The sequence below is a fragment of the Bombina bombina genome, chromosome 3, assembly GCF_027579735.1.
Source record: "Bombina bombina isolate aBomBom1 chromosome 3, aBomBom1.pri, whole genome shotgun sequence".
Taxonomy (NCBI): Eukaryota; Metazoa; Chordata; class Amphibia; order Anura; family Bombinatoridae; genus Bombina; species Bombina bombina.
In genome coordinates this window covers 28,051,325-28,123,413 of record NC_069501.1, presented here as the reverse complement: position 1 = coordinate 28,123,413, position 72,089 = coordinate 28,051,325, and the positions used below count along the sequence as shown (strand labels likewise).

At 37.6% G+C, this 72,089-nt stretch overlaps 1 protein-coding gene across 1 annotated transcript; it reads right to left on the bottom strand.

Annotated features, from left to right (window-relative positions):
* Window positions 1-12,268: 12,268 nt before the first annotated feature.
* Window positions 12,269-52,580, bottom strand: LOC128651475 (butyrophilin-like protein 10). Its single transcript, XM_053704516.1, has 4 exons — window positions 52,497-52,580; window positions 33,557-33,976; window positions 21,378-21,656; window positions 12,269-12,558 (listed from the first exon to the last, which is right to left on the bottom strand). The coding sequence occupies exons 1-4, from the start codon at window positions 52,555-52,557 to the stop codon at window positions 12,524-12,526; spliced, it is 795 nt and encodes a 264-aa protein (XP_053560491.1). The 5' UTR covers window positions 52,558-52,580; the 3' UTR covers window positions 12,269-12,523.
* Window positions 52,581-72,089: the final 19,509 nt, after the last annotated feature.

Genomic DNA, 72,089 nt, shown 5'->3' with positions numbered 1-72,089 from the left:
GGCGGACCTTTCAGTCTGATTTTGTCTTTACACTGAATTGTCATTACCTTTTTGTGCCTTACTCTTCATGTGACTGCCCCCCCCATCACTTTGTCTCTGTGATGTCCCCTATTTAAATGGCCGGCACATTCTTAATATGACAAACAAGTGCAACAATAATATGTTCTAATGTGCTTGTTTATAACAACGTGTTTAAACACTGCAAATTGGTTAAATGCATATATAATGCGCTGCTGGCAGCTAGCCGAGGACATGCAGTTAGCCAATCACAAGATGCATATGTGCATAGCCACTAGTACTGCTTTGCTTTTTGCCAAAAAATACCAAGGGAATGAAGTTAATGTGATGAGGTGTAATTATTTCATATCTTAGTGACTATAATAAAGAAATATAAGACAGATTTAGGCAGTGGCTCCGTCAGTTATGGGTAACTGTAACTAGGGATCCACTAGATCAAAGAGAACATGTAGAACAAACAGTTGTAAATGTAGAGAATCTTTTTATTATTGTTATGCCTATTGTCACTCTCAGTACAGTCTGTTGGATGGAAAGCCACAGGAGTCCTTGGTCTGTAGATAGAGAAGAACTTGATAACGCACACATATATATATAACAAGATGCGGCAGTAGCGTTTTCATGACGTGCACGCTCCTGAGTCTACCTCAGTATGTTCCTATGGAACGGAACTGATGTTCAAAAAAGGGTAGCGAGATAAAGTGATTCACCTGACAAACAAAAGGCAATTGTAAACTGTGCATTGTAGCTGAATCATGACGGTTTCACTTTGACTACCCTATACTTTAAAGGGATATGAAACCCAACATTTTTCTTTTGGGATGAAGACAAAAAGTTTCCAATTCACTTCTATTATGAATTTTCTTTCTTCCCACTGTATTCTTTGTTGAAGAAACACTTAGGCCTAGATTACGAGCTTTGCGGTAAGCTGATAAAGCAGCGTTAACAGGTCCTAACGCTGCTTTTTCACTATCGCTGCTATTACGAGTCTTGCAGGTTTAGGGTCACCGCACACTTTTTTGGCCTTACCACAAAACGACTTACGTAAACTTCGTAACGTCTTTTTTCTATGGGACTTTCATAGCGCTGGTATTACAAGTCTGTCCTGGAAGGCCAAAAAGTGAGCGGTTCACCCTATCCCGTCAAGATTTCTAACGCAAGTCAGTAGTTATGAATTTTATTTTACAACGCTGTAGCATAAAACTCATAACTAAAGTGCTAAAAAGTACACTAACACCCATAAACTACCTATTAACCCCTAAACAGAGGCCCTCCCGCATCACAAACACTATAATTAAATTATTAACCCCTAATCTGCTGCTCCGGACATCGCCACCACTAGAATAAACATATTAACCCCTAAACTGCCGCACTCCTGCCTCGCAAACACTAGTTAAATAATATTAAACCCTAATCTGCTGCCCCTAACATCGCCACCACCTACACTATACTTATTAACTCCTAATCTACCTGTAAAAAAAAATACAAACAACCCCCCCAACAGTAAAACCCACCACCCACACAACTAACCAACCAAATAAAACCCTAACTAAAAAAACCTAAGCTCCCCATTGCCCTAAAAAGGGCATTTGGATGGGCAGTTAGCTCTTTTGCGGCCCAAATCCTAATCTAAAAAATAAAACCCACCCAATTCACCCTAAAAAAACCTAACACTAACCCCCTGAAGATCGACTTACTGTTCTGAAGATCCGACATCCATCCTCAAGGTAACGGTAGAAGTCTTCCTCCAGCCGGGCCGAAGTCCTTAATGAAGCCATGAGAAGTCTTCATCCAAGCCGGGCGAAGTGGTCCTCCAGACGGCAGAAGTCTTCATCCAGACGGCATCTTCTATCTTCATCCATCCAACGCAGAGCGGTTCCATCTTCAAGACATCCGACGCCGAGCATCCTCTTCATCCGACGGACTAACAACGAATGACGGTTCCTTTAAGTAACGTCATCCAAGATGGCGTCCCTTAGATTCCGATTGGCTGATAGAATTCTATCAGCCAATTGGAATTAAGGTAGAAAAAATCCTATTGGCTGATTGGATCAATCAATAGGATTGAACTTCAATCCTATTGGCTGATTGCATCAGCCAATAGGATTTTTTCTACCTTAATTCCGATTGGCTGATAGAATTCTATCAGCCAATCGGAATCTAAGGGACGCCATCTTGGATGACGTTACTTAAAGGAACCGTTATTCGTCGTTAGTCCGTCGGATGAAGAGGATGCTCCAGTGTTGGATGTCTTGAAGATGGAGCCGCTCCGCGTCGGATGGATAAAGATAGAAGATGCTGTCTGGATGAAGACTTCTGCCCGTTTGGAGGATCACTTCGCCCGGCTTGAATGAAGACTTCTCCCGGCTTCGTTGAGGACTTCAGCCCGGTTGGCATGAAGACTTCTGCCGCTTCCTTGAGGATGGATGTTGGATCTTCAGAACAGTAAGTCAATCTTCGGTGGGTTAGTGTTAGGTTTTTTTAAGGGTGTATTGGGTGGGTTTTATTTTTTAGATTAGGGTTTGGGCCACAAAAGAGCTAACTGCCCTTTTAAGGGCAATGCCCATCCAAATGCCCTTTTCAGGGCAATGGGGAGCTTAGTTTTTTTTTTAGTATTTTATTTGGGGGGGTTGGTTGTGTGGGTGGTGGGTTTTACTGTTGGGGGTGTTGTTTGTATTTTGTTTTTTACAGGTAAAAGAGCTGATTACTTTGGGCTATTGGTAGTTTAGTTTAGGCTAAGGTTTTTTTTATTTTGGGGGGGCTTTTTTATTTTGATAGGGCTATTAGATTAGGTGTAAATAGTTTAAATATCTTGTAATTTGTTTATTATTTTCTGTAATTTAGTGGGGGGGGTTGTACTTTAACTAATTTAATTTATTTAATTGTATTTAATTTAGTTAATTTATTTAATTATAGTGTAGTGTTAGGTGTTATTGTAACTTAGGTTAGGTTTTATTTTACAGATAGATTTGTATTTATTTTAGCTAGGTAGTTATTAAATAGTTAATAACTATTTAGTAACTATTCTACCTAGTTAAAATAAATACAAACTTGCCTGTAAAATAAAAATAAACCCGAAGCTAGCTACAATGTAACTATTAGTTATATTGTAGCTAGCTTAGGGTTTATTTTATTGGTAAGTATTTAGTTTTAAATAGGAATAATTTAGTTAATGATAGGAATTTTATTTAGATTTATTTAAATTATATTTAAGTTAGGGGTTGTAAGGGTTAGACTTAGGTTTAGGGGTTAATACATTTAGTATAGTGGTGGCGACGTTGGGAGCGGCAGATTAGGGGTTAATAAATGTAGGTATGTGGCGGCGATGTAAGGGACGGCAGATTAGGGGTTAATAATATTTAACTAATGTTTGCGAGGCGGGAGTGCGGCGGTTTAGGGGTTAATACGTTTATTATAGTGGCGGCGACGTTGGGGGCGGCAGATTAGGGGTTAATAAGTGTAGGTAGGTGGCGGCGACATTGTGGGCGGCAGATTAGGGGTTAATAAATATAATGTAGGTGTCGGTGATGTTGGGGGCAGCAGATTAGGGGTTAATAAGTGTAAGATTAGGGGTGTTTAGACTCGGGTTCATGTTAGGGTGTTAGGTGTAAACATAAATTTTATTTCTCCATAGGAATCAATGGCGCTGCGTTACTGAGTTTTACGCTGCTTTTTTGCAGGTGTTAGATTTTTTTTCAGCCGGCTCTCCCCTTTGATTCCTATGGGGAAATCGTGCATAAGCACGTTACACCAGCTCACAGCTGACTTAAGCAGCGCTGGTATTGGAGTGAGATTTGGAGCAAAATTTTGCTCTACGCTCAATTTTTGTCTTTTAACGCCGGGTTTGTAAAAACTCGTAATACCAGCGCTGTAGGAAAGTGAGCGGTGAGAAAAAACTGCTCGTTAGCAACGCACCCCTGTTACTAGCCGATAGGATGGTGTCCGGAGCACTATATGGCTGTAAACAGTGCTGCCATCTAGTGTTCTTTCATATGGATAACATTCATGCACAATTGCTGCCATATAGGGCACACATGCACACTCCTGAGCTTACATACCTACTTGCAACAGAAAAACATCAAGAGGAAGTTGTTTCAAATTGTATGCTCTATTTAAATCACAAAAGAAACATTTTTAGTTTCATGTTCCTTTAAATCTTGGTATCTATTGTTGAAAAGCAGTGAAGTTAGCTCAGGAGTGTGCATATGCCTGGAGCACTATATGGCAGCAGATTTGCAAGATTGTTATCCAGTTGCAATAATGAGCATGCTGTTAATTTAACTTGAGCAGTGTTAACACTCAACAGCACCAATATTTTTGTGCTCCACTTGTAATCCAGGCCCTTGTGTAGTGCAAAATGCATAAGAGTCTTTAGGGGAGCGGAATGCGTGTAGGTATTTTTTATTTTGAAACAATTGTTGCTGTTTTAATACCCTGACTACGGTCAAACTGTTTGCTCGTGCATAAACTTCTTGCTGAGAGCTTCTGAAAGTATAAAGGGACAACAAACCCCAAATGTTTCTTTCATGTTTCAATGGTGAGCCAATGACAAGATGCATATATGTGCAGCCACCAATCAGCTGCTAGCTCTCAGTCGTGCATTGCTGCTCCAGAACCTTCCTAGGTATGGTTTTCAACAAAGGATACCAAGAGAACAAAGCAAATTATATAACAGTATTAGATTGGAAAGTTTAATTTTTAAATTACTGTCTCTTTAACCCCTTAATGACCACAGCACTTTTCCATTTTCTGTCCGTTTGGGACCAAGGCTATTTTTATATTTCTGCGGTGTTTGTGTTTAGCTGTAATTTTCCCCTTGCTCATTTAATGTACCCACACATATTATATACCGTTTTTCTCACCATTAAATGGACTTTCAAAATATACTTTCAATAATATTTTCATCATATCTTATAATTTACTATAAAAAATTTTATAAAATATGAGGAAAAAATGGAAAAAAACACACTTTTTCTAACTTTGACCCCCAAAATCTGTTATACATCTACAACCACCAAACAAAAACCATGCTAAATAGTTTCTAAATTTTGTCCTGAGTTTAGAAATACCCAATGTTTACATGTTCTTTGCTTTTTTTGCAATTTATGGGGCAATAAATACAAGTAGCACTTTGCTATTTCCAAACCACTTTTTTTCAAAATCAGTGCTAGTTACATTAGAACACTGATATCTTTCAGGAATCCCTGAATATCCCCTGACATGTATATATTTTTTTTTAGAAGACATCCCAAAGTATTGATCTAGGCCCATTTTGGTATATTTCATGCCACCATTTCACCACCAAATGCGATCAAATAAAAAAAATTGTTCACTTTTTCACAATTTTTTTCACAAACTTTAGGTTTCTCACTGAAATTATTTACAAAAAACTTATGCAATTATAGCATAAATGGTTGTAAATGCTTCTCTGGGATCCCCTTTGTTCATAAATAGCAGACATATATGGCTTTGGTTTTGCTTTTTACTAATTAGAAGGCTGCTAAATGCGACTGCGCACCACACGTGTATTATGCCCAGCAGTGAAGGGGTTAATTAGGGAGCATGTAGGGAGCTTCTAGGGTTAATTTTAGCTTCAGTGTAGTGTAGTAGACAACCCCAAGTATTGGTCTAGGCCCATTTTGGTATATTTCATGCCACCATTTCACCGCCAAATGCAATCAAATTAAAAAAAACGCTACATTTTTCACAATTTTAGGTTTCTCACTGAAATTATTTACAAACAGCATGTGCAATTATGGCACAAATAGTTCTAAATGCTTCTCTGGGATCCCCTTTGTTCAGAAATAGCAGACATATATGACTTTGGCGTTGCTTTTTGGTAATTAGAAGGCCGCAAAGTGCTGCTGCGCATCACACATGTATTATGGCTAGCAGTCAAGGGGTTAATTAGGTAGTTTGTAGGGAGCTTGCGGGGTTAATTTTAGCTTTAGTGTAGAGATCAGCCTCCCACCTGACACATCAGACCCCCTGATATCTCCCAAACAGCTCCCTTCCCTCCCCCACCCCACAATTGTCCCCGCCATCTTAAGTACTGGCAGAAAGTCTGCCAGTACTAAAATAAAAGTTTTTTGTTTTTTTTTTTTAAATACATCTTTAGCATATTTACATATGGTACTTTGTAGGATCCCCCCTTAGCCCCCAACCTCCCTGATCCCCCTCAAAAACAGCTCTCTCCCTGCCTTATTGGGGGCCATCTTGGGTACTGGCAGCTGTCTGCCAGTACCCAGTTAACAATATTTTTTTCTCTTTTTTATTTTTATTTTTTACATTTTTCTGTAGTGTAGCTTCCCCACGACCAACCCCTACCCCCACCCCCTCCCAGATCCCTTAGATTACTTTTTGGGGGCATTTATTCCCCCTCTTCCTCCCACTTACTACATGATTATTTCTGTAGTGTAAGCGGTTCCCACCCGCTCCCTCCCGTGCACGCGCCCGCCCGCCGATCCCCCATGCATGCGCGCGTGTCTGTGTGTGCCCCTGACTCTAGCCCGCCCCCGATCCCTCCCCCCTCTGTGTATCTGAAGCCATCGATGGCCGCCCACCCGCCTCCCACTGCAGCTCCCACCCACCAACGATTGCGGCCATCGATGTCCGGTGTAGAGAGGGCCACAGAGTGGCTCTCTATGCACCGGAGGGGTACAAATTGTTATTGCAGGATGCCTCGATATTGAGGCATCCTGCAATAACCGGAAAGCAGCTGGAAGCGATGAGGATCGCTTCCAGCTGCTTTCCAAACCGAGGACGTACGCCATACGTCCTCAGGCGTTAACTGCCTTTTTTCTGAGGACGTATGGCGTACGTCCTCGGTTTTTAAGGGGTGAAATAACGTATTTGTATGTACAACTTTGACTACAGAATAATGTATACAACCCAGTGACTGAGGTAAAACTACCCTGGTTTAAATACATCATTCTCTCTAATATAATGCACATTTACCGTTCACATCAGAGGATAAATAAGACACCGATCAGCAGTGAACATTACTGATTGTTTAAAGGGACATTCCAGACAAAATCAGAATCCACATGGATGCATTTCAGTTCAGAAGGGATGCATTTTTGTCATATAAATGTATTAGTAGACACGTGCACGATCAAAACATTTGTTTAGATTCTTTTTTTTTTTTTTCCGGTTAGATATAGTCGGATTTATTCAGTATGTGTCGGTAATTTCTTTAGGTTACCTTCGTGACACACCGAATTTGGAAATTCAAATTCATTAGAAAATCTTATCGAATCATTCGTAATTTCAGATCGATTTGTTATTTCGGGAAAATTAGTTATATTCCGTTAAATCGTTTTTTCTGAACTTATTTGTTTTCTAATCAATTCGATAATTGATAATATTAATATATTTATTACACTGCTAAAATGACTGTAATATTAATAAATACATTTAATATTTCATTTAAACATTTATCCTTATTATTCATATTCAGACTGTGCAGCCAATCAGGCAGCATGACAATTATGCTTGCATCACCCTGCACACTATAGCCAGCCACACCCATGTAACTGATCTCTTAGGCCTAGATTTGGAGTTTGGCGTTAGCCGTGAAAACCAGCGTTAGAGGCTCCTAACGCTGGTTTTAGGCTAACTCTGGTATTTGGAGTCACTCAAAAAAGGGTCTAACGCTCACTTTTCAGCCGCAACTTTTCCATACCGCAAATCCCCTTACGTAATTTGCGTATCCTATCTTTTCAATGGGATTTTTCTAACTCCGGTATTTAGAGTCGTGGCTGAAGTGAGCGTTAGAACTCTAACGACAAAACTCCAGCCGCAGGAAAAAAGTCAGTAGTTAAGAGCTTTCTGGGCTAACGCCGGTTCATAAAGCTCTTAACTACTGTACTCTAAAGTACACTAACACCCATAAACTACCTATGTACCCCTAAACCGAGGTCCTCCCACATCGCCGCCACTCGATTAAATTTTTTTAACCCCTAATCTGCCGATCGCCAACTACGTTATCCTTATGTACCCCTAATCTGCTGCCCCTAACACCGCCGACCCCTATATTATATTTATTAACCCCTAATCTGCCCCCCACAACGTCACCTCCACCTGCCTACACTTATTAACCCCTAATCTGCCGAGCGGACCTGAGCGCTACTATAATAAAGTTATTAACCCCTAATCCGCCTCACTAACCCTATAATAAATAGTATTAACCCCTAATCTGCCCTCCCTAACATCGCCGACACCTAACTTCAATTATTAACCCCTAATCTGCCGACCGGAGCTCACCGCTATTCTAATAAATGTATTAACCCCTAAAGCTAAGTCTAACCCTAACACTAACACCCCCCTAAGTTAAATATAATTTACATCTAACGAAATTAATTAAATCTTATTAAATAAATTATTCCTATTTAAAGCTAAATACTTACCTGTAAAATAAATCCTAATATAGCTATTATATAAATTATAATTACATTGTAGCTATTTTAGGATTAATATTTATTTTGCAGGCAACTTTGTAATTATTTTAACCAGGTACAATAGCTATTAAATAGTTAAGAACTATTTAATAGTTACCTAGTTAAAATAATTACAAAATTACCTGTCAAATAAATCCTAACCTAAGTTACAATTAAACCTAACACTATACTATCATTAAATTAATTAAATAAAATACCTACAATTACCAACAATTAAACCTAACACTACACTATCAATACATTAATTAAATACAATACCTACAAATAACTACAATGAAATAAACTAACTAAAGTACAAAAAATAAAAAAGAACTAAGTTACAAAAAATAAAAAAATATCTACAAACATAAGAAAAATATTACAACAATTTTAAACTAATTACACCTACTCTAAGCCCCCTAATAAAACAACAAAGCCCCCCAAAATAAAAAATGCCCTACCCTATTCTAAATTACTAAAGTTAAAAGCTCTTTTACCTTACCAGCCCTGAACAGGGCCCTTTGCGGGGCATGCCCCAAGAAGTTCAGCTCTTTTGTCTGTAAAAAAAACATACAATACCCCCCCCAACATTACAACCCACCACCCACATACCCCTAATCTAACCCAAACCCCCCTTAAATAAACCTAACACTAAGCCCCTGAAGATCTTCCTACCTTGTCTTCACCATACCAGGTTCACCGATCGGTCCTGAAGAGCTCCTCCGATGTTCTGATCCAAGCCCAAGCGGGGGGCTGAAGATGTCCATGATCCGGTAGAAGTCTTCATCCAAGGGGGGCAGAAGAGGTCTTCCATCCGATTGAAGTCTTCATCCAAGCGGGGCAGAAGAGGTCTTCCATCCGATTGAAGTCTTCATCCAGGCGGCATCTTCTATCGACATCCATCTGGAACGGAGCGGCAGCATCCTGAAGACCTCCGACGCGGAACATCCATCCTGGCCGACGACTGAACGACGAATGACGGTTCCTTTAAATGACGTCATCCAAGATGGAGTCCCTCAAATTCCGATTGGCTGATAGGATTCTATCAGCCAATTGGAATTAAGGTAGGAATATTCTGATTGGCTGATGGAATCAGCCAATCAGATTTAGCTCGCATTCTATTGGCTGATCGGAACAGCCAATAGAATGCGAGCTCAATCTGATTGGCTGATTGGATCAGCCAATCGGATTAAACTTGATTCTGATTGGCTGATTCCATCAGCCAATCAGAATATTCCTACCTTAATTCCGATTGGCTGATAGAATCCTATCAGCCAATCGGAATGCGAGGGACGCCATCTTGGATGACGTCATTTAAAGGAACCGTCATTCGTCGTTCAGTCGTCGGCCAGGATGGATGTTCCGAGTCGGAGGTCTTCAGGATGCTGCCGCTCCGTTCCAGATGGATGTCAATAGAAGATGCCGCTTGGATGAAGACTTCAATCGGATGGAAGACCTCTTCTGCCCCGCTTGGATGAAGACTTCAATCGGATGGAAGACCTCTTCTGCCCCGCTTGGATGAAGACTTCTACCGGATCATGGACATCTTCAGCCCCCCGCTTGGGCTTGGATCAGGACATCGGAGGAGCTCTTCAGGACCGATCGGTGAACCTGGTATGGTGAAGACAAGGTAGGATGATCTTCAGGGGCTTAGTGTTAGGTTTATTTAAGGGGGGTTTGGGTTAGATTAGGGGTATGTGGGTGGTGGGTTGTAATGTTGGGGGGGGGTATTGTATGTTTTTTTTACAGGCAAAAGAGCTGAACTTCTTGGGGCATGCCCCGCAAAGGGCCCTGTTCAGGGCTGGTAAGGTAAAAGAGCTTTGAACTTTAGTAATTTAGAATATGGTAGGGCATTTTTTATTTTGGGGGCTTTGTTGTTTTATTAGGGGGCTTAGAGTAGGTGTAATTAGTTTAAAATTGTTGTAATATTTTTCTTATGTTTGTAGATATTTTTTTATTTTTTGTAACTTAGTTCTTTTTTATTTTTTGTACTTTAGTTAGTTTATTTCATTGTAGTTATTTGTAGGTATTGTATTTAATTAATGTATTGATAGTGTAGTGTTAGGTTTAATTGTAGGTAATTGTAGGTATTTTATTTAATTAATTTAATGATAGTATAGTGTTAGGTTTAATTGTAACTTAGGTTAGGATTTATTTGACAGGTAATTTTGTAATTATTTTAACTAGGTAACTATTAAATAGTTCTTAACTATTTAATAGCTATTGTACCTGGTTAAAATAATTACAAAGTTGCCTGTAAAATAAATATTAATCCTAAAATAGCTACAATGTAATTATAATTTATATTGTAGCTATATTAGGATTTATTTTACAGGTAAGTATTTAGCTTTAAATAGGAATAATTTATTTAATAAGAGTTAATTAATTTCGTTAGATGTAAATTATATTTAACTTAGGGGGGTGTTAGTGTTAGGGTTAGACTTAGCTTTAGGGGTTAATACATTTATTAGAATAGCGGTGAGCTCCGGTTGGCAGATTAGGGGTTAATAATTGAAGTTAGGTGTCGGCGATGTTAGGGAGGGCAGATTAGGGGTTAATACTATTTATTATAGGGTTAGTGAGGCGGATTAGGGGTTAATAACTTTACTATAGTAGCGCTCAGGTCCGCTCGGCAGATTAGGGGTTAATAAGTGTAGGCAGGTGGAGGCGACATTGTGGGGGGCAGATTAGGGGTTAATAAATATAATATAGGGGTCGGCGATGTTAGGGCAGCAGATTAGGGTTACATAGGGATAATGTAAGTAGCGACGGTGTCCGGAGCGGTAGATTAGGGGTTAATAATAATATGCAGGGGTCAGCGATAGCGGCAGAATAGGGGTTAATAAGTGTAAGGTTAGGGGTGTTTAGACTCGGGGTACATGTTAGAGTGTTAGGTGCAGACGTAGGAAGTGTTTACGCATAGCAAACAATGGGGCTGCGTTAGGAGCTGAACGCGGCTTTTTTGCAGGTGTTAGGTTTTTTTTTCAGCTCAAAGAGCCCCATTGTTTTCTATGGGGGAATCGTGCACGAGCACGTTTTTGAGGCTGGCCGCTTGCGTAAGCAACTCTGGTATCGAGAGTTGAAGCTGCGTTAAATATGCTCTACGCTCCTTTTTTGGAGCCTAACGCAGCCTTTATGTGGACTCTCAATACCAGAGTTATTTTTATGGTGCGGCCAGAAAAAAGCCGGCGTTAGCTACGCGGGTCCTTACCGACAAAACTCTAAATCTAGGCCTTAGTTTTGTAGCATAATTTGTAGCCGCATTTTTCGATCGCGCACATGTCTAATACAAATACATAACCAAACTAGTCCAACACCGAACTTAAAACTGTTCAATCTCACTCATATTTTAATTATTTGTTAATTATATCTCATTATCTACTGATTTAGTGGTTCTTTGGATTTAATAATATTATTTACACCAAGTCAGACAACTGTGCCACACACATCCGAATAACTCTGAACGATTCAAATCTTTCAGAACAAATTCATTCGGATTAGTAGGATTTCGGCAAGGATTTGATTCGGATATTCGAATAGGTCCGAAGCTCTGAATTTGACCAAACGCACATGTCTATGTATTAGCAAAAATGCTTCTAATAAAAGCTATAGCTGTTTGTGTATTTAAGTATGTACCGTGCACCAGCATTTTAAGCACAGCACTTATTCAGAGAGCCTAAAGTGCTTGTACCATCTGGTAATGACTCAGTTTGTTAATTGCTGACATGATACAGCCCCACTGGCACTCTGAGCAGCTGGTGCACTCAGAATATCTATCTATGTGTCACATGCACGTGCAGAGAAAAATGCTAACATTAAAACCGTGATAACTTTTATTTTTTGCCAATACATGTATATTACAAATATGTTTCTATTCAAAGATGTCATTAATCTATGTGCTTTTAAATTTTGACTGAAATGCCCTTTAATTGCAGTATTATCCTTTGTCAGATACACTTGGGAGCGGCATCATTAGTAATAATGTTTATTGAAAATGATCTCTTGAAGAACAAAAAGCCCCTCTGTCTGTGGGACATTCTCTCTCTGAGGGAGGGGGCGCGATGTGCTTCTCAGAACTCCCCATATTCACGTAGGACCCCTTTCTCTGTAACAAGATGGAGAGACCATAGATAATGTCACACAGTGATTAGTTTAGTTGTGTAGTACTTGCTCTGTGCAGGGAATACAGTACATATGGAAAATTGTGTAAAAGCTTGTGGTATTAAATTCAACACATATACATTATTAAGCCCATTTATCAAGCTCCGTAGACTCGCCAGAAACAGCAGTTATGAATCAGCGGTCAAAAGACCACTGCTCCATAACCCTGTCCGCCTGCTCTGAGCAGGTGGACAGGAATCACCACAATTCAACCCGATCGAGTACGATCGGGTTGATTGACACGTCCCTGCAAATCTGCAAGCGACGACATTGCACCTCTAGCTAGTGTGAGCTGCTGGTGCAATGCTGAATACGGAGAGCGTATTGCTCTCCACATTCAGCGAGGTCTTGCGGACCTGATCCGCACTGTCGGATCAGGTCCACAAGACCTTTAATATATAGGCCTCTCTGTACTATGCCTCACTGACAGTCTAAAAACAACATAACAATTTGTCACTGAGCATCTCACAAAATATACAAACGCACAAACACTGGTACGCACTGTTTTACTAACTTACTATACAGACATACACACTGGTACGCACTGTTTTACTAACTTACTATACAGACATACATACTGGCATACAAACTGTTTAACTAACTTACTATATATACATACACACTGGTACGCACTGTTTTACAAACTTACTATACAGACACACACACTGGTACACACTGTTTTACTAACTTACTATACAGACATACACACTGGTACGCACTGTTTTACTAACTTACTATACAGACATACACACTGGTACGCACTGTTTTACTAACTTACTATACAGACATACACACTGGTACGCACTGTTTTACTAACTTACTATACAGACATACATACTGGCATACAAACTGTTTAACTAACTTACTATATATACATACACACTGGTACGCACTGTTTTACAAACTTACTATACAGACATACACACTGGTACACACTGTTTTACTAACTTACTATACAGACATACACACTGGTACACACACTGTTTTATTAACTTACTATACAGACATACACACTGGCACACACACTGTTTTACTAACTTACTATACAGACATACACACTGGTACGCACTGTTTTACTAACTTACTATACAGACATACACACTGGTACGCACTGTTTTACTAACTTACTATACAGACATACATACTGGCATACACACTGTTTAACTAACTTACTATATATACATACACACTGGTACGCACTGTTTTACTAAATTACTATACAGACACACACACTGGTACGCACTGTTTTACTTACTATACAGACATACACACTGGTACACACTGTTTTACTAACTTACTATACAGACATACACACTGGTAAGCACTGTTTTACTAACTTACTATACAGACATACACACTGACACACACACTGTTTTACTAACTTACTATATATACACACACACTGGCACACACACTGTTTTATTAACTTACTATACAGACATACACACTGGCACACACACTGTTTTACTAACTTACTATAAACACATACACACTGGCACACACACTGTTTTACTAACTTACTATACAGACACACACACTGGCACAACCTGTTTTACTAACTTACTATGCAGACATACACACTGGTACACACTGTTTTACTAACTTACTATACAGACACACACACTGGTACACACTGTTTTACTAACTTACTATACAGACACACACACTGGTACACACTGTTTTACTAACTTACTATACAGACACACACACTGGTACACACTGTTTTACTAACTTACTATACAGACACACACACTGGTACACACTGTTTTACTAACTTACTATACAGACACACACACTGGTACACACTGTTTTACTAACTTACTATACAGACACACACACTGGTACACACTGTTTTACTAACTTACTATACAGACATACACACTGTTTTACTAACTTACTATACAGACATACATACTGGTACACACACTGTTTTACTAACTTACTATACAGACATACACACTGTTTTACTAACTTACTATACAGACATTCACACTGTTTTACTAACTTACTATACAGACACACACTCTGGCACACACACTGTTTTACTAACTTACTATACAGACATACACACTGGCACACACGCTGTTTTACTAACTTACTATACAGACACACACTGGTACACACGCTGTTTTACTAACTTACTATACAGACATACACACTGGTACACACACTGTTTTACTAACTTTCTATAGAGACATACACACTGTTTTACTAACTTACTATATAGACACACACACTGGTACACACACTGTTTTACTAACTTACTATACAGACATACACACTGGTATACACACTGTTTTACTAACTTTCTATAGAGACATACACACTGTTTTACTAACTTACTATACAGACACACACACTGGTACACACACTGTTTTACTAACTTACTATACAGTCACACACACTGGTACACACTGTTTTACTAACTTACTATACAGACATACACACGGTACACACACTGTTTTACTAACTTACTATACAGACATACACACACTGTTTTACTAAATTTCTATAGAGACATACACATGGTTTTACTAACTTACTATACAGACACACACACTGGCACACACACTGTTTTACTAACTTACTATACAGACCTACACACTGTTTTACTAACTTACTTTACACACTGACACACACTATTTTACTAACTTACTATACAAACACACACACTGATTTACTAACTTACTATAGAGACTTACACATTGATTTACTAACTTACTATACAAACATACCTTCTGGCTGAAATGGTAGCTTACTGACTAAGAACTAGGTTACAAGTGAGGCACAAACATTTTTGCGCAAGAGATATTGTGTTTTTGCGATCCGTTTTAATTAAGCTTATATTACAAGTTGAACAAAATTGCGATTGCTCTAGCTATAGTGTTTGCGCAAGAGAGTGGGGTGTTTAGTTATTTTCCCACTTTTTTTTCTCCATTGACTACTATGGACGAATACGTGAATGTGCACGTGATATTTGATGTTCAGATTTTTGAGCTAGTTGCGTTACTGCTTGCGCAAAATAAGTTATTTTTAACTTGTAATAGAAGCATAACCCGACTAGTGCAAAAAGCTTTACTCTAGCATGGTTTCCGCGATTTTGAAAATGCAATACACCGCGCCACTTGTAATCTAGCTCTTAATACATAAATGCACACCTGCACACCTGCACACTTTGAAGAATCAAGTAAATATTGCAGATTTTTCATGACACAACAGACTCCATGTTGTTTTTATAACCTACTTGTGGCTCGTCTATTATGACAATAAATTTTGTTTTTCTCAGTCTTGCTGACTGAGTTTTTCAATCAATATATTTTTTATTATTCAAGGTAGTTCTGCTCATTTTACTTCCTTAGGCTTTATCTTGTCGCTTATTTCTGTAAATAAGTGCAATTTATAACCTTGATTATAGTCTAGGAATGTTGGGGTAAACATAAATAAATTAAATATTTTTCTTAAATTTTTACCCTGTATGCGAGAGCCATCTACTGTCAGAACAATAGTATTTTATCTAATTAATTTTATGTTAATTAAGATTAGATATTATAATCAATGACTCCTCCTAGAATAGAGAACGGTGATATATAGGGTCTATCCCAATGGGAGGGGTTTGTTTCCCTGTATATGGATGGTCACATCATATATGGAATTGGTAATTTGCTAACTAACTACAGAGGTCTGAGATTATTGGATTATAACTGCTGAGACTAGTTTAGCCTACTTGGACAGACCTACGACCTGACAGCTTTATTCTTGTTTGCAAAGGGGGAATTTATTTACTTTGGTGATGTATGAAATTAAGTCACCTTAAATGTTAATATCTTTAAGATTTACACCTTACATTTATTTAAATATATTTGTCTATTTTGAAAATATGATTTAATTATCTTTACAGTTTGGTTTCTACGTTAATTCTGTTTTCCTTATGTAACTGCTTTAATTGATTATTATAGGATTATAGGTTATTTCACTGTATATACTTTGGTTACTTCTGATTATTTTCCAATCAAAATCTTTTAATAAAGCTAATTTTTGTTATTCATCTGGTGTCGGTATAATTAATAAACTGATAACAACCAAAAGGATTCAGGTTTTTTTTATTATCTTTAATAAGTTATAAGAAGGTGTGTCATTAAAAATTACACGCGTTTCTCCTAACACATAATATACTTTTATAACATCTTGGAGGCATAGCAGAGAGTTGAAATAGTTTATTGATTACCAGTCAAAAGGAGGATCCCGTTGTGGGTAAATTTTACCTTTTTAAGGAGAATCCTATAGTATATCCAATCCAGGAGAAAGATTGCACTGAAAATGAGGACCGTAGGATCTTATTTAAGTATAAGTCTAAATTTAGTCTTAAAAATGGTTTGTTAGTTTGGACAACTAATAGTGGATCTATACAGTGGTTTGTACCTACTTCTTTTAGAGGTCTTATGCTGCAGCATGCCCATGATGCACCAACATCAGGTCATCATGGGGAAAGAATTACTTATGAAGTATTGCGTGATTATGTGTATTGGCCACATATGATGAAAGATGTTCAGACTTATTGTCAGGAGTGTTTGGTTTGTTCACAGTTCCAACCAAGTTCTCCAACCCACAGGGCACCTTTGCAAAAAATAGGTATGTCTCTCCCATGGTCCGATTTATAAATTGACTTTGTAGAACCACTTACAAAGACATCACGGGGCAATCAATACATGTTAACTGTTACATGTATGTTTACCAAATGGGTGGAGTTTCCTCCATCCCCTAATTGTAGGTCTGAAACAGCTGCTGCTTTATTAATCAATCATGTTTTCTCTAGGTTTGGACTTCCTTAGAGAATTGAGTCTGATAGAGGTACTAATTTCACAAGTGAAGTGATGAGAATAATGTGGTCTATCCTGGGGGTGAAAAGGAAATTACATATTTCCTACCGTGCTGCCTCGAGTGGTGGAGTTGAACGGTATAATCAGTCAGTTGTAAATGTTTTGAAAAAGTTTGTGAAGAAATCGGGGAAAGATTGGGATATTAAGTTGCCTTTGGTATTGATGGCTATTGGATCCACTCCTAGTACTGCGACAAAAATGTCTCCTTTTGAACTAATGACAGGTAGAAGGATGGTACTGTCATTTGTTGTATCGTACTCAGGATCAGAGTCTGATCAATGCAACAACAACCTATCAATATGTTGAAAATTTAAGAAAACATTTGCAACAAGCATTTGCCTTTGCTCAGAAAAATTTTGAGAAAGCCGCAATATGTGCTAAAACATATTATGACATGAAAACCACAATGAAAGAATATGAGGTAAATGACCAAGTTTATCTTTACAATTTTCTTAGAAATCAAGTTAGAGAGAAGAAGTTTCTCCCATCATGGAAAGGGCCGTATGTCATTACTGATAAGCTTTCACCTGTGGCATACAAGATTTTGATTCCTACAAGTGGGAAGTCAATAGAAAAGTGGGTACACATTAACCAATTGTGTGCTTGTCACCCTAGTTCAATAAAAATTTGTATCTTGTACTTAATGTTTTTTTCCCTATTACAGATAAATATCACCTCCCAGTTGGGTTTGGATTGATGAGATCCAGGATGTTGGCAGTCATTTGGACCATCCTGTTCCTGTTCCAGGGTGTCTCAGTTGAGATTCATGTACAGCCTGTGATAGAACCTGGTCCATCTTCTGTGATCACACTTGATGAATCACCTGGTTTCCTGATTACCAACCGGAAAGTTCTCTCCAAAAAGATATTCATCAGTTTGGCTCCTAAGGTTGCTATTGAAAAGTATTTTGATGTTTCCAAAGTTGAATCATCAGAAATACAATTTTGGTATCAAGAACATGGTAAAAGGATCCCGTTTACTACTAAGGAAATATTGGGGCACTTGCAGAAGTCTTTTCCTGGTGGATCTTACAATGTACAATCACGTACCAAATGTTCACCTGGAGTTATTGCTGGACTAGTTGCAACATCCGTTATCGGGTTTTTCAGCTGTTACTGCCGTGGCTGTGTCTGATTCCATTTCCATCAGTAAATTTGAATCATGAAATGTCAATTTGCGTAAACAGATGGCAACCATGATGGAGGTTTTAAATAAAAATAAAAGGAGAGTTTGTCAGACATGATGGAGATTGTTAATGATACTGTTGTCAGGGTTCTGTCAGGATCTCTAGCTTCACTATGTGATAACGCAACCCCCTTTCCCTTTAAATGCACCTTGGTCATACATCCAGGTGCTTAGTATTTTCATCAGTTGATTTCAAGCAAGTTGGTTTACTGAGCTTCCAGCACTGTTGCTAAACCTCTGACCATTCAGCTTGCTTAACTGTGTGTTTTTTCAGCACGCTGACATTATCTATCCACTGTTATTCGCCTAACTTCTCCTACTAGTCTTTTCAGACTGAAGTTGTGATTAACCCTCAGCCTAACTACTGGACGAGAGTTGGTTCACTGGGTACGTCTGAATTTGCAAGCAAGTTTACAAGACTTCTCCGCAAGAGACATAACCACTCGCAGCACTAAGAGGACTAGTGAGATCTGGTACCTTGCTCAAACATAGGAATTCAGCTTACCGAAAGACTACCCGATCTGGTAACTCCGATCATGGAACTTGGCTCCTCCCACTAGTGACATCACAAACAACGTCACTAGCATTCCAGTTACCATTCTCCAAAGGATAACTGCTCACTGGTATCTCCCGGCACAGAACTTGACTCCTCCCACTAGTGACGTCACCAACAACGTCACTAGCACTCCGGTTACCATACTCAAAAAGGAATACTGCTCACTGGAATCTCTGATCACAGAACCTGACTCCTCCCACTGATATCATAGGATACGTCACCAAATTTCCAATCCTTTACTGCCTAAGTATCTACAGAATTTACCACTGAAGCAAATTGCAGTTCCAGTTGCTTCTGTAAGTTAAATTGTTAATAGAAAACAAGCATACTACTAAAACACCTGTCCTCAGTCAGCTCCTGTGAGTTTCTAGACTGTAAGGTTCCAATTCTAACAACTCACCTTAACCTCATTACCTTTCTGACACATAGAAAGTTAAGTAAAAGGGTGATACAAACAAAACATTTTATTTAGTCAGCTACTGCAGTTGTGATTTGTTTCTTCCCATAAAAGGTTACACAAAACTGACAACTCTTGTGACCAGCATTAATTTGCATTTAGGTCTTTCTATCCGCGCTATAAAGGTTCAATATAAGCATGAACTAATTCAGAATGAACTGTTACGTTTTTTGGACCCAGTATTTTACAGGAAACTGTTTAAAAAAGATCCACAATGGAATTGAGAGTCTTGTTGAGGGACGTATTCCATTATATTTTGTCAACAAGGATATTATAAGAACAATGCTCTTAAGAGCTTATGGAAAGGATGTCTGCTTAGCTACTCTATATTGATTCCAAAAATATGGAACTTTGTTTTCTAAAAAAGGTGCCACATATGTCATTTAATGATATTTATTAATTGAAAACTGTACATAAATGTGGGTACTTGGAAAAATTATATACATGTCAATTTTTTATATATTCATCGTAGTTTGGAATTGTGGGTATAAGAATTTCAAGAAGGGATAATATTCTCCTCCTCTTAGTCTTCGGATGGTTGACCATAACAATCGCCCATATAATACAGTGATCTAGACTAATCTCATCCATCATAGTTGGAGTACGATAGTCTAGATGAAGGGCAATATGTAATGCATTTTTCATGACACAACAGACTCCGTGTTGTTTTTTTAAAGCCTACTCGTGGCTCGTCTATTATGACATTTAATTTAGTTTTTCTCAGTCTTGCTGACTGATAAGTTTTTCAATCAATTTATTTTATGTTAATTAATGATTTAATATTATAATCAATGACTCCTCCTAGAATAGAGAATGGTGATATATAGGGTCTATCCCAATGGGAGGGGTTTGTTTTCCTTTATTTTGGAACTGGTCACATCATATATGGAGTTGGTAATTTGCTAATCAACTACAGAGGTCTGAGATTATTGGATTATAACTGCTGAGGCTAGTTTAGCCTACTCGGACAGACCTACGACTTGACACCTTGATTCCTGTTTGCAAAGGGGGAATTTATTTACAAAGTAAATTTATTTACTTTCGTGATGTATGAAATTAAGTCACCTTAAATGTTAATATCATTAAGATTTACACCTTACATTTATTTAAAATATATTTGTCTATTTAATCAGGTAAATTAATTGTTTTATAGCTTTGTGTTTTTCTTTTGATAATTCCTACCACCTGGTCTTATTAGTTGACAATAACACTGGGTGAATCAGGAATTGTGATAAATTATTATCTGATGGTTTGTCATGATTATTAATCTACCTGATTCTCTGCAATTACCTTAAAGGGTTTATAATCAAATATTGAGTTCTTATTATTATGCCAATTTTTGTGTTATTTTGAAAATATGATTTAATTATCTTTATAGTTTGGTTTCTGCGTTAATTCTGTTTTCCTTATGTTATTGCTTTAATTGATTATTATAGGACTATAGGTTATTTCACTGTATATACTTTGATTACTTCTGATTATTTTCCAATCAAAATCTTTTAATAAAGCTAATTTTTATTATTCATCTGGTGTCGGTATAATTAATAGACTGATAGCAACCAAAAGGATTCAGGTTTTGTTTATTATCTTTAATAAGTTATAAGAAGGTGTGTCATTAAAAAAATACGTGCATTGCTCCTATCACATAATATACTTTTATAGATTAGGGTAATCATAACAGCACTTACTTAGCTTCCTGTGCACAGTGCGGGCCCGGCGCGCCTTCTTGGCATCACGTATAAGGCAGCGATATATCTCATGGCTTTTGGCTCCATTCAGCGTAGAAGAAACACGATGATTGCCGTCCTGCTTCTCCTCCAGCACATGCATTGTAGAGTTCACAGTTATGTCTTCCTCTCGTCGGTTCAGCCATTTTACTATTGGAACCTTGTACCAACCATTGGAAATACAGCGTGCTACAGTAGCATTGTCTACGGTGTCAAATTGCACTGGCGGCTCTTCCTCTTCTGAAGGATAATTACAAAATCTATTGTCACTAGATGTGTAAATGAGTGGATCAGAAATAGCACAACATATACACATTTAACCCATAAAATACTGACATATTAACATTTACTGAAAAGGACAAGATCAAGAATAAATGAAATGCATTTGCAGGTATATTGTTTTATTTACTTAATCAATATTATAATGGCCAAACGATTTTCAGATTGAAGTTAATGAAAACAAATAAATAAAAGGCAGTTGTTATCTGTAGTTAGCATATACAGTATATAGTAAATGCAATAATGTACCTATATATATTTAAAGAATACATACATCAATGTAAATATTCAAACAGCTTGATATACTGGTATAAGCCATGATATATATATATATATATATATATATATATATATATATATATATATATATATATATATATATATATATATAATCATACCTAGGTAGGCTCAGGAGCTGAGCGCTAGCTACTGATTGGTGGCTGCACATATATGCCTCTTGTCATTGGCTTAAAGGGACACTTTCGTGATTCAGATAGAGCATGACATTTCAAGAATCTTTCTAATTTAGTCCTATTATCAATTTTTTTCAGTCTATTGGTATCTTTATTTGAAATGCAAGAATGTAAGTTTAGATGCTGGCCCATTTTTGGTGAACAACCTGGGTTGTCCTTGCTGATTGGTGGATAAATTCATCCACCAATAAAAAAAATGCTGTCCAGAGTACTGAGCCTAAAAAAAAAAAAGCTTAGATGCCTTCTTTTTCAAATAAAGATAGTAAGAGAACAAAGAAAAATTGATAACAGGAGTAAATTAGAAAGTTGCTTAAAATTGCATGCTCTATCCGAATCATGAAAGAAAAAAATTTAGATTCAGTGTCCCTTTAACAATAAGTTCAGCTAGTTACCAGTAATGCATGCTATTGAAATATTACATTTGAAAAATGAATGAACATACAAAATAAACTATTTTAAATTATCCATAGAACTTATATTAAATACATATGTATACTTATCTATATGTATAGATATTTATTTTTCAAAAAAATCCATCAGATATAATGTAGATAGAAATATGTATTTATGAATAAATACAACATATTCTTCTATGTGAAGAAGACTGGAAAGTGAAATGTTAATATTTTCATGTCGGGTTAGCGCACACGAAAATGCGATCGTGTTTACGTGGCAGTAGAGTGTTTTTTGTTTTACTTTTCCCTCTCTATTAAAGCCTATGGGAAAATATGTTAATGCATTCGTGATATTCGAAGTTTGGCTTTTTACACACGTCAGGTGTCCTTTTACTTTCAACTTGAAATATGAGTTGTATCCGATGCACGGAAAAAAAACCTACTTCTAGTGGAGTTAGCACATGAGCATCAGTGATAATTACAGAACCACTCGTAATATAGTCCAAAATGTGGCTATTGGTTGTCGTCAGGGGATCGTTGTTACCATAATGATCATATGATAGATATAAAGACATAAAACTCCTTATGTAAGTAACAGGACCACGTCTTGTAAATGAAGGGTCTTTATAGGTTTCTATGGTAAAATGATTACAAAGGCCTCTTCAGCATTGTCACAACCTAAATATCAGGTGATTACTGTTGTCATGACGACACTATTTTAGCTCACGTGTTTGGGTTTTGGGTTTCATATAAGGGCTGTTATGTGTGTTGTAAGTTCCTTTTTTCTCACTCTTACCCCATACAGTAAATATATCATTTTTATGGCTCTTTTTTTATGAAATCTGGTCTCATATCCCACTGTATTTAATGGAAGATTGTAGGGGGCTCTAAAAGTGCCCCCCCCCCCCCATTACACACTGTACTGAGGCTGGGGCAGGTGATCATACTTGTATAAAGAGAGGGAGATAGAAACTGTATCTTGATATTATGTTGTACATTTAATACAGTTTATACTGTTTACATTAAAAATGATTTTTCCTGCATACAATAAATAAGATTTTTTTTGTGGTGTAGTGTAAAGTTGCATTTTGCTGCATATTTTAACCCCTTATGCCATCTGGATGTAGGTACTTCGTCACACAGTGATTTGCACAGCCTACTGTGTAGAAGTAGTAGACTTAGACAGCGGAGGCTGCAGCTGGGGAAGAAGGCATCTGCCTTCATATAATAAGAGAGTGCTGATCGTGCTCCCTTACTATAAAAAAGCAGATGACAGATCGTTACAGAGAGTGACACTGTCTGTGTCACTCTCTGAAATGATCCTCTTGGTGGCCAGTGTGAGTGGTGAAATTGAAGGAGGGAGGCAGCTCAGTGAAACAGAGGAGGGGGTGGGGTTCCCTACACATGGAAAACATGTTAGGCAAGGCAGAGGGAGGAATGGGACACTTCACTACAGAAAAGTGATCATGGATGGAGAGGGTGAGGTGGTCCCCTACACTATAGAAAAAATATTTAATACATATAAAATTATAACAAAGATGGTGTAAAATTATAACAAAGATGGTGGGGAGTAGTGTGAGGGGGAAGGGTTAAAGAGCTGTTTATGAGGTGTGTGAGTGAGGACGGATCACTACACTATATATATATATATATATATATTTTATTTTTTTTATTAAATGTTTAAAAAATAAATAAATAAAATTCCTAAACTGCTTAGTGGCAGATTGTCTGACAGTCCCTAAAATGGTGGTGACCAGTGAAAGGGGGGGTGAGGGAGTAAAGACAGCTATTTGGGAGGGATCAGGAAGGGATCATAGGGTGAGAGGTGTGATCTAGGAGGGTAAATATTAACCTTACAAGCTACATGTAATAATGCCCATGATGATCATCTATAAATTACTGCGCAGACTAAGTGCATGTTCAGTATACCTCCCAGTTGGTAACAACCAGTAATAGATAAATGGTGAATAAAGTTGTAAAGTTATTTGTGCTATGCTGCATTCATATACTAATTTTAAATAATAAGACTGCAGCATTGCATAGCCTATGTATGCATAATGTGGGCTAGATTAAGAATGGATCGCTATTTAGCATTCCCACTCATGCTTTTTGTACTCGTTTGGTTGCGCTCGTATTATGAGTTGAAAGTTAAAAGTTAGTGCGAGAGCAGAAACCCAACGCATGCAAAACGTGTAACTTCGAATATTGAGACCATATTAACGCATTCTCCCAAAGACTTCAATGGAGCATGAAAACTGGGGGAAAAAACACCCGTACTCGTGGGCTAACCCAATAGCGTTTATTCAAGTTCATTTAACCCGACATGAATTATGAATAATTCACATTCCAATTTTCTTCACAAAGATATTTATATGTTTATATATGTCTGTAAATACATGTATACACATATAAATATATATATATATACATATTTATATACACGCACTCACATGTATACACATATAAATATATATATATATATATATATATATATATATATATATATACACACACACTCACATGTATACACATATAAATAAATATATATATATTTATATACACACACTCACATGTATACACATATAAATATATATATATATATATATACACACACTCACATGTATACACATATAAATAAATATATATATATATATATTTATATACACACACTCACATGTATACACATATAAATAAATATATATATATTTATATACACACACTCACACGTATACACATATAAATAAATATATATATATTTATATACACACACTCACATGTATACACATATAAATATATATATATATATATATATATATATATATATATATATACACACACTCACATGTATACACATATAAATATATATATATATATATATATATATATATATTTATATACACACACTCACATGTATACACATATAAATAAATATATATATATATATACACACACTCACATGTATACACATATAAATATATATATATATATATTTATATACACACACTCACATGTATACACATATAAATAAATATATATATTTATATACACACACTCACATGTATACACATATAAATAAATATATATATATTTATATACACACACTCACATGTATACACATATAAATAAATATATATATATATATATATATATATACACACACTCACATGTATACATGTATACATATATATATATATATATATATATACACACACTCACATGTATACACATATAAATAAATATATATATATATATATATATATATATACACACACTCACATGTATACACATATAAATATATATATATATATATATATATATACACACACACTCACATATATACACATATAAATATATATATATATTTATATACACACACTCACATGTACATACATATACATATTTAAACAAGTATATGCATGTATCGCTATGTTAAAGCCCTTTGCAGTTCTTTTTGCAGTTTTTTTTTTCCCTAACACCTGAGATATCTTTATCTTTATAACATTTGAATGTAATATTTTTATTAAAGGGACACTGAACCCAATTTTTTTCTTTCGTCATTCAGATAGAGCATGCAATTTTATGCAACTTTCTTATTTACTCCTATTATCAAATTTTCTTCATTCTCTTGGTATGTTTATTTGAAAAGCAAGAATGTAAGTTTAGATGCCGGCCCATTTTTGGTGAACAACCTGGGTTGTTCTTGCTGATTGGTGAATAAATTCACCCTTCAATAAACACAAATAACCCAACATGCTAGAGTGCCCCCCATAATTTTGCCGTGCCAATAATAAAAAGTTCAACTTTTAGACTTATTATTTTTATTTAACATCTTAAACTTGACTGCAGGGCCCACGGTTGAAAATTGGGAGGTAGGAGGGTAGATAATCCCTTTATTACCCATTCCCCAGTTTTGCATAACCAACACAGTTATAATAATACACATTTTTCCTAATAGTTACATTGTAGCTAGCTTAGGGTTTATTTTTATTTTACAGGCAACTTTGTATTTATTTAAAGTAGGTAGAATAGTTATTAAATAGTTATTAACTATTTAATAACTTCCTAGTTAAAATAAAGACAAATATACCTGTAAAATAAAACCTAACCTACGTTACAATTAAACCTAACACTACACTATAATTAAATTAATTCCCTAAACTAAATACAATTAACAAAAAATATCTAAAGTACAAAAACCCCCCACTAAATTACAGAAAATAATAAAATAATTACAAGATTTTTAAACTAATTACACCTAATCTAATCCCCCTAACAAAATAAAAAAGCCCCCCCAAAATAAAAAAGCCCTACCCTACACTAAATTACAAATAGCCCTTAAAAGGACCTTTTGTGGGGCATTGCCCCAAAGTAATCAGCTCTTTTACCTGTAAAAGAAAAATTACAACCCCCCCAACATTAAAACCCACCACCCACACAACCAACCCTACTCTAAAACCCACCCAATGCCCCCTTAAAAAAACCTAACACTAACCCCTTGAAGATCCCCCTACCTTGAGAAGTCTTCACCTAACCGGGCCGAAGTCCTCCACGAAACCATCAGAAGTGGTCCTCCTGACGGGCAGAAGTCTTCATCCAGGCGGCATCTTCTATCTTCATCCATCCGGCGCGTAGCGGCTCCATCTTCAAGACATCCGACGCGGAGCATTCTCTTCTTTCGACGTCTTCTTGCTGAATGAATGTTCCTTTAAATGACGTCATCCAAGATGGCGTCCCTTGAATTCCGATTGGCTGATAGAATTCTATTAGCCAATCGGAATTAAGGTAGGAAAAATCCTATTGGCTGATGCAATCAGCCAATAGGATTGAAATTCAATCCTATTGGCTGATCCAATGAGCCAATAGGATTTAGCTCACATTCTATTGGCTGAATGGAACAGCCAATAGAATGCAAGCTCAATCCGATTGGCTGATTGCATCAGCCAATAGGCTTTTTCCTACCTTAATTCCGATTGGCTGATAGAATTTTATCAGCCAATTGGAATTCAAGGGACGCCATCTTGGATGACGTCATTTAAAGGAACATTCATTCAGCAAGAAGACGTCGAAAGAAGAGGATGCTCCGCGTCGGATGTCTTGAAGATGGAGCCACTCTGCGCCGGATGGATGAAGATAGAAGATGCCGTCTGGATGAAGACTTCTGCCCATCTGGAGGACCACTTCTGCCGGCTTCGTGGAGGACTTCGGCCCGGTTGGGTGAAGACTTCTCAAGGTAGGGTGATCTTCAAGGGGTTAGTGTTAGGTTTTTTTAAGGGGAGATTGGGTAGGTTTTAGAGTAGGGTTGGTTGTGTGGGTGGTGGGTTTCAATGTTGGGGGGTTGTAATTTTTTTTTACAGGTAGCTGATTACTTTGGGGCAATGCCCCGGAAAAGGCCCTTTTAAGGGCTATTTGTAATTTAGTGTAGGGTAGGGCTTTTTTATTTTGGGGGGGCTTTTTTATTTTGTTAGGGCGATTAGATTAGGTGTAATTAGTTTAAAAATCTTGTAATTATTTTATAATTTTCTATAATTTAGTGGGGTTTTTTTTTGTACTTTAGATACATTTTTTTTAATTGTATTTAATTGGTTTAGGGAATTAATTTAATTGTAGTGTTAGATGTAATTGTAACTTAGGTTAGGTTTTATTTTACAGGTGTATTTATTTTAACTAGGTAGTTAATAAATAGTTAATAACTATTTAATAACTATTCTACCTAGTTAAAATAAATACAAAGTTGCCTGTAAAATAAAAATAAACCCTAAGATAGCTACAATGTAACTATTAGTTATATTGCAGCTAACTTAGGGTTTATTTTATAGGTAAGTATTAAGTTTTAAATAGTTTTAAATAGGAATCATGTAGTTAATGCTAGGAATATTAATTTAGATTTATTTAAATTATATTTAAGTTAAGGGGTGTTAGGGTTAGATATAGGTTTAGTGGCTAATAAATTTAATATAGTGTCGGCGACATTGGGGCGGCATATTAGGGGTTAATAAATGTAGGTAGGTGGCGGCGGTGTAGGGGGCGGCAGATTAGGGGTTAATAAGTATAATGTAGGTGGCGGTGGGCTCCGGGAGAGGCGGTTTAGGGGTTAATAAGTTTATATAGTTGCGGCGGGGTCCGAGAGCGGCGGGATAGGAGTTAATAATTTTTATTTAGGTGGCGGCGGTGTCGGGACAGCAGATTAGGGGTTAATAAGTATAAAGTAGATAGCGGCGGTGTAGGGGGGGCAGATTTGGGGTTAATAAGTATAATGTAGGTGGCGGCGGTGTAGGGGGCGGCAGATTAGGGGTGTTTAGAATCGGGGTACATGTTAGGGTGTTAGGTGTAAACATTCCCATAGGATTCAACGGGATATCGGGCAGCAGCGAACATAAGCTTTCGCTGCTTACCGACTCCCATTGATTCCTATGGCATCAGCCGCCTCCAGGGCGGCGGATTGAAAACCAGGTACGCTGGGCCGGAATAGTGCCGAGCGTACCTGGTAGATATTTGATAACTTCCAAAAGTAGTCAGATTGTGCCGAACTTGCATTCGGAACATCTGTAGTGACGTAAGCATCGATCTGTGTTGGACTGAGTCCGGCGGATCATATCTTACATCACCAAATTCTACTTTTGCCGGTTTGTAGGGTTTGATAACTAAGGCGAATCAGGCTCGCCACAAATACGCTGCGGAATTCCAGCGTATTTGCAGTTGACGGCTTGATAAATAGATGCCATAGACTAAAGGTTTATTTCTTTTAAATGATTAATGTAGTCAGCTATTTTCCTTGTTTCATTTTTAATATTTTTGTCTAAATGCTGATCCTTTAAATGTAAGATGAAAATGTTGTCCCTTTAATTCCTCTTGAAAGAACATTTACTCAAAAAATGAAACACAATTTAGAAGTAACTAATATATAATTTATATATATAACACAATGTAACCTCAGACCCTAGTTGTATTACATAATTCAGGTAACTAATATATAATTTATATATATAACACAATGTAACCTCAGACCCTAGTTGTATTATATCATTCAGGTAACAAATATAAAATTTATATATATAACACAATGTACCCTCAGACCCTAGTTGTATTATACCATTCAGGTAACTAATATATAATTTATATATATAACACAATGTAACCTCAGACCCTAGTTGTATTATACCATTCAGGTAACTAATATATAATTTATATATATAACACAATGTAACCTCAGACCCTAGTTGTATTATACCTTTCAGGTAACTAATATATAATTTATATATATAACACAATGTACCCTCAGACCCTAGTTGTATTATACCATTCAGGTAACTAATATATAATTTATATATATAACACAATGTAACCTCAGACCCTAGTTGTATTATACCATTCAGGTAACTAATATATAATTTATATATATAACACAATGTACCCTCAGATCCTAGTTGTATTATACCATTCAGGTAACTAATATATAATTTATATATATATCACCAAATGTACCCTCAGACCCTAGTTGTATTATATCATTCAGGTAACTAATATATAATTTATATATATATCACCAAATGTAACCTCACACCCTAGTTGTATTATATCATTCAGGTAACAAATATAAAATTTATATATATAACACAATGTACCCTCAGACCCTAGTTGTATTATACCATTCAGGTAACTAATATATAATTTATATATATAACACAATGTAACCTCAGACCCTAGTTGTATTATACCATTCAGGTAACTAATATATAATTTATATATATAACACAATGTACCCTCAGACCCTAGTTGTATTATACCATTCAGGTAACTAATATATAATTTATATATATAACACAATGTAACCTCAGACCCTAGTTGTATTATACCATTCAGGTAACTAATATATAATTTATATATATAACACAATGTACCCTCAGATCCTAGTTGTATTATACCATTCAGGTAACTAATATATAATTTATATATATATCACCAAATGTACCCTCAGACCCTAGTTGTATTATATCATTCAGGTAACTAATATATAATTTATATATATATCACCAAATGTAACCTCAGACCCTAGTTGTATTATATCATTCAGGTAACAAATATAAAATTTATATATATAACACAATGTACCCTCAGACCCTAGTTGTATTATACCATTCAGGTAACTAATATATAATTTATATATATAACACAATGTAACCTCAGACCCTAGTTGTATTATACCATTCAGGTAACTAATATATAATTTATATATATAACACAATGTAACCTCAGACCCTAGTTGTATTATACCTTTCAGGTAACTAATATATAATTTATATATATAACACAATGTACCCTCAGACCCTAGTTGTATTATACCATTCAGGTAACTAATATATAATTTATATATATAACACAATGTAACCTCAGACCCTAGTTGTATTATACCTTTCAGGTAACTAATATATAATTTATATATATAACACAATGTACCCTCAGACCCTAGTTGTATTATACCATTCAGGTAACTAATATATAATTTATATATATAACACAATGTAACCTCAGACCCTAGTTGTATTATACCATTCAGGTAACTAATATATAATTTATATATATAACACAATGTACCCTCAGACCCTAGTTGTATTATACCATTCAGGTAACTAATATATAATTTATATATATAACACAATGTAACCTCAAACCCTAGTTGTATTATACCATTCAGGTAACTAATATATAATTTATATATATAACACAATGTACCCTCAGATCCTAGTTGTATTATACCATTCAGGTAACTAATATATAATTTATATGTATATCACCAAATGTAACCTCAGACCCTAGTTGTATTATATCATTCAGGTAACTAATATATAATTTATATATATATCACCAAATGTAACCTCAGACCCTAGTTGTATTATATCATTCAGGTAACAAATATAAAATTTATATATATAACACAATGTACCCTCAGACCCTAGTTGTATTATACCATTCAGGTAACTAATATATAATTTATATATATAACACAATGTAACCTCAGACCCTAGTTGTATTATACCATTCAGGTAACTAATATATAATTTATATATATAACACAATGTAACCTCAGACCCTAGTTGTATTATACCATTCAGGTAACTAATATATAATTTATATATATAACACAATATACCCTCAGATCCTAGTTGTATTATACCATTCAGGTAACTAATATATAATTTATATATATATAACACAATATACCCTCAGACCCTAGTTGTATTATACCATTCAGGTAACTAATATATAATTTATATATATATCACCAAATGTACCCTCAGACCCTAGTTGTATTATACCATTCAGGTAACTAATATATAATTTATATATATATCACCAAATGTAACCTCAGACCCTAGTTGTATTATATCATTCAGGTAACATTTATAATTTATATATATAACACAATGTACCCTCAGACCCTAGTTGTATTATATCATTCAGGTAACATTTATAATTTATATATATAACACAATGTAACCTCAGACCCTAGTTGTATTATACCATTCAGGTAACATTTATAATTTATATATATAACACAATGTACCCTCAGACCCTAGTTGTATTATACCATTCAGGTAACTAATATATAATTTATATATATAACACAATGTAACCTCAGACCCTAGTTGTATTATACCATTCAGGTAACTAATATATAATTTATATATATAACACAATGTAACCTCAGACCCTAGTTGTATTATACCATTCAGGTAACTAATATATAATTTATATATATAACACAATGTAACCTCAGACCCTAGTTGTATTATATCATTCAGGTAACATTTATAATTTATATATATAACACAATGTAACCTCAGACCCTAGTTGTATTATACCATTCAGGTAACATTTATAATTTATATATATAACACAATGTACCCTCAGACCCTAGTTGTATTATACCATTCAGGTAACTAATATATAATTTATATATATAACACAATGTAACCTCAGACCCTAGTTGTATTATACCATTCAGGTAACTAATATATAATTTATATATATAACACAATGTAACCTCAGACCCTAGTTGTATTATATCATTCAGGTAACAAATATAAAATTTATATATATAACACAATGTACCCTCAGACCCTAGTTGTATTATACCATTCAGGTAACTAATATATAATTTATATATATAACACAATGTAACCTCAGACCCTAGTTGTATTATACCATTCAGGTAACTAATATATAATTTATATATATAACACAATATACCCTCAGACCCTAGTTGTATTATACCATTCAGGTAACTAATATATAATTTATATATATATCACCAAATGTAACCTCAGACCCTAGTTGTATTATACCATTCAGGTAACTAATATATAATTTATATATATAACACAATGTAACCTCAGACCCTAGTTGTATTATATCATTCAGGTAACAAATATAAAATTTATATATATAACACAATGTACCCTCAGACCCTAGTTGTATTATACCATTCAGGTAACTAATATATAATTTATATATATAACACAATGTACCCTCAGACCCTAGTTGTATTATACCATTCAGGTAACTAATATATAATTTATATATATAACACAATGTACCCTCAGACCCTAGTTGTATTATACCATTCAGGTAACTAATATATAATTTATATATATAACACAATGTAACCTCAGACCCTAGTTGTATTATACCATTCAGGTAACTAATATATAATTTATATATATAACACAATGTAACCTCAGACCCTAGTTGTATTATACCATTCAGGTAACTAATATATAATTGATATATATAACACAACGTACCCTCAGACCCTAGTTTCATTATATCATTCAGGTAACACATTTATAATTTATATATATAACACAACGTACCCTCAGACCCTAGTTTCATTATATCATTCAGGTAACACATTTATAATTTATATATATAACACAATGTAACCTCAGACCCTAGTTGCATTATGTTTAGACAAAAATCTATTTCAACCACTTACCTTGTATCATCAACTTAAGTTTGATCTCTCCTTTGCCATGTGCACTAATGGCTTTGCATGTATACAAAGCTTCATCCTCATAGTTCACATTTTTCATATAAAGGGACAGATCTCCATCACCAAGCTCTTCTTTGTCAACTGTCACACGTCCATGGTATCTATAGCTCTGGTCTTCTAGAACATCACGATGGCTATGGTAACTGTACACCAGCTCAGGGTCTTTAAATTCAAATGTCTGCTGGATGTAGGCGTAGATATCATCCACCTCTATCTCCTCAACAATATCCTCCCGATGCCAACTGAGCCCCAAAGTATCCGTGCCCTCAATGAAAGAGAAATGGCAAGGAAGGATTGCATCTGCGAACCGTGGTACATATACTTCATCATAGGTTGGAGGAGGGATCACATAGTCACACTCTGCTAACAGAGCACAATATGGTAAATTACAAGAAACCACAAGGTAAACTGCTGTTTCACAAGAATTGTTTGCAAACTATTTCTCAATATTTTTATTTGAGATATTACATGTTGCTTTCTAGGGGGAACATATTTTATGTAATAGTTGTTGTTACATAGCCTATGTGAAAGTTCCTCATTTTAAGACATCATCAGATCAGTTTGTCTTCAGGATCCTAACACCTGGTTTATTTATGACACATAATGGATCTGAAAGATGTTATTAACTGGCAAAGAACAGGTAGACTGTTTATCTGTGACTCCTTATCTGGAGAACATCATCGCCTATCTCTCATCATCAGAGCTGTCACTATGCCACAATTCCAAGGTTGTTTAGGCTCTTTTTAGAAGGCAGAACAAACATTCCAAAAACTTTATTAATCATCTGATACCTACAGGGGAGCAACACTCATGTTTTAAAGAGTCATTTATATGAGTGTGTATGTGGTATGAGCATTATTTAAGGAAATGAGACAACTTATTATTTAGAGCCTCTCTCCTCCATAATGTAAATATATTACAACTCTTCAAAACAAAAAAAAAAACACATCAAATTAAAGTTATCATAAATGAAAACCCCTGGGATCTCCTCTATAAAATGTAAAATGTGTACATGTGCCAAGACGCCAACAATGTAGAATTATATAAAAACTACCTGTGTCTTTGTGCACTAATCTAATCTATTTCATCATGCAGTGCACCCAGCTGTCACCAATGACTTGTTTCACTGACAACTGAATCTATGGAGACTATATTTATTCTTTATGTAATTGCAAGATGGAATTGATGTACAAGAATATTTTTCTACCAGATCCAATGCAGGCAATGTCACTTCCTGTTTGGATACTGCAATGGGTGGAGGGGTAGAATTGGAGTAGGTGGGATGTAATCAGGCAGGTAGGAAGTGATCATGGGTGGTGGAAGGGATGCGGAGTGACCTTGTCTCTGATGAAGCTGCTTTGATTGGAGGGAGGGGAGTTCCCTGCATTATAACACTGTCGGGTAGGGGAAAGATAAGCCAGGCGGTGGGAAGAGATCATGGGTGGTAGTAGGGTTGCCACCTCAGTCATGAGTTACAAATACTGTAGGGTGTGCAGGGAGGAATATGTATTGTGTTTCTGGACAACACTATTTATATGCACTATTCATATTCCTCTCTGCACACCTTGTAGCATGTGTAACTTATAAGTGTCCAGGAACACATGACTGAAGTGGCAACCCTACTCCTACCACCCACGATCACCTCCCACCCACCTGGCTTATCCTTTCCCTACCCAACAGTGTTATAATGCAGGGAACCCCACTCCCTAAATTAAAATAAATTAGCAACTAGTTGAAGGAGGGTGGGAGAATACCCTGCTATAATGTAATAGGAACTGGTAAGAGGAGGGAGATCCAGACTGCTGGCAGGTGATTGTGGGTGGTGGGAGCTATTGGGTAGGTCCTTACATCTACAGTTTTGGGACTTTGTCTCTGAGGAAGATGTTTTTATAGGAGTGACCCTAAATGACAGAAATTATTACTGGTGGGAGGGAGGGGAGGTCCCTTATGCATAAAGATAGATGAGCAACATGTTGAGGGGTGGGGGGTCAGTCCACTGCAATAATTTAATAGGATCCGGTTGGGGGGAGGGAGATCCAGGGGGTTGACAGGGGATTGTGGGTGGTGTGAAGTATTGGACAAGTCCCTACATCTAAGAAATACAGTTTTGGTGGGATGGAGTAGAGTTCCTTACAGCACAACGCTAGGAAATGTGATACAGGCAGGTGGAAGATGATATTTGATGGTGGGATGAATGGGGTGGGTGTCTACAATATGAAAAAGAGTTTGGCATGTGGAGTAGGGAAAGCTACTATACTACAGAAACAAAAAAGAAAACAAGGGTTGGGGAGGTGGACAGGGAACACTACACTACAGAAAAAAAACTACAATGAGGAGGGAGGGATTTATGCACTACAGAAAATGACGATAAAAAAAAAAAAATATGCCCTATCAGTATACTGACAGACTAGCTGCCAGTACTTAATATGGCTTGCAGTAGAAGGCTGGAGGAAAAAATACTGTTTGAGAGGGATCAGGGAGGTGGGAGGTAATATCAAGTGCTCCCACTTGGTCCTTTGGTTGAGTTGGCCCTGGTCAGTCCACTGCAATAATTTAATAGGATCCGGTTGGGGGGAGGGAGATCCAGGGGGTTGACAGGGGATTGTGGGTGGTGTGAAGTATTGGGCAAGTCCCTACATCTAAGAAATACAGTTTTGGTGGGATGGAGTAGAGTTCCCTACAGCACAACACTAGGAAAGGTGATACAGGCAGGTGGAAGATGATATTTGATGGTGGGATGAATGGGGTGAGTGTCTACAATATGAAAAAGAGTTTGGCATGTGGAGTAGGGAAAGCTACTATACTTCAGAAACAAAAAAGAAAACAAGGGTTGGGGAGGTGGACAGGGACCACTACACTACAGAAAAAAAAACTACAATGAGGAGGGAGGGATTTATGCACTACAGAAAATGATGATAAAAAAAAAAAATACGCGGCGGAGCCAACTTCTAAGCCGGACGGACGCATTTTTCAGCAGCTCCTACCATACTTTCTATAAAAGATTAATTTAGCGACCGTCTGTGTCCATCTACCTTACTATAAAGCTACTTATGCTGGTCTGATAGCACAGCCGCACTCGACGGCCACTTTTACTAGGAGTGGCACCTCATTTATAGACTTCTTCTACCCTGATATGTTTTCCGCTGGCTGCGCAGTTAATAGCGGCCATCTTGCGGTCTAACTGACACCTTCATTTGGGAGCCAAATTAACTGAGAGATTTTATCTTTAGCCCCTACCTTAGGGGACCGCTATACTCTCTTATCATGGAGGACGCTGAGCGCATATTGGTGCGAATGCATGATTTTATAGAGGCGTGTAAAGGTGCGTTCAGATGCCAGCCTGAAACGGTGTCTCAGCAACCAGCAGCGACACTCTCACCTCATGCCGCCTACTCTTCCAAACCTGCTCCCAAGGATAGAGGAACTGCGGGACTGCAGAATGTGCCACCTGAGGTTCGTCAGCCCCTGTATAAGGTTAGCCCAGCTTGTGAACCACCCGATGCAGCTGCGCGTGGAACAGAAGTAGAATGGCTGGTGTCTTGTGTCGGGACTTGTAATGATCTCTGGAAACCGAAACCGGTGCGGTCTGACCGACCCGATAGAGTAGCCACCCAAAGAGACTCTCACCTTGTACAAGTAGAAGTGTCCCCTCACCCGGAGAGTCTTACCCAGTGTGGCCCATGTTTCAAGGGTCGGGAATCTAACTTGCAGCCCATACTTAGCGCAACACAGCGAGTTGGTGTGGGTTAGGGACTCATTTTTGCTGTGAGTTGCTCAGTGAACTCTGAAGCGCCTTAAAGTGCTGGCGCCATTACATGTACCTCACTGTCTACTAACAGATGATCAACACTCTGGACATATTGTCATATCGATAAGTTTACTTTCAATTTGCACCCACATTCGTATTGTATATCTGTTCTGTTCATTACTGAGCAAGGTTTGTTTAACCATATTGTTGCCCTATTATGTGAAGATGATCGTGCAGTTTATATTGTGCCGCTATATTTCTTTGTCTGTATCTCTCACCGCTCTTGGAGCAATCATATAGAAGTTGTTTTAGTTCATTTGCTCTACCTAGCTATGCTTGATGCAGCTGCAGTGGGACCCTGGCAAAGTCAGCGTGAGAGGCTGACAGAGTGCACTTCAGCGAACTTAATCTGGCATGAAAGGGGTTAGCTGCAGAGCTTCTGATGAACTTTTGTGACATAAAACCAGCAGTGTTGCTGGAGGGTACTGCTCTTACTATAGTTTCCCATGTGTTTACCTGTTGGTTAAGCCTGTTATTTGCTTTTGTTTTTAATTTTCTCCTAGCTTGGCACCACTACTTGCTGTATAAGGTTCACTATTCTAGCTACAGCATATTGAGTCTGACATAGAGGCATAACCCCATAGTGTTCCACATATTTGTTTGAGAGATTGCGTGCTGTAACATTAGCTAGCAATTACTATATCATTAACCAGATTTGTTAGGAACATAACATCTCTATATTATCAGTTTGATTTTATATATTTATAAATCTTGAGGTTCTGCTGCACTATAATACCAAACTGTTAGTTGAGGGCGGCTGAGGGTATTGGCTCTTTATTTAGTCTGCCTATAACAAAATACGTGCCGCAGTAGCTTATAATTGTAAGATACACTCAGACCACATTTACTTTGTTTTTTACTCTATCACTACTATGGGGACCAAAGCTTTTTGTATAACTTATCTGTGTGTAGGTGTGATAATATCTCTTAGGCTATATCCAGGAGGCAATCTATTGTATAGGGTTAGACCTGTCATAACTACCAAAACTAATATAATCTTGGAAGGGTATAGTTCATTAATTTTCTACTGTACTAGTTCTCTTAAAGTACAACTACCTGCTTGTCTCATTAACACATATAGGGGATGCTTGAGTATTTCCTGAACAAGGGTGGCATTGCAATGGAGGTTGTACTCTATATCTGACTACCCATTTGAACCTTCTATTTACTGCTGCAGGGCATAGGGCCCGTGCACTGTGGCAGACATATATTCACACCACTACGATTTAATAGGCGGTGGTGCCACCTAGTAACTCACTTACTCATTCACTCCCCATGACGGTAGGTACTTAATTTAATTTAGTTTAGAAATGACTGATTTTGACCTATTAGATGTTTATTGTCCCTTAGATAACCTTATCCCTAAGTATATTGAGCGACACTTATAATATCTTCCAGATTATATCCAACAAATAAACCAGATGTTAATATCCTCCCTACCTTCCATGGTTACTATAGCCTATACACATCATATATAAATTAGAGTGTAGGATAAGACTATAAATATCTCAAGCAAAGGACATTACACCCTCCAATTCTTACTTAACAAATGCTTCCCGCAACAGAATAACATGTAGTCTAGTTAACGTAGATTTGTTATCATACATATCAAGCTCACACCTTAGAGATCCTCTATATTATGACAGCTGAGTAAAGGTCAGATGTAAATAACAGAGCTTTGGAATGTAGTTTATATGTCTATATGTGGGATGTAACAGTCCCTACCGTATCCAACTATGTTTAATCACCCTACAGCCCACTCTTAACTGTACTACTAGTTCTCTTCAGCAGTGCCACGAGTAAGAGTGTCTCTCTATAAAGTTTGGTTGCTCACGATTGTCTCTATATGTGAAAAGCTATGTTGGGTGCTTGCACACTCATATCCCTAGCACTAGTTTGGAGATGGTGGAACAACTCACAAATATAATAAATATAGCTGCAAGCAGCGATAGAGGTGGCCATACGCATCGACTTTGCAATAACATTCAAGCAGCTAAGTCACAATATAAAGCTTTATAGAAGTTTTTACAATTCTAACATTAGCAGTTGGAAAGAACAAACATGTTCGAAAGTTTTGCGTTTTTCAAGATGGCTGCCCCACCATATGACCAATACTTTCATCACAATCAGATGTAACTCTAGGTCACAAGATATTGGTTTTACAGCAAATTTCACAGCTTTAACATAAGCGGTTGGAAAGAAAACACATTTTAATTTTTTTTGCGTAAACCAATATGGCTGCCACAGCTTGTGACCAATTCCTTCAACATGAACAACTGCGACTCTAGGTCACAATATAAGGTTATACAGCAAGTTTCACAGTTCTAACATAAGCAGTTGCAGAGAAAATAGATTTTTGAAATTTTCGCATAAAACAAAATGGATGCCAGATCATATGATATACAGCCTATATTATGCACAATAATTCTCACAATAGATGTCAATAAACATGGCAAAAATAAAGCACTTTTGTAAAATGTTTTTTTTTTTATTATTAATTTAAAAATATCGTTAAGCGTTTTTGAACAATTCAAAATGTCTGCCAAACCACATGACCTATCAACTTCTCTTGAACAAATCTGAATGTTAGTCATAAGATAACTCTATAAACAAAATTTCAAGTTTGTCCCATAAGCGGTTTCAGAGAAGAAGATATTTATAGTTTTTAAAAATGGCGCATACGAAACAAAATGGCCGCCAATCTATGCAATATATGGCTTTCAAATTGCACATACTAATGCTCACTATAGACCTCTACAATTTGCAGAAGTTTCATGAAAATTTCCAAATGTTTTATTTCACGAAGGCGACTGCAAGGGTTATGACTATGGGCAATCATGTGTCTATTACACTGTAATATTGTTAAATATTGTAAAACTAATGTATAAGGTACAAAATTACGCTTTTAAATGGCGATAAAAAGGTTAACGTCTCACAGCAGCCATGTTGATTATGGAAAAATCGCAATTTTGACAAACTTGGTAGAGGACCTTGCAAGGAGCAAATGTGCAAAATTGTGCTTTATTGCACTAAGCGGTTTAAGAGAAGACGATGTTTAAAGATTTTTGCAAAATGCAAGATGGCTGATACATCATGTGATCAAGACACTTCTGTTGAGCAATGGCAAATCTAGGTCATAGCAGCACTAAGCACAGCAAGTTTCAAAGTTGCAACATAAGCAGTTCCAGAGCTAAAGATTATTAAGCAGTTCTTGAAATTTGTCGCAAAAAAACAATATGGCTGCGTAACCTTATTACCTATGAGTTCAATATTGCATGAGATGTAGCATTGCAATAGGCAGTACCAGCATACCTAATTTCAAGAGTTTAGCATAAGTAATTTGTGTTTTGTGAGCAATTGACTCAAAAGAGGCAGTATTGAATTACAAATAATTATGACATAAAACCGACATGTGACTGATTCTCTCCTAATGAGCAATTTTGAATCAAGGTCACAATATAAGACTGTACAGCAAATTTCACCGTTCTTACATAAGCGGTTGCAGAGAAAATAGACTTTCGACATTTTCGTGTAAACCAAGATGGCTGCCCGATCGTAAAATATACAGCCTCCATATTACGCACAATAGTGCTCACTATAGATGTCAATAAACATGGCAAAAATAAAGCATTTTTGTAAAACGGTTTTTGTTTTATTATTAATTTAAATAAATCGTTAAGCAATTTTGAACAATTCAAAATGGCTGCCAAACCACATGACCTATCAACTTCTCTTTAACAAATCTGAATGTTAGTCATAAGATAACTCTATAAACAAAATTTCAAGTCTGTCCCATAAGCGGTTTCGGAGAAGAAGATTTTTATAGTTTTTAAAAATGGCGCATACAAAACAAAATGGCTGCCAAGCTATGCAATGTATGGCTTTCAAATTGCACATACTAATGCTCACTATAGACCTCTACAATTTGCAGAAGTTTCATTAAAATTTTCAAATGTTTTATTTCACGAAGGCGACTGCGCAATGCGAATTTTAACTGAAATATTGTCTTTAAGGGTTATGACTATGTGTAATCATGTGTCTATTACACTGTAATATTGTTAAATATTGTAAAACTAATGTATAAAGTGCAAAATTACGCAATTAAATGGCGATAAAAAGGTTAATGTCTCACAGCAGCCATGTTGATTATGGAAAAATCACAATTTTAACAAACTTGGTAGAGGACCTTGCAAGGAGCATATGTGCAAAATTGCGCTTTATTGCACTTAGCGGTTTAAGAGAAGATGTTTAAAGATTTTCACAAAATGCAAGATGGCTGCCACATCATGTGACCAAGGCCCTTCTCTTGAGCAATAGCAATTTCAGGTCATAGTAGCACTAAGCACAGCGAGTTTCAAAGTTGTAACATAAGCAGTTCCAGAGCTAAATATTTTTAAGCGTTTATCAAAATTTGTTGCAAAAAGCAATATGGCTGTCAGAGCATGTGACCTATGAGTTCAATTTTGAATGAGATGTAGCACAGCAATAGGCTGTACCAGCACACCTGATTTTAAGAGCTTTGCAAAAACAGTTAAGCAGTTATGGGCAATTGAATACAAAGCTTGGCGGAATAAAAAGAATAATAATAATAATAATAATAATAATAATAATCCGAACAATAACAATAGGTTGTCCTGCAACTTTGTTGCTGGCCACCTAAATATAGCTGCAAGCAGCAATAGAGGTGGCCAAGCGAATAGCCTTTGCAATGGCATACAAGCAGCTAAGTCACAATATAATGCTATAAAGCAAGTTTTTATATTTCTAAGATAAGCTGCTGGAAAAAAAAAAAAATTCGGAATGCTTGCGTTTTTCAAGATGGCTGCACTACCAAATGACCAGTACTTTCAACATGAGCAGATGTAACTCTAGGTAAAAATATATGGTTATGCAGCTAATTTCACAGCATTAACATAAGCGGTTGCAAAGAAAACACGCTTTCGAATTTATTGCGTAAACCAATATGGCTGCCACAGCTTGTGACCAATACCTTCAACATGAACAACTGTGACTCCAGGTCACAATATAAGGTTACACAGCAAGTTTCACAGTTCTAACATAAGCGGTTGCTGAGAAAATAGATTTTTGAAATTTTTGCGCAAAACAAAATGGCTGCCTAATCATATGATATACAGCCCCCATATTATGCACAATAGTTCTCACCATAAATGTCAATAAATATGGCAAAAATAAAGCATTTTTGTAAAACAGTTTTTGTTTTATTATTAATTTAAAAATATCGTTAAGAGTTTTTGAACAATTCAAAATGGCTGCCAAACCACATGACCTATCAACTTCTCTTGAACAAATCTGAATGTTAGTCATAAGATGACTCTGTAAACAAAATTTCAAGTCTGTGCCATAAGCGGTTTCGGAGAAGAAGATTTTTATAGTTTTTAAAAATGGCGCATACGAAACAAAATGGCTGCCAAGCTATGCAATATATGGCTTTCAAATTGCACATACTAATGCTCACTATAGACCTCTACAATTTGCAGAAGTTTCATGAAAATTTGCAAATGTTTTATTTCACGAAGGCGACTGCGCAGTGCGAATTTTACCTGCAATATTGCCTTTAGGGGTCATAACTGTGTGTAATCATGTGTCTTCTGCACTGTAATATAGTTAAATAGTGTAAATATAATGCATAAAGTGCAAATGTATGCAATTAAACAACGATAAAAAGGCGAATCGCTCATAGCAGCCATGTTGATTATGGAAAATTTGCAGTTTTAACAATCTTGGTAGATAAACACGCAAAGAGTACATGTGCAAAATTGCGCTTTATTGCACTTAGCGGTTTCAGAGAAGAAGATGTTTAAAGGTTTTCACACATTTCAAAATGGCAGCTAGATCATGTGACTAAATCACTTCTCTTGAACAAACTTTATTCTAGGTCAGTACAGCAGTACACACAGCAAGTTTCACAGCTGTAACATAAGCAGTTCTGGAGAAGAAGATTTTCAAGCATTTGTCCAAATTTGTCGCAAAAAAAATATGGCTGCTAGATCACATGACCTATGAGATTTATGTTGCAAAGGATTATGCACAGCATAGATCTCTAGCAATGTGCCAAGTTTCATTTGTTTTTGAGTTATGCTGTGGTTATTATAAGCATTTGAAAAAAACGTCGGAAAAATAATTTTAATAATACAAGCAATAACAAATAATAATATAGCTGCAAGCAGCAATAGAGGTGGCCAGCGCATTATTTTTGCAATGCCATATAAGAAGTTATGTCACAAAATAAAGCTATACAACAACGGTTTACAGTTCTAACATAAGCATTCGGAAAAAAAAAACACATTTTCGAAATGTTTACGTTTTTTAAAATGGCTGCCACACCATATGACCTATACTTTCAACATGAACAAATGTAACTCTAGGTGACAGCAAATGTCACAGTTTTAACATAAGCGGTTGGAAAGAAAACACAGTTTCAAATTTTTTGTGTAAACCAATATGGCTGCCACAGCTTGTGACTAATTCCTTCAACATGAACAACTGTGACTCTAGGTCACAATATAAGACTGTACAGCAAATTTCACAGTTCTTACATAAGCGGTTGCAGAGAAAATAGACTTTCGAAATTTTCGCGTAAACCAATATGGCTGCCCGATCGTAAGATATACAGCCTCTATATTATGCACAATAATGCTCACTATAGATATCAATAAACATGGCAAAAATAAAGCATTTTTGTAAAACGGTTTTTGTTTTATTATGAATTTAAATATATTGTTAAGCAATTTTGAACAATTCAAAATGGCTGCCAAACCACATGACGTATCAACTTCTCTTGAACAAATCTGAATGTTAGTCATACGATAACTCTATAAACAAAATTTCAAGTCTGTCCCATAAGCGGTTTCGGAGAAGAAGATTTTTATAGTTTTTAAAAATGGCGCATACAAAATAAAATGGCCGCCAAGCTATGCAATGTATGGCTTTCAAATTGCACATACTAATGCTCACTATAGACCTCTACAATTTGCAGAAGTTTCATGAAAATTTGCAAATGTTTTATTTCACGAAGGCGATTGCGCAATGCAAATTTTAACTGCAATATTGTCTTTAAGGGCTATGACTATGTGTAATCATGTGTCTATTACACTGTAATATTGTTAAATATTGTAAAACTAATGTATAAAGTGCAAAATTACGCAATTAAATGGTGATAAAAAGGTTAATGTCTCACAGCAGCCATGTTGATTATGAAAAAATTGAAATTTTAACAAACTTGGTAGAGGACCTTGCAAGGAGCATACGTGCAAATTTCACAGTTCTTACATAAGTGGCTGCAGAGAAAATAGAATTTCAAAATTTTCGCGTAAACCAAGATGGCTGCCCGATAGTAAGATATACAGCCTCCGTATTACGCACCATAGTGCTCACTATAGATGTCAATAAACATGGCAAAAATAAAGCATTTTTGTAAAACGGTTTTTGTTTTATTATTAATTTAAATATATCATTAAGCAATTTTGAACAATTCAAAATGGCTGCCAAACCACATGACGTATAAACTTCTCTTGAACAAATCTGAATGTTAGTCATAAGATAACTCTATAAACAAAATTTCAAGTCTGTCCCATAAGCGGTTTCGGAGAAGAAGATTTTTATAGTTTTAAAAAATGGCGCATACGAAACAAAATGGCCGCCAAGCTATGCAATGTATGGCTTTCAAATTGCACATACTAATGCTCACTATAGACCTCTACAATTTGCAGAAGTTTCATGAAAATTTGCAAATGTTTTATTTCACGAAGGCGATTGCGCAATGCGAATTTTAACTGCAATATTGTCTTTAAGGGCTATGACTATGTGTAATCATGTGTCTATTACACTGTAATATTGTTAAATATTGTAAAACTAATGTATAAAGTGCAAAATTACGCAATTAAATGGCGATAAAAAGGTTAATGTCTCACAGCAGCCATGTTGATTATGGAAAAATCGCAATTTGAACAAACTTGGTAGAGGACCTTGGAAGGAGCATATGTGCAAAATTGCGCGTCATTGCACTAAGCGGTTTAGGAGAAGAAGATGTTTGAATTTTTTCGCAAAATGCAAGATGGCTACCACATGATGTGACCAAGGCACTTCTCTTGAGCAATAGCAATTTCAGGTCATAGTAGCACTAAGCACAGCGAGTTTCAAAGTTGTAACATAAGCAGTTCCAGAGCTAAAGATTTTTAAGCGTTTGTCAAAATTTGTCGCAAAAAGCAATATGGCTGCCAGAGCATGTGACCTACGAGCTTAATTTTGCATGAGATGTAGCACAGCAATAGGCTGTACCAGCATACCTGATTTTAAGAGCTTTGCAAAAACAGTTAAGCAGTTATGGGCAATTGAATACAAAGCTTGGCGGAATAAAAAGAATAATAATAATAATAATCCGAACAATAACAATAGGTTGTCCTGCAACTTTGTTGCTGGCCACCTAAATATTCTGAGGCCAATGCATAGATTATTAGTAATATTCAAAACTTAATATATTTAAATCACCTCCCCCCCCCCACCCATGATAATGTACCCTCTATTTTAACGGGGCTCAATACGCGGTTTGTCTTGTGTATACCGCATTTTAACTATTGCATTCCTCACTTCCTAAGCTTTAACTCCCACATAATATTTAAGAAAAGAATCTGTAAGACCATCCGGATCAGCAGGACTGATCACTATTGCCTTCCATCTGTATATATGCTCCTAACACAGTGTCTGGTAGCCTCTATCAAGGGGCTAGATTGAATATACCACTTTAGACTCCATCTATTACAACAGGAAGCAAATATGATGATTAAACATTCCACTTCAGATTCTGTTTATCACTACAGGAAATGAGTATTATTTTACATTTTACATAGCATTATATATATTGGCTATACTCTAACTACCTCATTTCTAACAAGAAATTCGCTATACGCTTGAATTTACGTAAATTATGAGTAGTCCTGTGGATTCATCAGTATTCCCAGTTAATACCCCTCATGTCTTATATTACATGAATCTTCAGGTCCTCAGGAACAAAATTGCTATTCAATTTAAAAAAAAAAAAATAGAGGTTTATCATTGAGATCCAAAAGTGGTCTCCTTGGTTACAAGTTCCTTCTTTCGCTTCATTATTTCCTGCTACTCTTGTTGGCCCAAGAGTAATCTATTATATCATGTAGAAGGTTCCTAAAAGATTAGCTTCTTATCTGTTTAATGTTTGCAAACTATGTAAATTGTTGACTAAACGTCTCTTGCATGTTCATTTTATTACTCTTGTAACATTGAAGCCTTATCTATGTATGTCTTTAACTAAACCTCAATAAAAATTATTAAAAAAAAAAAAAAAAAAAAAAAAAGCCAAAATTCTTAATTCTTGTTAAATAAAAAAAAAAATTGTAAAAAAAAAATAAAAAAAATATGCCCTATCAGTATACTAACAGACTAGCTGCCAGTACTTAATATGGCTTGCAGTAGAAGGTTGGAGGAAAAAATACTGTTTGAGAGGGATCAGGGAGGTGGGAGGTAATATCAAGTGCTCCCACTTGGTCCTTTGGTTGAGTTGGCCCTGGTTCTGTTATACGAAATGAGAGTTACCCCATTGCATCATTTTATAATGTGGTATACCCAGCTATAGATAAAAAAACATTAAAGTATTAAAAAAAACTTCAAAATATATACATGTGTGGTCTTAGCTGAAACAGAGGATGATAATGAACATTTTTTGAGACTTTTTTCTATAGTTAGGAATCTACAGGTTTTTGAGGCCTGAGTTAATTAATATTTTATCTACTTTTTTTTTTTTTACTTTTTTTGCTAAATTTTGCCAAAACATTTATATATGTTTCATAGGTAAATAAAAAAACATGGCTTTAGTTCCGTTTAAATAGAGTAATAAAGAAAAATGCTACAAATTCTCTGGTCCTTTGAGCTTGTTTCTCTCTAAAATTCCCAGTAGTGAAGGAGTTAATATGCTGAGCTCTGCAATGATTAATGTAATGGTATAAACATATTTATTTTTGTGTGTCAGCACCAGGTCATAATAAAGCACTATTCTCTCTGAACTTGCCTATAGCTGAGACACATACGGCTAGATTACGAGTCTTGCGTTAGCCTTAAAAAGCAGCGTTGAGAGGTCCCAACGCTGCTTTTTAACGCCCGCTGGTATTACAAGTCTGAGAGGTACAGGTGTACCGCTCACTTTTCTTCCGCGACTCGAGCTTACCGCAAATCCCCTTACGTCAATTACGTATCCTATCTTTTCAATGGGACTTGCCTAACACCGGTATTACGAGTCTTGGAAGAAGTGAGCGGTAGACCCTCTCCTGTCAAGACTCCTACTGCATTTAAAAGTCAGTAGTTAAGAGTTTTATGGGCTAACGCCGGAAGATAAAACTCATAACTAAAGTGCTAAAAAGTACACTAACACCTATAAACTACCTATTAACCCCTAAACCGAGGCCCCCCCCCCACATCGGAAACACTTAAATAAAATGTTTAACCCCTAGTCTGCCTACCGGACATCGCCGGCACTTTAATAAATGTATTAACCCCTAAACCGCCGCACTCCGCCTCGCAAACAATAGTTAAATTTTATTAACCCCTAATCTGCCGTCCCTAACATCGCCGACACCTACCTACACTTATTAACCCCTAATCTTCCGACCCCAACGTTGCCGCAAATATATTAAATTTATTAACCCCTAAACCTAAGTCTAAACCTAACCCTAACACCCCCCTAACTTAAATATAATTTAAATTAAACAAAATAAATTTTCTATAATTAAATAAATTAATCCTATTTAAAACTAAATACCTGTAAAATAAACCCTAAGCTAGCTACAATATAACTAATAGTTACATTGTAGCTAGCTTAGGATTTATATTTATTTTACAGGCAACTTTGTATTTATTTTAACTAGGTACAATAGTTATTAAATAGTTATTAACTATGTAATAACTACCTAGTTAAAATAAGTACAAAAGTACCTGTAAAATAAACCCTAACCTAAGTTACAATTATACCTAACACTACACTATAATTAAACTAATTACTTAAACTACCTACAATTAATTAAAATTAAATTAAATAAACTAAATTATGAAAAAAACAAACACTAAATTACAGGAAAAAAAAGAATTACACAAAGTTTAAACTAATTACACCTAATTTAATCCTCCAAATAAAATAAAAAGCTCCCCAAAATAATAAAAATCCCTACCCTATACTAAATTACAAATAGCCCTTAAAAGTGCCTTTTGCGAGGCATTGCCCCAAAGTAATCAGCTCTTTCACCTGTAAAAAAAATACAATACCCCCCAACATTAAAACCCACCACCCACACACCCAACCCTACTCTAAAACCCACCCAATCCCCCCTTAATAAAAACCTAACACTACCCCCTTGAAGATCACCCTACCTTGAGCCGTCTTCACCCAGCAGGGCAAAAGTGGTCCTCCAGAGGGTCCAAAGTCTTCATCCTATCCAGCCAGAAAAGGACATCCAGACCGGCAGAAGGCTTCATTCAGGCGGCATCTTCTATCTTCATCCTTTCAGAGCGGAGCGGGTCCATTTTCAAGACATCCGACACGGAGCATCCTCTTCATCCGACGGCCGACTGAATGACTGGTCATTTAACTGACATCATCCAAGATGGCGTCCCTTGAATTCTGATTGGCTGATAGAATCCTATCAGCCAATCGGAATTAAGGTAGGAAAAATCCTATTGGCTGATGCAATCAGCCAATACGATTGACCTCACATTCTATTGGCTGATTGAATGCAAGCTCAATCCTATTGACTGATTGGATCAGCCAATCGGATTGAACTTCAATCCTATTGGCTGATTGGATCAGCCAATCGGATTGAACTTCAATCCTATTGGCTGATTGCATCAGCCAATAGTATTTTTCCTACCTTAATACCGATTGGCTGATAGGATTCTATCAGCCAATCAGAATTCAAGGGATGCCATCTTGGATGACGTCACTTAAAGGACCAGGCAGTCATTCAGTTGTCGGCCGTCGGATGAAGAGGATGCTCCGCGTCGGATGTCTTGAAGATGGACCCGCTCCGGAAGGATGAAGATAGAAAATGCCGCCTGGATGAAGCCTTCTGCCGGTCTGGATGTCCTCTTCTGGCCGGATAGGATGAAGACTTCGGACCCTCTGGAGGACCACTTGTGCCCGGCTGGGTGAAGACGGCTCAAGGTAGGGTGATCTTCAAGGGGGTAGTGTTAGGTTTTTTTAAGGGGGGATTGGGTGGGTTTTAGAGTAGAGTTGGGTGCGTGGGTGGTGGGTTTTAATGTTGGGGGGGTATTGTATTTTTTTTACAGGTGAAAGAGCTGGTTACTTTGGGGCAATGCCCCGCAATAGGCCCTTTTAAAGGCTATTTGTAATTTAGTATAGGGTAGGGATTTTTATTATTTTGGGGGGCTTTTTTATTTTATTAAGGGGATTAGATTAGGTGTAATTAGTTTAAAATTCTTGTAATTCTTTTTTTTTCTGTAATTTTGTGTTTTGTTTTTTCTTCTGTAATTTAGTTTATTTAATTTAATTGTAATTAATTGTAGGTAGTTTAGGTAATTAGTTTAATTATAGTGTAGTGTTAGGTGTAATTATAACTTAGGTTAGGGTTTATTTTACAGATACTTTTGTACTTATTTTAGCTAGGTAGTTATTACATAGTTAATAACTATTTAATAACTATTCTACCTAGTTAAAATAAATACAAAGTTGCCTTTAAAATAAATATAAATCTTAAACTAGCTACAATGTAACTATTAGTTATATTGTAGCTAGCTTATGGTTTATTTTATCGGTAAGTATTTAGTTTTAAATAGGATTAATTTATTTAATTATAGAAAATGTATTTAGTTTAAATTAAATTATATTTAAGTTAGGGGGGTGTTAGGGTTAGGGTTAGATTTAGGTTTAGAGGTTAATAAATTTATAATAGTGGCGGCGACGTTGGCGGCGGCAAATTAGAGGTTAATCAATTTAATATAGTTGTGGCGATGTTGGGGGGGCAGATTGGGGGTTAATAAATATAATGTAGGTGTCGGCAATGTTGGGGGCAGTAGATTAGGGGTTCATAAGTATAATGTAGGTGGCGGCGATGTCCAGAGCGGCAGATTAGGGGTTAATAATATAATGCAGGTGTCGGTGATGTCGAGGGTGGCAGATTAGGGGTTAATAAGTGTAAGATTAGGGGTGTTTAGACTCGGGGTTCATGTTAGGGTGTTGGGTGTAGACATAAAAAGTATTTCCCCATAGGAAACAATGGGGCTGCGTTAGGAGCAGAACATTGCTTTTTTGCAGGTGTTAGTTTTTTTTTCAACCAGCTCAGCCCCATTGTTTCCTATGGGGAAATTGTGCACGAGCACGTTTTGTCAGCTTACCGCTACCGTAAGCAGCGCTGGTATTGAGGTGGGATGTGGAGCTAAATTTTGCTCTACACTCACCTTTTTGCGGATAACGCCAGGTTTAAAAAAACCTGTTATACCAGCGTTGTCTTAAGTGAGCGGTGGGAAAGAAAGGCTCGTTAGCACCGCACCCCTGTTAACGCAAAACTCGTAATCTCGCCGCTTGTGATTAAGACAGAGCATTCCACTTTTAAAAAAGGTTTTCAATTTACTTCTATTATCAAATTTGCTTTGTTCCAATATTATTCTTTGTTGAAGAGATACCTAGGTAGGTACAAGGCAGGAAATAGAGCTGCCATCTAGTGCTCTTGCAAATGGATAACATTCTTGCAAATCTGCTGCCATATAGTGTTCCAGACACATGCACATTCCTGAGCTTACATCCCTGCAATAACAGTAAATATATCAGGTGGTCCATCCCCTACTAATGAGACTAAATAACAAGACATTAGACCACTTAATGAAAAAGACACTCTACTGTTCTACATAGGGATTTCATGCCCCTCTGTGTGATTTAAAGGGGACTATAGAAGTATAGGGACCGCTCTCTTTATCACGTGCCTACCTTATGCTTGGGGTGCAGGCAGTGGCGTAGTGTGGGGGGGCAACAGGGGCGGTTGCCCCGGGCGCATAATTATGGGGGGCGCAAAGCGCTTGGTTCACAGCGTCCACCAGACATTAGACAGTCCCAGACTCCAGCGGTGCTTTGGCAAGCAAAGGGAACAGGGAGGGAGGATAAACATTCTAACAGGCGCCCTGCTGTTCTGTCTTGAGTCTCAAGTCAAGTGTGAACTTCAATTGTCAGTCAAGCGATGCCTGAGAGTCTGTGACTGTCTGTAAGTGTAATCAGACTGTTACCTGCTGACTAGCGTTGTTTTACGTCACTAAGCACGGCGGGTCCACCGTCCAGTCTCCTCCCACTCCCAGAGCGCAGTTCAGGAGGGAGCAAGAAGTGGAGGAAGACTGTCTCTTCTAGCGCGTTGTGCCGCCCCCGACTTTAAGATAAGTAATGTGGGAGGATAAAGGGATGTCGGTGGCTGAGCGGCCACCGTGTATGTTATGATGTGTATGTTTGTTGCTGCTTAGTTTATCTCACTGTCTCACAAAAAAAAACACTTAAAAAAGGGAAACAAAGGTCTGACTGGAATCAGTGATAAGGAACTCATAAACCGAGCCCCCCCCCCCCCCACAGTGAGCATACTTGCAGCTTGCTCCTGCTTATAATAAAATAAAAAAAGCACAGACTTCTCTCTTCCCATGAGACAGACATAAGATAAATGTTGCAAAGTTAGTGTAGCTCAGCTGTCTCATGGGAAGAGAGAAGTCTGTGCTTTTTTTATTTTATTATAAGCAGGAGCAAGCTGCAAGTATGCAGAATAAACATGTAGAAAAAGGGTAGCAAATAAAATAACAAAAGAAACACATAGACAGATGATACCTTCTTTTATAGGGAAAACAATTGCAGGCTTAATTCTAAAAAAAGATATCTTATAACAGAAAAGATCTGAAAGTACAATGCAGGAAAACGCAGTGTTAGAAGGTGGCAGAGATACTGATAACTGATGCCAACCCTATTGACTGCAATATATCAGCCACTGCCATAGCATGTAAAAGTTATAATATAAAAATGATAATGGGTTAGGGGGGCGCAATTCTTACCTTGCCCTGGGCGCTGACAACCCACGCTACGCCACTGGGTGCAGGTAAAGACAATCACCATGGTTATCACTTGAATATTATAGAATCATGCGGCACCAAGGACAACGAGAGATGGGGCTTGTTGTCTTACAAATGAAGGGTCACATAGGGAGGGGGTAAGGGAGGGGATCATCTGCATATTAGAAGGACATCCAATAAACCATAATCCTTTGCTAACAAGGGATCACATGCCCAGCTAAGTGATGTGGGGACCACAAGGGATCACATGCCAAGCTAAGTGATGTGGGGGCCACAAGGGATCACATGCCCAGCTAAGTGATGTGAGGACCACAAGGGATCACATGCCCAGCTAAGTGATGTGGGAACCACAAGGGATCACATGCCCAGCTAAGTGATGTGGGGACCACAAGGGATCACATGCCCTGCTAAGGGATGTGGGGACTAAAGAGCGGCTTCTACAGAACTTAATAATATGCAGCATTCAGGTTCTGTAGGAGCTCACACCACAGTGCTAGACACATGCATTCCCTCTCTAATTGTACTACAGACTACATTTAAAGGGACAGTAAAAACCTTCAGTGTTTTATATAAAATATTTAGTTATGTGTAAAGACACAACTTTGCAATATCTTTTCATTATTTATTTTGGCCCCTTTTCATGTAATTTGGCTCTGACAATTGAGCAATTTTCTAATACTCAGAACCTTAAATGCACCTGCTGACTTCTCAATGCTAACCCTGCTACATATGTCCCTAAATAGCTCTATATGATAACAACTGCAAATAAAAGCATTTTATACTAACTTCATAACCGTGACCAGCCTTATTGTCAGATGACTAAAGCTCAGATTGGCTCCTCCAAATAAGGCAAATGGTGGGTGGAGTTTGACTATTGGAAAACAACTGCAGTAAAACGGTGTTAATTTGTTTTACAGATGTTTAGACTCGGCTGATTTGTTATTCTATAGCAACGCAACAGAAATGTCTTGTCATTAGAAGGTGTTTAGTGTCCGTTTAACTTAAGGCCAATGTAGCTGGACAATGAGATGTACAAGGGATTCATTTTGACCCTAACACTAAGGCAGGTTTGTGAGTGATGGGTACTTACCTGCCTGGTACAGGATGAGTGTCAGTGTGAGTGTGATTAGCAGCAGGGACATTGTGACAGTGACGCAGTACAACACCGACAGGCACCTGTAAAACCAGAACAAGCGTCACTCAGAGACTCCAGCACAGCATCCAGAAGCTATAGCAGTAGAGTTTATCAGTTGTACTTATTTATTCATTTAACACTATTATTAATTGTTTTAACAATAAATCTATCCTTATACTCTATGGATTTACAATTATTTACCTCAAATTCTTTTTAATTAAACAAAAACACACACATATACACATAAACATACACACATAAGGATACAAACACATAAACACACACACATAAGCATACAAACACATAAACACACACACATACAAACATTAACATAAACATATACATAAATACACACATATAAACGCATACACACACAAATAAACACACATACACATACAAACATAAACATAAAGACAAACATATACATAAATACACACATATACACACACAAATAAACACACATACACACATAAACACAAACACACACACATACACATGAATACCCACATATACACGCATACACACATATACACACACAAATAAACACACATACACACATAAACACAAACACACACACATACACATAAATACCCACATATACACACATACACACACATACACACACAAATAAACACACATACACAAATAAACACACATACACACATAAATACAAACACACACACATACACATAAATACCCACATATACACGCATACACACATATACACACACAAATAAACACACATACACACATAAACACATACACATAAATACCCACATATACACGCATACACACAAATAAACACACATACAAACATAAACACACACACATACACATAAATACACACATATACACGCATACACACAAATACATAAACACACATACATACACAGGCATATACACACACACACACACACACATAAAACATACAAACATAAACACACACACACACACATGCACATAAATACACACATATACATGCATACACACAAATACATAAACACACACACATACACATGCATATACACACACACACATACATACAGACATAAACAGACACAGATACACATAAATACACACATATACACGCATACACACATACACACACATATATAAACACACATACATACGCATACACACACATACACATATATACACATATACACGCATACACACATATACTGTACACACATACAAACATATGCACACAGCATTTAACATTGCACACGCAGTTCTGGTGAACTGCTTGTGCAATGCCGCCCCCTGCAGATTCGCAGCCAATCATCCGCTAGCAAGGGGTTTCATTCAACCCGATCGTATAGGATCGGGCGGATTGCAGACCGCAGCCTCAGAGGTGGCGGACCAGTTATGGAGCAGCAGTCTTAAGACTTGCGTGGAAACAGGGGCAATCGTCCCTTCATAAATCGGCCCCATTCACATGCATACACATACTTACACACACATATACATACAAACACATATACACATGCATAGTATACACATACATACAAATACGCATGTATACATACATATACATACACCCCTATACACATGCATACAGCCGCATACACATACATATACACACACATATTTACATATACACATGCATACACATACATACAAACAAACAAATACACCTGCATACACCTGCATATATACACACATATTTACATATACACATGCATACACATACATACAAATACACCTGCATACACCTGCATACACATGCATATACACACACACACACATATTTACAAACACACACACACATACATACATACATACACACACACACTCATATATACATATACATACACATACATACAAACAAATACACCTGAATACACCTGCATACACATGCATATACACACACATATTTACAAACACACACATACATACATACACACACACACTCATATATACATATACATACACATACATACAAACAAATACACCTGAATACACCTGCATGCACATGCATATACACACACATATTTACAAACACACACATACATACATACACACACACACTCATATATACATATACATACACATACATACAAACAAATGCACATGCATACATATACATACACCCACATAAACATGCATACATCCAAATACACATGCATATACACACACATATAAACATACACACACATACATATATATACACATATACACACACATTTACACATACACACACAAATATATACACATGCATAAACATGCATACACATACATACACACACATACAAATACATACACATGCATACACACATACATATACTCATACACACACATACATGCATACACATACATACACACACATACATACACACACACTCACACATACATAATGAAGTGTAAATTGTATGCAATTGTGCAGTTTATTACAAAGATTAATACAATAACTGTTACACAATGTACAATAAAGAATTCAAAAAAAATAAAAAAAACAAGTGTATTGGTAAGCTGATGTTGGAGAAGACCCTCCAGCTAGTTGGCCTTAATAGTCAACCTTATGTTTTAAAAATTCCTAAATGATCTATTATTAGACATGTGCGATTCGTTTCGGATTTATGCGAAAATACTAAAAATTCGGTAAATTCGGAGATTCGGATCGATTCGAATTTCCGAATTAAAATACTTCCGAATCTACCGAATTAATCCGAAATAGCTGCCGTATCTCCGAATAAATCCGAATTAGCTCGGTAAAATTCGGCATTCCCCCATAGGAAACAATGGGGCAGTTAACGCAGCCCCATTGTTTCCTATGGGGAAACACTAAGTCTGCACCTAACACCCTAACATGTACCCTGAGTCTCTAAACACCCCTAATCTAACACTTATTAACGCCTAATCTGCCGCCCCCGCTATCGCTGACACCTGCATTATCTTATTAACTCCTAATCTGCCGCTCCGGACACCGCCGCCACCTACATTATACCTATGTACCCCTAATCTGCTGCCCCTAACACCGCCGACCCCAATATTAAATTTATTAACCCCTAATATGCCCCCCCCCAACGTCACCGCAACCTAACTACATTTATTAAACCCTAATCTGCCGACCGGACCTCGCCGCTACTATAATAAATGTATTAACCCCTAATCTGCCCCCCCCCAACGTCGCCGCAACCTAACTACGAATATTAACCCCTAATCTGCCAACCGGACATCACCGCCACTATAATAAATGTATTAACCCCTAAACCGCCGCACTCCCGCCTCACAAACACTATAATAAATTTTATTAACCCCTAATCTACCCTCCCTAACATCGCCGCCACCTACCTACAATTATTAACCCCTAATCTGCCGCCCCCAACGTCGCCGCTACTATAATAAAGTTATTAACCCCTAAACCTAAGTCTAACCCTAACACCCCCCTAACTTAAATATAATTTAAATAAAACGAAATAAATTTATTAAAATTAAATAAATGAATCCTATTTAAAACTAAATACTTACCTGTAAAATAAACCCTAATATAGCTACAATATAACTAATAGTTACATTGTAGCTATTTTAGGATTTATATTTATTTTACAGGCAACTTTGTATTTATTTTAGCTAGTTAGACTAGTTATTAAATAGTTATTAACTGCTTAATAGCTACCTAGTTAAAATAATTACAAAATTACCTGTAAAATAAATCCTAACCTAAGTTACAATTAAACCTAACACTACACTATCATTAAATTAATTAAATAAATTAACTACAAGTACCTACAATTAAATACAATTAAATAAACTAAACTAAAGTACAAAAAAACCCCACTAAATTACAAAAAATAAAAAAATATTACAAGAATTTTAAACTAATTACACCTAATCTAAGCCCCCTAATAAAATAACAAAGCCCCCCAAAATAAAAAAAATGCCCTACCCTATACTAAATTACAAAAGTTAACAGCTCTATTACCTTACCAGCCCTTAAAAGGGCCTTTTGCGGGGCATGCCCCAAAGAAAACAGCTCTTTTGCCTGTAAAAAAAAAACACAATACCACCCCCAACATTACAACCCACCCCCACATACCCCTACTCTAACCCAAAAAACCCTTAAATAAACCTAACACTAAGCCCCTGAAGATCTCCCTACCTTGAGTCGTGTTCACCCTGATTGGATTGGATCAGCCAATCGGATTGAACTTGAATCTGATTGGCTGTTTGAATCAGCCAATCCGATTTTTCCTACCTTAATTCCGATTGGCTGATAGAATCCTATCAGCCAATCGGAATTCAAGGGACGCCATCTTGGATGACGTCACTTAAAGGTACCATCATTTAGTCGTCGGATCAAGAAAGAAGAGGATGCTCCGCGTTGGATGTCTTCAGGATCCGCTCCGGATGGATGAACATAGAAGATGCCGCCTGGATGAAGACTTCTGATGGATGGAAGACCTCTTCTTGCCCCGCTTGGATGAAGACTTCTGCCGGTCCGGATGTCCTCTTCTGCCCCATCGGATGAAGACTTCGGCCTGGCTGGGTGAACACGACTCAAGGTAGGGAGATCTTCAGGGGGGTAGTGTTAGGTTTATTTAAGGGGGGTTTGGGTTAGAGTAGGGGTATGTGGGTGGTGGGTTGTAATGTGGGGGGGTATTGTGTTTTTTTTTACAGGCAAAAGAGCTGTTTTCTTTGGGGCATGCCCCGCAAAAGGCCCTTTTAAGGGCTGGTAAGGTAATAGAGCTGTTAACTTTTGTAATTTAGTATAGGGTAGGGCATTTTTTTATTTTGGGGGGCTTTGTTATTTTATTAGGGGGCTTAGATTAGGTGTAATTAGTTTAAAATTCTTGTAATATTTTTTTATTTTTTGTAATTTAGTGGGGGTTTTTTTGTACTTTAGTTTAGTTTATTTAATTGTATTTAATTGTAGGTACTTGTAGTTATTTTATTTAATTTATTTAATGATAGTGTAGTGTTAGGTTTAATTGTAACTTAGGTTAGGATTTATTTTACAGGTAATTTTGTAATTATTTTAACTAGGTAGCTATTAAACAGTAAATAACTATTTAATAGCTATTTTACCTAGTTAAAATAAATACAAAGTTGCCAGTAAAATAAATATAAATCCTAAAATAGCTACAATGTAACTATTAGTTATATTGTAGCTATATTAGGGTTTATTTTACAGGTAAGTATTTAGTTTTAAATAGGATTCATTTATTTAATTAATTTAATGATAGTGTAGTGTTAGGTGTAATTGTAACTTAGGTTAGGATTTATTTTACAGGTAAATTTGTATTTATTTTAGCTATGTAGTTATTAAATAGTTATTAACTAAAATAAAAATAAAATTAAAATAAATACAAAGTTGCCTGTAAAATAAATATAAATCCTAAAATAGCTACAATGTAACTATTAGTTATATTGTAGCTATATTAATAGCTAGTAGGGGGCTTAGATTAGGTGTAATTAGTTTAAAATTCTTGAAATATTTTATTATTTTTGGTAATTTAGTGTTTGTTTTTTTTTGGTACTTTTCTGATAGATGGAAGACCTCTTCTTGCCCCGCTTGGATGAAGACTTCTGCCGGTCTGGATGTCCTCTTCTGCCCCATCGGATGAAGACTTCAGCCCGGCTGGGTGAACACGACTCAAGGTAGGGAGATCTTCAGGGGGGTAGTGTTAGGTTTATTTAAGGGGGGTTTGGGTTAGAGTAGGGGTATGTGGGTGGTGGGTTGTAATGTTGGGGGTGGTATTGTGTTTTTTTTTTACAGGCAAAAGAGCTGTTTTCTTTGGGGCATGCCCCGCAAAAGGCCCTTTTAAGGGCTGGTAAGGTAATAGAGTTGTTAACTTTTGTAATTTAGTATAGGTAAGGCATTTTATTTTATTTTGGGGGCTTTGTTATTTTATTAGGGGGTTTAGATTAGGTGTAATTAGCTTACAATTCTTGTAATATTTTTTTATTTTTTGTAATTTAGTGTTTTTTTTTGTACTTTAGCTTAGTTTATTTAATTGTATTTAATTGTATTTAATTGTAGGTACTTGTAGTTAATTTATTTAATGATAGTGTAGTGTTAGGTTTAATTGTAACTTAGGTTAAGATTTATTTTACAGGTAATTTTGTAATTATTTTAACTAGGTAGCTATTAAACAGTAAATAACTATCTAGTAGCTATTTTACCTAGTTAAAATAAATACAAAGTTGCCTGTAAAATAAATATAAATCCTAAAATAGCTACAATGTAACTATTAGTTATATTGTAGCTATATTAGGGTTTATTTTACAGGTAAGTATTTAGTTTTAAATAGGATTAATTTATTTAATTAGAGTAAATTTATTTAGTTTTATTTAAATTATATTTAAGTTAGGGGTGTTAGGGTTAGGGTTAGACTTAGGTTTAGGGGTTAATAACTTTATTATAGTAGCAGCGACGTTGGGGGTGGGAGATTAGGGGTTAATAATTGTAGGTAGGTGGCGGCGATGTTAGGGAGGGCAGATTAGGGGTTAATAAAATTTATAATAGTGGTTGCGAGGTGGGAGTGTGGCGGTTTAGGGGTTAATACATTTAATATAGTGGCGGCGATGTCTGGTCAGCAGATTAGGGGTTAATACTTGTAGTTAGGTTGCGGCGACGTTGGGGGGGCAGATTAGGGGTTAATAACTATAATGTAGGGGTTGGCGATGTTAGGGACAGCAGATTAGGGGTTAATAGCTATAATGTAGGTGGCGGCGATGTCCGGTCAGCAGATTAGGGGTTAATACTTGTAGTTAGATTGCGGCGACGTTGGGGGGGCAGATTAGGGGTTAATAACTATAATGTAGGGGTCGGCGATGTTAGGGACAGCAGATTAGGGGTTAATAGTTATAATATAGGTGGAGGCGATGTCCGGTCGGCAGATTAGGGGTTAATACTTGTAGTTAGATTGCGGCGACATTGGGGGGGGCAGATTAGGGGTTAATAACTATAATGTAGGGGTCGGCGATGTTAGGGACAGCAGATTAGGGGTTAATAGCTATAATGTAGGTGGCGGTTATGTCCGGTCGGCAGATTAGGGGTTAATACTTGTAGTTAGATTGCGGCGACGTTGGGGGGGGCAGATTAGGGGTTAATAACTATAATGTAGGGGTCGGCGATGTTAGGGACAGCAGATTAGGGGTTAATAGCTATAATGTAGGTGGCGGCGGTGTCTGGTCGGCAGATTAAGGGTTAAATAATTGTATTATAGTGTTTGCGATGTGGAGGGGCCTCGGTTTAGTGGTTCATAGGTAGTTTATGGGTGTTAGTGTACTTTGTAGCACTTTAGTTAAGAGTTTTATGTTCCGGCGTTAGCCCACAAAACTCTTAACTACTGACTTTCGGTAGATTCGGATGGCCGTGTATTACAATAGTGGTTACACCTAATATTCAGTACATATAATACTAGTCTAAAACACAGCATATCCCACCTAAAACATACCGAATTTCCGAATTTCGGAACCGAATAGAACCGAATAGAACCGAATTCAGCCGAATTTATTTGAATCCGAATAAATCCGAAACGAATTCATTCGAATCCGAATAAATCCGAAACAAATTCATTCAAATTTTGCCGAATTCGAATCGATCCGAACCGAAATTCGAAAAGTCCGAATCGATCCGAACTGAAAACTAACCGAATTTTTTAGCCATGCACATATCTATCTATTATAGGCCTCACTGAAAGGGTGTTGGTGTAAGTTATCTTATGTTGTAAAATGCGGTCATGTACAATGAGTGGGATATATGCCGTGGGCTATGTAGGTTCAGGGTATACAATGACAATGTGAAAAATTTAAAACAAAATCAAAGAACAATATACAAGTCCAACCGTGATCAAGTTCAACTTCGTAAAATTCAAACTGTGGATAAACTGTAAATTTATTCTTGTGTGTTGCAAATAATTCTAAGTGGCACCTCAAGTGTAGTGATGTTGTGAACAGTTCGCCGGAGAACAGTTCCCGGCGAACATAGCTTGTTCGCCTTCGCAGCGGTGGGCGAACATATGCGATGTTCGATCCGCCCCCTACTCTTCATCATTGCCTAAACTTTGACCCTGTATCTCACAGTCAGCAGGCACATTCCAGCCAATCAGCAGCAGACCCTCCCTCCCAGACCCTTACACCTCATCGACAGCAGCCATTTTAGATTCATTCGGAAGCTGCATTGCTAGTGAGAGGAGGGACAGTGTAGCTGCTGCTAATTTAATAGGGAAATCGATAGCTAGGCTAGTGTATTCAGTTTCCACTACAGTCCTGAAGGACTCATCTGATCTCTGCTGTAAGGACAGCACCCCAAAAAGCCCTTTTTTAGGGCTAGAACATAATTTTTTTCTTTTTCTTTTTTTTTCTTTGTAATCTAATTGCATTTGCCTGCCTGTCAGCGTGTGTCAGGCTCACAGCATATACTGTGCCTACTTGCTCACTGCCACCACTCATATCTGGTGTAACATTAGTGTAAATTAAAAAAAAAAACTTTTACCTCAGTCTGCTAGTGTAATCTAATAGCAGTTGCTTGCCTGCCACTGCCAGCCTGTGTGTCAGACTCACAGCATATACTGTGCCTACTTGCTCAGTGCCACCACTCATATCTGGTGTAACATTAGTGTAAATTTAAAAAAAAAAAACTTTTACATTAGTCTGCTAGTGTAATCTAATTTCAGTTGCCAGGCCAGCCTGCCACTGCCAGCCTGTGTGTCAGGCTCACAGCATATACTGTGCCTACTTGCTCAGTGCCACCACTAGTCATATCTGGTGTAACAGTAGTGTAAATTAAAAAAAACATTTTTTTACATCAGTCTGCTAGTGTAATCTAATAGCAGTTGCCTGCCTGCCACTGCCAGCCTGTGTGTCAGGCTCACAGCATATACTGTGCCTACTCGCTCAGTGTCACCACTCATATCTGGTGTAACATTAGTGTAAATTTAAAAAAACAACAACTTTTACATCAGTCTGCTAGTGTAATCTAATTTCAGTTGCCAAGCCAGCATGCCACTGCCAGCCTCTGTGTCAGGCTCACAGCATATACTGTGCCTACTTGCTCAGTGCCACCACCAGTCATATCTGGTATAACAGTAGTGTAAATTTAAAAAACAACAACTTTTAAATCAGTCTGCTAGTGTAATCTAATAGCAGTCACCTGCCTGCCACTGCCAGCCTGTGTGTCAGGCTCACAGCACATACTGTGCCTACTCGCTCAGTGCCACCACTCATATCTGGTGTAACATTAGTGTAAATTAAAAAAAAAAAAAACTTTTACATCAGTCTGCTAGTGTAATCTAATTTCAGTTGCCAGGCCATCCTGCCACTGCCAGCCTGTGTGTCAGGCTCACAGCATATACTGTGCCTACTTGCTCAGTGCCACCACCAGTCATATCTGGTGTAACATTAGTGTAAATTTTTAAAAAAAAACTTTTACATCAGTCTGCTGGTGTAATCTAATAGCAGTTGCCTGCCTGCCACTGCCAGCCTGTGTGTCAGGCTCACAGCATATACTGTGCCTACTCGCTCAGTGCCACCACTCATATCTGGTGTAACATTAGTGTAAATTTAAAAAAAAAACTTTTACATCAGTCTGCTAGTGTAATCTAATTTCAGTTGCCAGGCCAGCCTGCCACTGCCAGCCTGTGTGTCAGGCTCACAGCATATACTGTGCCTACTTGCTCAGTGCCACCACCAGTCATATCTGGTGTAACAGTAGTGTAAATTTAAAAAAAAAAAACTTTTACATCAGTCTGCTGGTGTAATCTAATAGCAGTTGCCTGCCTGCCACTGCCAGCCTGTGTGTCAGGCTCACAGCATATACTTTGCCTACTCGCTCAGTGCCACCACTCATATCTGGTGTAACATTAGTGTAAATTTAAAAAAAAAAACTTTTACATCAGTCTGCTAGTGTAATCTAATTTCAGTTGCCAGGCCAGCCTGCCACTGCCAGCCTGTGTGTCAGGCTCACAGCATATACTGTGCCTACTTGCTCAGTGCCACCACCAGTCATATCTGGTGTAACAGTAGTGTAAATTTAAAAAAAAAAAAAACTTTTACATCAGTCTGCTAGTGTAATCTAATAGCAATTGCCTGCCTGCCACTGCCAGCCTGTGTGTCAGGCTCACAGCATATACTGTGCCTACTCGCTCAGTGCCACCACTCATATCTGGTGTAACATTAGTGTAAATTTAAAAAAAAAAACTTTTACATCAGTCTGCTAGTGTAATCTAATAGCAGTCGCCTGCCTGCCACTGCCAGCCTGTGTGTCAGGCTCACAGCATATACTGTGCCTACTCACTCAGTGCCACCACTCATATCTGGTGTAACATTAGTGTAAATTAAAAAAAAAAAAACTTTTACATCAGTCTGCTAGTGTAATCTAATTTCAGTTGCCAGGCCAGCCTGCCACTGCCAGCCTGTGTGTCAGGCTCACAGCATATACTGTGCCTACTTGCTCAGTGCCACCACAAGTCATATCTGGTGTAACAGTAGTGTAAATTTAAAAAAAAAAACTTTTACATCAGTCTGCTAGTGTAATCTAATTTCAGTTGCCAGGCATGCCTGCCACTGCCAGCCTGTGTGTCAGGCTCACAGCATATACTGTGCCTACTCGCTCAGTGCCACCACTCATATCTGGTGTAACATTAGTGTAAATTTTAAAAAAAAAAAACTTTTACATCAGTCTGCTAGTGTAATCTAATAGCAATTGCCTGCCTGCCACTGCCAGCCTGTGTGTCAGGCTCACAGCATATTCTGTGCCTACTCGCTCAGTGCCACCACTCATATCTGGTGTAACAGTAGTGTAAATTTAAAAAAAAAAAAACTTTTACATCAGTCTGCTGGTGTAATCTAATAGCAGTTGCCTGCCTGCCACTGCCAGCTTGTGTGTCAGGCTCACAGTATATACTGTGCCTACTCGCTCAGTGCCACCACTCATATCTGGTGTAACATTAGTGTAAATTTAAAAAAAAAAACTTTTACATCAGTCTGCTAGTGTAATCTAATTTCAGTTGCCAGGCCAGCCTGCCACTGCCAGCCTGTGTGTCAGGCTCACAGCATATACTGTGCCTACTTGCTCAGTGCCACCACCAGTCATATCTGGTGTAACAGTAGTGTAAATTTAAAAAAAAAAAACTTTTACATCAGTCTGCTAGTGTAATCTAATAGCAATTGCCTGCCTGCCACTGCCAGCCTGTGTGTCAGGCTCACAGCATATACTGTGCCTACTCGCTCAGTGCCACCACTCATATCTGGTGTAACATTAGTGTAAATTTAAAAAAAAAAACTTTTACATCAGTCTGCTAGTGTAATCTAATAGCAGTCGCCTGCCTGCCACTGCCAGCCTGTGTGTCAGGCTCACAGCATATACTGTGCCTACTCGCTCAGTGCCACCACTCATATCTGGTGTAACATTAGTGTAAATTAAAAAAAAAAACTTTTACATCAGTCTGCTAGTGTAATCTAATTTCAGTTGCCAGGCCAGCCTGCCACTGCCAGCCTGTGTGTCAGGCTCACAGCATATACTGTGCCTACTTGCTCAGTGCCACCACAAGTCATATCTGGTGTAACAGTAGTGTAAATTTAAAAAAAAAAACTTTTACATCAGTCTGCTAGTGTAATCTAATTTCAGTTGCCAGGCATGCCTGCCACTGCCAGCCTGTGTGTCAGGCTCACAGCATATACTGTGCCTACTCGCTCAGTGCCACCATTCATATCTGGTGTAACATTAGTGTAAATTTAAAAAAAAAAAACTTTTACATCAGTCTGCTAGTGTAATCTAATAGCAATTGCCTGCCTGCCACTGCCAGCCTGTGTGTCAGGCTCACAGCATATTCTGTGCCTACTCGCTCAGTGCCACCACTCATATCTGGTGTAACAGTAGTGTAAATTTTAAAAAAAACCTTTTACATCAGTCTGCTAGTGTAATCTAATAGCAGTCGCCTGCCTGCCACTGCCAGCCTGTGTGTCAGGCTCACAGCATATACTGTGCCTACTCGCTCAGTGCCACCACTCATATCTGGTGTAACATTAGTGTAAATTTAAAAAAAAAAAACTTTTACATCAGTCTGCTAGTGTAATCTAATAGCAGTCGCCTGCCTGCCACTGCCAGCCTGTGTGTCAGGCTCACAGCATATACTGTGCCTACTCGCTCAGTGCCACCACTCATATCTGGTGTAACATTAGTGTAAATTAAAAAAAAAAAAACTTTTACATCAGTCTGCTAGTGTAATCTAATTTCAGTTGCCAGGCCAGCCTGCCACTGCCAGCCTGTGTGTCAGGCTCACAGCATATACTGTGCCTACTTGCTCAGTGCCACCACCAGTCATATCTGGTGTAACAGTAGTGTAAATTTTAAAAAAAAACTTTTACATCAGTCTGCTAGTGTAATCTAATAGCAGTTGCCTGTCTGCCACTGCCAGCCTGTGTGTCAGGCTCACAGCATATACTGTGCCTACTCGCTCAGTGCCACCACTCATATCTGGTGTAACATTAGTGTAAATTAAAAAAAAAAAAACTTTTACATCAGTCTGCTAGTGTAATCTAATTTCAGTTGCCAGGCCAGCCTGCCACTGCCAGCCTGTGTGTCAGGCTCACAGCATATACTGTGCCTACTTGCTCAGTGCCACCACAAGTCATATCTGGTGTAACAGTAGTGTAAATTTAAAAAAAAAAACTTTTACATCAGTCTGCTAGTGTAATCTAATTTCAGTTGCCAGGCATGCCTGCCACTGCCAGCCTGTGTGTCAGGCTCACAGCATATACTGTGCCTACTCGCTCAGTGCCACCATTCATATCTGGTGTAACATTAGTGTAAATTTAAAAAAAAAACTTTTACATCAGTCTGCTAGTGTAATCTAATAGCAGTTGCCTCCCTGCCACTGACAGCCTGTGTGTCAGGCTCACAGCATATACTGTGCCTACTTGCTCAGTGCCACCACTCATATCTGGTGTAACATTAGTGTAAATTTAAAAAAAAAACTTTTACATCAGTCTGCTAGTGTAATCTAATTTCATTTGCCAGGCCAGCCTGCCACTGCCAGCTTGTGTGTCAGGCTCACAGCATATACTGTGCCTACTTGCTCATTGCCACCACTCATATCTGGTGTAACATTAGTGTAAATTTAAAAAAAAAAACTTTTACATCAGTCTGCTAGTGTAATCTAATTTCAGTTGCCAGGCCAGCCTGCCACTGCCAGCCTGTGTGTCAGGCTCACAGCATATACTGTGCCTACTTGCTCAGTTCCACCACCAGTCATATCTGGTGTAACAGTAGTGTAAATTAAAAAAAAAAAACTTTTACATCAGTCTGCTAGTGTAATCTAATAGCAGTTGCCTGTCTGCCACTGCCAGCCTGTGTGTCAGGCTCACAGCATATACTGTGCCTACTCGCTCAGTGCCACCACTCATATCTGGTGTAACATTAGTGTAAATTAAAAAAAAAAAACTTTTACATCAGTCTGCTAGTGTAATCTAATTTCAGTTGCCAGGCCAGCCTGCCACTGCCAGCCTGTGTGTCAGGCTCACAGCATATACTGTGCCTACTTGCTCAGTGCCACCACAAGTCATATCTGGTGTAACAGTAGTGTAAATTTTAAAAAAAAAACTTTTACATCAGTCTGCTAGTGTAATCTAATTTCAGTTGCCAGGCATGCCTGCCACTGCCAGCCTGTGTGTCAGGCTCACAGCATATACTGTGCCTACTTGCTCAGTGCCACCATTCATATCTGGTGTAACATTAGTGTAAATTAAAAAAAAAAAAACTTTTACATCGGTCTGCTAGTGTAATCTAATAGCAGTTGCCTCCCTGCCACTGACAGCCTGTGTGTCAGGCTCACAGCATATACTGTGCCTACTTGCTCAGTGCCACCACTCATATCTGGTGTAACATTAGTGTAAATTTAAAAAAAAAAACTTTTACATCAGTCTGCTAGTGTAATCTAATTTCATTTGCCAGGCCAGCCTGCCACTGCCAGCTTGTGTGTCAGGCTCACAGCATATACTGTGCCTACTTGCTCATTGCCACCACTCATATCTGGTGTAACATTAGTGTAAATTTTAAAAAAAAAAACTTTTACATCAGTCTGCTAGTGTAATCTAATTTCAGTTGCCAGGCCAGCCTGCCACTGCCAGCCTGTGTGTCAGGCTCACAGCATATACTGTGCCTACTTGCTCAGTTCCACCACCAGTCATATCTGGTGTAACAGTAGTGTAAATTAAAAAAAAAAACTTTTACATCAGTCTGCTAGTGTAATCTAATAGCAGTTGCCTGTCTGCCACTGCCAGCCTGTGTGTCAGGCTCACAGCATATACTGTGCCTACTCGCTCAGTGCCACCATTCATATCTGGTGTAACATTAGTGTAAATTAAAAAAAAAAAAACTTTTACATCAGTCTGCTAGTGTAATCTAATTTCAGTTGCCAGGCCAGCCTGCCACTGCCAGCCTGTGTGTCAGGCTCACAGCATATACTGTGCCTACTTGCTCAGTGCCACCATTCATATCTGGTGTAACATTAGTGTAAATTTTTAAAAAAAAACTTTTACATCGGTCTGCTAGTGTAATCTAATAGCAGTTGCCAGGCCAGCCTGCCACTGCCAGCCTGTGTGTCAGGCTCACAGCATATACTGTGCCTACTTGCTCATTGCCACCACTCATATCTGGTGTAACATTAGTGTAAATTTAAAAAAAAAAAAACTTTTACATCAGTCTGCTAGTGTAATCTAATTTCAGTTGCCAGGCCAGCCTGCCACTGCCAGCCTGTGTGTCAGGCTCACAGCATATACTGTGCCTACTTGCTCAGTGCCACCACCAGTCATATCTGGTGTAACAGTAGTGTAAATTTAAAAAAAAAAAAACTTTTACATCAGTCTGCTAGTGTAATCTAATAGCAATTGCCTGCCTGCCACTGCCAGCCTGTGTGTCAGGCTCACAGCATATACTGTGCCTACTCGCTCAGTGCCACCACTCATATCTGGTGTAACATTAGTGTAAATTTAAAAAAAAAAACTTTTACATCAGTCTGCTAGTGTAATCTAATAGCAGTCGCCTGCCTGCCACTGCCAGCCTGTGTGTCAGGCTCACAGCATATACTGTGCCTACTCGCTCAGTGCCACCACTCATATCTGGTGTAACATTAGTGTAAATTAAAAAAAAAAAACTTTTACATCAGTCTGCTAGTGTAATCTAATTTCAGTTGCCAGGCCAGCCTGCCACTGCCAGCCTGTGTGTCAGGCTCACAGCATATACTGTGCCTACTTGCTCAGTGCCACCACAAGTCATATCTGGTGTAACAGTAGTGTAAATTTAAAAAAAAAAACTTTTACATCAGTCTGCTAGTGTAATCTAATTTCAGTTGCCAGGCATGCCTGCCACTGCCAGCCTGTGTGTCAGGCTCACAGCAAATACTGTGCCTACTTGCTCAGTGCCACCATTCATATCTGGTGTAACATTAGTGTAAATTTAAAAAAAAACAACTTTTACATCAGTCTGCTAGTGTAATCTAATAGCAATTGCCTGCCTGCCACTGCCAGCCTGTGTGTCAGGCTCACAGCATATTCTGTGCCTACTCGCTCAGTGCCACCACTCATATCTGGTGTAACAGTAGTGTAAATTTAAAAAAAAACCTTTTACATCAGTCTGCTAGTGTAATCTAATAGCAGTCGCCTGCCTGCCACTGCCAGCCTGTGTGTCAGGCTCACAGCATATACTGTGCCTACTCGCTCAGTGCCACCACTCATATCTGGTGTAACATTAGTGTAAATTTAAAAAAAAAAAACTTTTACATCAGTCTGCTAGTGTAATCTAATAGCAGTCGCCTGCCTGCCACTGCCAGCCTGTGTGTCAGGCTCACAGCATATACTGTGCCTACTCGCTCAGTGCCACCACTCATATCTGGTGTAACATTAGTGTAAATTAAAAAAAACAAAACTTTTACATCAGTCTGCTAGTGTAATCTAATTTCAGTTGCCAGGCCAGCCTGCCACTGCCAGCCTGTGTGTCAGGCTCACAGCATATACTGTGCCTACTTGCTCAGTGCCACCACCAGTCATATCTGGTGTAACAGTAGTGTAAATTTAAAAAAAAAACTTTTACATCAGTCTGCTAGTGTAATCTAATAGCAGTTGCCTGTCTGCCACTGCCAGCCTGTGTGTCAGGCTCACAGCATATACTGTGCCTACTCGCTCAGTGCCACCACTCATATCTGGTGTAACATTAGTGTAAATTAAAAAAAAAAAAACTTTTACATCAGTCTGCTAGTGTAATCTATTTTCAGTTGCCAGGCCAGCCTGCCACTGCCAGCCTGTGTGTCAGGCTCACAGCATATACTGTGCCTACTTGCTCAGTGCCACCACAAGTCATATCTGGTGTAACAGTAGTGTAAATTTAAAAAAAAAAACTTTTACATCAGTCTGCTAGTGTAATCTAATTTCAGTTGCCAGGCATGCCTGCCACTGCCAGCCTGTGTGTCAGGCTCACAGCATATACTGTGCCTACTCGCTCAGTGCCACCATTCATATCTGGTGTAACATTAGTGTAAATTTAAAAAAAAAACTTTTACATCAGTCTGCTAGTGTAATCTAATAGCAGTTGCCTCCCTGCCACTGACAGCCTGTGTGTCAGGCTCACAGCATATACTGTGCCTACTTGCTCAGTGCCACCACTCATATCTGGTGTAACATTAGTGTAAATTTAAAAAAAAAAACTTTTACATCAGTCTGCTAGTGTAATCTAATTTCATTTGCCAGGCCAGCCTGCCACTGCCAGCTTGTGTGTCAGGCTCACAGCATATACTGTGCCTACTTGCTCATTGCCACCACTCATATCTGGTGTAACATTAGTGTAAATTTAAAAAAAAAAAACTTTTACATCAGTCTGCTAGTGTAATCTAATTTCAGTTGCCAGGCCAGCCTGCCACTGCCAGCCTGTGTGTCAGGCTCACAGCATATACTGTGCCTACTTGCTCAGTTCCACCACCAGTCATATCTGGTGTAACAGTAGTGTAAATTAAAAAAAAAAAACTTTTACATCAGTCTGCTAGTGTAATCTAATAGCAGTTGCCTGTCTGCCACTGCCAGCCTGTGTGTCAGGCTCACAGCATATACTGTGCCTACTCGCTCAGTGCCACCACTCATATCTGGTGTAACATTAGTGTAAATTAAAAAAAAAAAACTTTTACATCAGTCTGCTAGTGTAATCTAATTTCAGTTGCCAGGCCAGCCTGCCACTGCCAGCCTGCCACTGCCAGCCTGTGTGTCAGGCTCACAGCATATACTGTGCCTACTTGCTCAGTGCCACCACAAGTCATATCTGGTGTAACAGTAGTGTAAATTTTAAAAAAAAAACTTTTACATCAGTCTGCTAGTGTAATCTAATTTCAGTTGCCAGGCATGCCTGCCACTGCCAGCCTGTGTGTCAGGCTCACAGCATATACTGTGCCTACTTGCTCAGTGCCACCATTCATATCTGGTGTAACATTAGTGTAAATTAAAAAAAAAAAAACTTTTACATCGGTCTGCTAGTGTAATCTAATAGCAGTTGCCTCCCTGCCACTGACAGCCTGTGTGTCAGGCTCACAGCATATACTGTGCCTACTTGCTCAGTGCCACCACTCATATCTGGTGTAACATTAGTGTAAATTTAAAAAAAAAAACTTTTACATCAGTCTGCTAGTGTAATCTAATTTCATTTGCCAGGCCAGCCTGCCACTGCCAGCTTGTGTGTCAGGCTCACAGCATATACTGTGCCTACTTGCTCATTGCCACCACTCATATCTGGTGTAACATTAGTGTAAATTTAAAAAAAAAAAACTTTTACATCAGTCTGCTAGTGTAATCTAATTTCAGTTGCCAGGCCAGCCTGCCACTGCCAGCCTGTATGTCAGGCTCACAGCATATACTGTGCCTACTTGCTCAGTTCCACCACCAGTCATATCTGGTGTAACAGTAGTGTAAATTAAAAAAAAAAACTTTTACATCAGTCTGCTAGTGTAATCTAATAGCAGTTGCCTGTCTGCCACTGCCAGCCTGTGTGTCAGGCTCACAGCATATACTGTGCCTACTCGCTCAGTGCCACCACTCATATCTGGTGTAACATTAGTGTAAATTAAAAAAAAAAAAACTTTTACATCAGTCTGCTAGTGTAATCTAATTTCAGTTGCCAGGCCAGCCTGCCACTGCCAGCCTGTGTGTCAGGCTCACAGCATATACTGTGCCTACTTGCTCAGTGCCACCATTCATATCTGGTGTAACATTAGTGTAAATTTTTTAAAAAAAACTTTTACATCGGTCTGCTAGTGTAATCTAATAGCAGTTGCCTCCCTGCCACTGACAGCCTGTGTGTCAGGCTTACAGCATATACTGTGCCTACTTGCTCAGTGCCACCACTCATATCTGGTGTAACATTAGTGTAAATTTAAAAAAAAAAAACTTTTACATCAGTCTGCTAGTGTAATCTAATTTCATTTGCCAGGCCAGCCTGCCACTGCCAGCCTGTGTGT

Bases quoted from the DNA above. Each gene is read 5' to 3' on its own strand.
- LOC128651475 (XM_053704516.1), bottom strand. From the start codon at position 52,557: ATGGTGATTGTCTTTACCTGCACCCAGTGGCGTAGCGTGGGTTGTCAG. The intron at 33,977-52,496 runs GTAAGAATTGCG...GTGCTCTGTTAG, and splicing joins TTGTCAGCGCCCAGGGCAAG to CAGAGTGTGACTATGTGATC. The intron at 12,559-21,377 runs GTAAGTGCTGTT...ATCTTGTTACAG, and splicing joins CACTGTGCACAGGAAGCTAA to AGAAAGGGGTCCTACGTGAA.